The sequence below is a fragment of the Cibotium barometz genome, chromosome 31, assembly GCF_041138505.1.
Source record: "Cibotium barometz isolate CiBa-2024 chromosome 31, ASM4113850v1, whole genome shotgun sequence".
Lineage (NCBI taxonomy): Eukaryota > Viridiplantae > Streptophyta > Polypodiopsida > Cyatheales > Cibotiaceae > Cibotium > Cibotium barometz.
This window is the reverse complement of record NC_141076.1, coordinates 1,225,489-1,297,577: the sequence shown is the minus strand read 5'-3', so window position 1 is coordinate 1,297,577 and position 72,089 is coordinate 1,225,489. Positions and strand designations below refer to the sequence as shown.

Sequence of the window (72,089 nt, the reverse complement as noted above, 5' to 3'; positions counted from 1 at the left end):
AGAAGACCAAAAAGTAAAAGCAAGAGGAGACCAAAGAGGTAAAGAAGGGGCCAAGGAAAATTCAACTTGAAGATATACACATAAGGCAAACAACCATCAATGATGCTATCTTGAATCTTGAAAGAGGTGCAAAATAGAGATTCAAGAGGAAGGAAAGATATATCACAAAGATATCTCCAAGATGACCTTAGTGTTTTCCTCAATCCTGAAAGAGAGGTTAATGAAAATATCATACTTTGTGCCTTAAGGTAAAAAGTGATTAAGTTCAAAATATTTAAGACTCATTTTATTAGTTAGCCTTACCTTCGTTAACAATATCGGTCTGAAGTTATTCTCATATGCTTGTTTGTAGCTTACTAAAGGATGATGTACCCTTGGATTTGTGTCATGAAGTATTTATATGTCATAGTAGTTACTAGTATCTCCCCAAATCTAGTGAAAAAGGCAAGAGCTAATGACCTCTTATAATGGTTCTCATATTATGATCCTCAAGAAAGACTAATCTTCCTACCATACAATTTGCAGCAGTAAGTGGAAAATGTGTACCTTATCATTCAAAGTATGAAAATCTATATATACGTAATCTTAATCTCAGGGCTTCACCTAATGTACACGTAGCATAGCACCTTAGTTAGTGGAGGGGTTATTTTCTATTAGGTAGACTTACATGGTGTATACATGCTAGAGGGGGTATAAGAAATAGCCTGTAATGTAAAATATGCATGTAGATATACATAGCGGGTTTGAAAAATTCAAAACATACAAGAGGGGTGTAAACAATTGTCTCATAAAATGTAAAAATTAAAAGTAGGGGTATTTTTTATATATGTATGTTTGCACATGATATATAGGTTTTCATAGAGTGACCCCCCCCACCCCCCCCCCCCTCTTGATCTTAATGAAGCTTCTTATACACAGGAGCCATTGGAGTCTAGTTGTTATTGATATGTTTGAAAGAAAAGTTTATCTAGAAAACTCACTGAGGTCTCTTCATAATTATGTAAAAGTGTAAGCATACTATCGGTTATTGCATATATGTAGCAAAAAAACAATTTATATAATCAAGAGTATTCTATTGACTAAAGGCATGTAAGGATCTTGATGGTATCCCTAGAGAGCTTTGTTGGAATAACAAGATTGGCCAACAATGTAGAATTTGTAGAGTTGCTGGTAGAAAATTAAAGCTTTTATTCTTCTCTATTTGCCTCTATAATAGGGGATATTAATAAATAAAATTTTTTTACATTATCCATTTGCTTCTACAATAAAGTTTTTTTGTGAAGGTCCCCCAACAAACTGATAGTTCTTCATGTGGGTGGAGAGCTTTATGTAATGCATGATATGTCAATGAATACTTCTACTTTAATATATCATTGAAAATAAAAATAGAATTTTTTTTCAAGAGATTGATAAGAGTTTTTGCATTACAAAACAAATATATTGTATTTGTTGCAGGAGTACATCAAATATTACAGTGATCATGATCTCCCTATTGAGAAAGTGTGTGTGATAGCAAGGATACTTGACAACCTCATAGACTCTAGTCGGTAGCCTCAAATAGATTGAGAAAGGAGAGTTATTATGATGAGAGCTCAAGAGATGCAGATCTTAGTAAGGAGACAAATGAGAAAGATGAAGATCTTAGCATGTTTGGAGTGGGTGATAGAAAAGGAAAACCTCTCAAAGAAACTCTTCAGGGGACACTTCTGATGAGAACCATGAGAGCTTGTCTGAACATGATGAGGTTGATCAACGCAAGTCTCGATCCAAAATTTTTGAGGAAGAACACCCAGCTTCAAGGCATAGAGAAGAAGATAATAGAGCCACTGTAGACCAAAATGTAACAAAAGAAACCAAGGGTAAAGATGACATAGAAGCTGATGTTGAAGATATAAAAAATGATGGGAAGGAGGCAAAAGAAAAATATGTCATAGAAGCTGAAGTTGAAGAGGAGAGTATACAAAGGGCAAGAAGGCTTAGATACCCCCAGACGGCAAAAGAGAAGGTTTCTTATGATGGGAATGAGGCAAAATAAAAAGACATTGATAGTGGAACACAGGACAGGGTTGCTAATGATGGGAAAGAGGAAGAAACGATGGGGAAGAGGTGATCTCCACTTTCCTTATGCTTGTTTCCTTTCAATTCACAGTGATTCCCATAATTCAATGTGATTCCCATCCAAGAAGAACTACTATTGCTTAACATACTAGGCCTTTACACACTGGCTGCGTGCCTGCCATTCTCTCATAAAGCAACCAATAGTGCCATGCCACGTAGGATTTGGGTGCTCACCTCTTCACACACTGCCATACAAATTATCCTAGCTGGCGTCCACATCAGCACCAAATTTCAGGGGGGATCTAGTGCTGCCCAAATATGGCGCAGGCTGCGCCATAGCTTCTCCAACCAATCACAGCACAATACGTCCTTTTTCTTTTTTTTTCAAATACCTGTGTAACCAAGGCGCCCAATGACCCGCCGCCCGCCATTTGAACATTGGCAGCCATGTTTTGGACGGGACGGGCGCCCATTTTCAAATGGCAGTGTCTAAACTCCCTAAGTAGTTTCAAAATGCAATAGTCAGCACTTACAGAAGTGCATTCTCGGGTTTTGAATCAGCAACAATTCACCACTGCAGGGTTACCAGGCCGCCTCCGTTCAAGGCAAATATAGGAGTGCATTCTGAAGTTATCCTCTCCAAGCATAACGAGTATCTCTCTCCTTTCGGGTGCGAAAAACCACACATTCATGTGTGCTCATCTGTGCATCATCACGCAAACGTGAAGCTCAACAAAAGTATTAATAGCAAGTTAGATAAAACGGAGCACCTCAACGCTCTGATGCCGTCATATAAGAATATAGAATAGCGGAGAGGAAATAGTAGCGAAAGAAAGTAATAAGACAATGCAGCTCAAATGCTTAATGGAGGTACGAAAACAATGCATTCCACTTTTCAGTTGCATAAGAGAACACTAGTAGTTTTGGGCACTTTCCCTTGTGGGAAAGAGGCCTCCTTTCCTTTATGTTTTCCTAGAGTGTTCAACATCATGAGCTTCTGCAGACGAGGCTCCGCATACCTAGCTAGGTACGGTGGGGGTAGGAGGACTGCCAGTCCCCTCCCAGGGCCGGCAGCCTCTTATCCCATCGCACTTAGCTAGGTATGCTACGCCTTGCCCGCAGAAGCTCATGATGTTGTCATAATCGGCAAAGTGGGAATTATAGTGGGAAAATGTCTAAAACTTCTTGTGCAAGTTGCTTAAGGACCCGTGCCAAGAATACAAAAATCTAGCCTGCAATAAAAGCTCATTGTTTCCTCAAAGAAAGGCATGCGCCAACTAAGAGGATACATTAACTCCCCAGTGTCCCAAAAACGCTTTTGAGTTTGGGTACATATATAGGAACTCCGCACACATGAAGCGCAGACGTACCTGCTTCCTTGCAAGCTAACTTCAAGCATGGTGATTGAGTTCAGTCCTTGTTGAACCACTATATTTGTCGTAAACTATCCCACTTAGCTCTCCATCAACCTCTGAACAGTTCGGTTGCTCTCTTGTAATCTCCGCAAATTGCGCACGTTCGCCTAGCTCTTCCACAGCTTCCGCAAGGTAATCAAGCCTCAGAGCCACCTCCACTAGCAGGATTGCAAAGGTTCCCAAAGAGAGAGCGCTTGCACTCTCCAACACTCTCACTTTTTGCTCAAACATGGAATCTTTGGCGAAGTCGAAGTCGTCTATTGGCCTATATGGCCAAGAATGCAGCTTTCTATAGTACTTTCGAGAGCTTTCACTAGCGCAATTGTGGTGATAAGCCATTCCAGACTTGGTTGTCGTACCTGTTTGAAAGAAGCCCCCTGTTTCGTCGTCCACCTCTCCACTCTGTTTTATCTCCGGTATCACACTAAGAGGAAGTTCTTCCATGAGATTAAAGAAATTCCCGTCTCTGGCCGCACAAGCAGATATGAGTGAAAGTACAAGCTCTGTTGTAACCGTCCAATTGCTTTGCGCACACCATCCAAAAGTGTTGCGCGGTCACCCTTCTGCATATGATGGACTTGTTTTCCTAGCTTGCGTAAGACTTGGGCACATTCTTCACTAAGTTCATGAAGCTCATCTTTAAAGAGGGCGCGAACAGCTAAAGGTGCCTTTTAGAAACATGAAAAAAGGCACAAAGACATTGTCGCATCATCACGTGTGTGTAGAAAGAATGATATTGAAGGGCGAGTCTTACTTGTATTGAAGATCGCAGACACCCATGCAATGCAACCACAGAATATGTGCAATGGAGTAAAATGGCCCCAACCTTCACATAATTTTGCCATGGATACTTGAACATCCGGAACCGCCCATGCATGATGCGGAGGCTCCCAGCTTGCAAATGTAGCCTATAAACGAAAGAGTTATACACAAGAGACTCAACTTTTAACAGAAAACCTCCTAATTGCGTCGAAAACAATACATTATACATCTTTTGATAGAGAACCTCCTAATTCCTTACCAAGGACTCCTCTTTGCTCGCAGATATTAGCGTGGATCTGTAGCCCTTGTACACGGGATCATCCGCAGCTAGTCCCATTATAATCTTTGATGGAACCCTTTCGAGTACGATACCTCGAAGGTACTCATTTACACAAACTGCACATAAAGAACATTTGATCAAAGGAATTCCTTCATGAAACATTTCGTAATGCTGTATGGTATTTTTTTGATAGGGTCCCCTCAAAAGTCACATCCATGTGCCAATCTAGGGCCCTTGGCTCAAATCCCAGATGTACCTAAATAACCATCTTCATGGCATATTATAGCACATAGATAAATGTACGCACACATATATATCTATATTCATGGCATTTAGTTATATATGTATGCATTTGCATATCTACGTATGCATTCGTGTATCTATGTATGCATACATACATAGATACACGGATGAACCTATATAACTATAATCATGGCATATTATAGCTTGTATGCATACATACATAGGATACACGGATGAATACAAATATACATTCGTTACACCTATATGTGCACACACACACACACGTGTGTGTCCATGAACCTGTAGATTTATATGTATATGTATATGTATAAATGTACATATAAGTATATGGAAAAGTACAAGTATATACCTGTAGATTTATATGTATATGTATATGTATAAATGTACATATAAGTATATGGAGAAGTACAAGTATATACCTATACATCCATTATTTTGTATGAATGTATATACAAAATATACCTATACATCCATTATTTTGTATGAATGTATGTATATATACATGAATAAGCATATCCACATATATGTACACTGTCACATTCTATGTACTTTTTGGCAACCATTCACTAGTTCTATGCTTTAATGGTAACAGAAAACCCCGAAAACCATTAAGTTATAGGAAATAACAATAGTGTACAGGAAAATTTAACCTCTGCTGGATGCTGAGAAGCAAACCTTGAAGGGAGTCTGCTAAACTGTCGAAATTCTTTGAGACACTCGTGAAGTTCCTCACCCGCCCTCACCCGCCCACAATGGAAGGACGAAGATGTTCACACCTATACCTATCACTGCACCCAAAATAATGATAAAGAACCGGTTCACAGCTGTGCTCACCGGATCGCCTTGTGTGTATTCAGCAACCATGATATAGCGGAAAGTAACCAGAAAGGTTCGAAAACCATACTCATACAGCTTCATGGTTGGCCATAGCTTTCCAAATGTCACTACGCCACCTGTTCCAAGTTGTATGCCAGATAAAGTGAACATGTTCAATAATGGGGGGAAACAAGTGCACTGGTGTGTGTGTGTGTGTGTGTGTGTGTGTGTGTGAGAGAGAGAGAGAGAGAGAGAGAGAGAGAGAGAGAGAGAGAGAGAGAGTGTGTGTGTGAGAGAGAGAGAGAGAGAGAGAGTATGTGTGTGTTTGTGTGTGGTTCCTTCTCTCAAATTGAGAGTGCCCTTCATGCACTAATGCAAGATAATTTCCACCCCAAAAATAAGTGTGTGCGCATGCATATGTATATTAGAACTTGATGTGTTAGTATACTAAGCAACCAGCAGCTTTAACAGGAAAAATAGTAGACCAGCAAGGAGGAACAGCCTGACATTCTCTAGGGTCAGATAGTATAGCCAGCAAAATGCTGTAAACAGCCACCATATGTCATGTCAAGTAAGAACAAGTAAGAGGTAAACCAGTAAACCTCCAAGAGCAGTAAGCGGCAGTCCTTGATCCGCAACCAATTCATGACCATTAACCAAAGTTAGAAGAATATGTACCATCTTCCATATAAACAGTGGCTTGCTTTTGCATTTACCATAGAAAGCATTATGTCTGATAGCACTTACCAATCCAGCATCTAGACTACCTAGTGACACTAGTGACTAAAAGAAGTAGGGGAAAATCTAGAGCAATGCAAAACAGTTAAGCAAGAGTATATTAGTGACACTAGTATCTAAAAGCAGCAGGGGAAAATCTAAAGCAATGCAAAACAGTTAAGCAAGAATATATTAGGACAACAGAACAGTTAATACAGATTATCTACAAAATTGAACACACAAAATGGTTTCACCTATTGTGTTTGTACCCAAGAAAAATGGAAAATTGAGAGTGTGCATCAATCTTAAGAAAGTAAATGATGCTATTGTGAGAGATCACTATCCACTTCCTATTACAAATCTTGTACTGGAAAGGGTAGCGAGGAAGAAGGCATATAGCTTTCTTGACAAATTCTCTGGATATAATCAGGTATCAATAGATCCCAAGGATCAACACAAGACGACTTTTGAATGGGGAGTGTTTGCTTATAGAGTAGAAAAAAAACAAAGAAAATCTAGGTATGCTTATAGTTTAAAGTCCAAGTAAGGGAGTCACAGTTTTTGTAAGGAGCATGCAATACTTGCTCATTGTGTTTTTTCTGAAAAACAAATCTAATTAAAGAAAGCTTGTGCGATTAAAAGCATTCAATATGTGAGCTGAGTGTCTACACAAGCCATTTTGTGCTTGCAAGGAAAGTACCACTGCATATAGAGGACCAGAACTTAAACATTACAATCAGTATCAAGACTACCAAGGATTCTACCCTTGCAGAAGCAATTGCTTAATAGCAACATTTTGTTTTATTGTTGAAAAGCTTCCTTGCAGAGAACAACAGCCAACACTAGCCAATTTTACACCAGTAGTATTAAATCCCAGTAAGAATTAACCCTTGTAAAAACCAAATGAAGTGCTACACCACTGCTCAAATGTGACAGAGCAGTAGTAGCATCATTATTGTTTTGTTGAAAAAGAAAAGAACCAAGCTGGTCAAGAACTAACCACAGGGCAAACCAGTTTTATTGAATAGATAAAATAAAGCGCAGACAAAGAAATACTTCAAAAGACTACATCTAAGTAGGCAAAAGCCTACGTGAGACGTTGAAATGACAGGAGCACAGATGAGGGAGAGAGCTGCAACCTTATCACAGTGAAGGACTTCAACAGGGCTTTAAACAGTTGATCTGTGAGGCGCGCCATCAAATGCAGGGAGCACCGCCATCTCAGAATAGCAGCAAGGTCAGGGCTCTTCATTTTCGTGAAGAAGGCAGGCACCTTAGTCATTAATGAAGTAGGTGTCCAAGGGGAAGTTCTCACTGAACCAAGTAAGGGAAAGTTCCCATGGATGAATCATGATGTTTAAATGTGATGAGAAGATGCTTCAGAGGTAGGTACCTCTTACTCCACCTAGGTAGGTGAGTATTTATCAAGTAACTAAGGGAAGGTTCCCTTTGAACAAGTAAAAAATGAGATAGCTAAGATAGGAAAACCAGTAGAATGGGTATACAAAAAGCTTTTTTCTGTGAATATTGGAGCTAAAAAAACTGTTACAAATGAAATGTTTGTGTGTCTCTGTGTGTGTGTGTGTGTGGTTCCTTCTCTCAAATTGAGAGTGCCCTTCATGCACTAATGCAATATAGTTTCCACCCCAAAAATAAGTGTGCGCGCATGCATGTGCAGGCACTCGGAAGAGCCATATGCATGCATGTGCACGCACTCGGAAGAGCCATATGCAGGCAAGCATACGTTCATCGGCAAGGACAATTTGGGGGCATCTCTTGTGCACAAGTGATTGTAGAAATGAGAAGAGAAGTTGTGAGTTACAACACACTAATTGCACATACAAAAACACACACATGATGTACTTCTGTACACTATACTAACATTCAACTGAACAAACTTTGCATGCTTGCATGGGTGACATAAAAGCTGTATCTCTCACAGGTATACACATTATTAGAAGCATGGGCTATGCAAAAATACGAACTGGAAGGAGTGGCACACCTATAACAAATACACTTGAGCCAACTATGACAGGATTGATAACTCCGCCATGTAGGCCAGCCAGCTCACCGATTACAACCGCAAGAAGTCCCGCTAAGAGAGTTCCGACACCTCGGTTCAAACCTTTACTTAGGGTGGCACCTGAATGTATGAAGTCGTGGTGGCAACAAAGAGTAAGGATTTCATGTGGAATGTGAGAAAAAACAGGGCATCAAGAAAGATGAGAAATATAATTAACATAAAACATTTAAGAAAGATGAGAAAACCTATGGTGAACTCGAAGACAACGATGACGGTCATGACGGCCCAGATAACATGGCTACCAAAGAGGGCATACGGGGCCTTGAGGAGGACCAAAAGGAAAGCGAGACAGAGAGCAAGTCCCATCTTGAAGGCATGGATGGTTTTGGTCGGCTCCTTTGTTAAAAGCTCCCTTACTGCGAATGATGCCGATGAAAAGACGACACACACCATGCCCCAGAAGCTTCTCAAAGGTGTAGTACATATGCTCCAACAGTTGCTTAATCGCTTGCTGATAGTCGCTCTCTCATGGTGCTCCAACAAGGGAGCTCCCAAATCATCCATGCTGTTGGGTATTACCAATATGCAGACAAGGCCGATGTGTACCCGGTAGGCGCTATTGTAAGCAAAACTTCAAATGGGGTGGGTAGCACACACAAATTTGGCTACAGTAAAGGTCGTCTTTCGGCATGCACGATTCTCAAATGTACGACATGTCCATGCTTACACAACAGTTTTTAGATATGCAGGTGAAGCTGGTAAACATGCAGGTGAAGCTGGTAAACAAGCTTAAAGCGCACCCTTCACATATACATATACGAAATACATGATGCAGGTAGAGATTGTGTCAAAACAAATGTGGTAGGGGTCCCCCTGTGCATATGCTTTTCAAAAATGGGCCCTTGCAAACAGCCCACTTTCACTGCAATAAAAATTGTGAACCTGTGTAAAGCTTGTGACTTCCTGAATGTCCATGAGCCTTTGCAAACAACCCACTTTCACCGCAAACAATCATGTGAGATTGCATACACACTTGTTCTCTGAAAGCGGAAAACAAGCAATTTCATATGGACTGTTACTGATTCAAAGATTCTCCTTCTGAAAATGGGCTCTTTCAAACAACCCACTTTCAAGTAAACAATTGAGTGAGCTTGGTTATACACACAATACCTGCTCTGCTCGAGCTCGTCGCGCATACCTGATACAAAGCTGAAAATGGGCTCTTTCAAACAACCCACTTTGAAGTAAACAATTGAGTGAGCTTGGTCATATACACATGTATACAAATAAACGTCTGCACGAGCTAGCCGCGGCACCTAAAGCCCTCTCTGCCTGCTCTTGCCTACACCTAGAATCTGTTGTCTAACTGCCCTGTTTCACAAACATGTATTTTATTTGCATCAAAGCTCCTCTGGCACACACAAATATATATATATGTTGCTTGCTTGCCCGGTTGCGTACTAATCTAATGAAGCAAATCTCTGCTAAATCTTTGACACATAGTACTGAAAAGAGAAAAATTTTTCTTGTGAATATATGCTCGTCATGGAGAATCCCATTAGGATCTAGTTTGATTAGCTATGTACTACACCTATTTGATGAAAGAAAATGGCGACTCTATAAAGCTTTCACTAAGTAGTGCTGGGACCACCCATACAAAGAAATGGGTTTCTATCTCTCTCTGTCTCTCTCTCAATGGGTTCCCTGTTCGTCTCTCTCTCTTTCACTAGTGTTCGTCTCTCTCTCTTTCACTAGTGCTGGGAGACCCTCTTTGTCTCTCTATCCATTTCCTTGTATGGGAGCACCCATACAAAGAAATGGGTCTCTCTCTCTCTCTCTCTCTCTTGAAATGGGTTCCTCTCGAGATCTCTGAACATTAGAGTGGGTCTCTCTCTCTCCTCTCTCTCTTTTCCTCTCTCTCCTCTCTCTAGAAATTGGTTCCTCTTTCTCTCTCCTCTCTTCTCTTTGTCAGAGACTCGTGCACTCACTTGGCACAGCACGTGTACATTCTAGGTTGTACAACTTGTACCTCTTCCACATAGGCACTTGGCACATTGTATATTGGCACTTGGCACTTGTACATTGTAAGTAGTAGAAAGAAAATTTAAACGTGTTGATCAAGTATTAAATTATACGAGTGTCCACAGGCCAGTCTACCGACCGACCTAGTCCACTCTTTTTTGTTGCCTCTATGAGGCCACATTGTAGTCAAGGCTCTCTCATGAGAGAATGCACAAAGTTAAAATCCATCTCTCTCTCTCTCTCTCTCTCTCTCTCTCTCTCTCTCTCCCCCCATGTTGCTTCTTTGTGCCCACACAAAGATAGCTCTCTTTGTCTTTGGCAGCAAGAAGAGTGTGTAGAATGTGTGTGTGTATGAGAGAGAGCAAGAAGAGAAAAAAGTACAATCATGGCCACAATGGACAATAGGCAGAAGAGGCAAAGAGAGAGTGTGGCATTGCTTCAATGATAGAGAGAAATAATGGGTTATGACCATGATGGCCTGTCATGAAAATAAAAGAGAAGGGGACCTTCGTCTGATGTGTGCAAAGGAGATATTTTTTTACGCACATAAAAATTACACTTCAAAGTTATAAACTTGGAATTTCCCTTCAAATAATGAGCTATGTTCTCTCTCTCTCTCTCTCTCTCTCTCTCTCTCTCTCTCTCTCTCTCTCTCTCTCTCTCTCTCTCTCTCTCTCTCTCTCTCTAATGTGTCTCTCGCTTACTTACAGTTTTGAAATTTTTGGAACATTTACGTTTACCTTCTTTTTTGGTAGAGATGAGATATTTTAGGATTTTTTGACAAGTAGCAATCACAATCCTCTTACTTTAAGATATAGTATAGAGTATAGATATCTTTATTTTGTAGATAAAACATATTAAAAGATATATTTTACACATGTTCTTGGAATACTTGTTGCTTTAAGACTAAAGACTATTGTGATCATAAGTTCTATTTATTGTAAATACATTAATATATTTATTATGGCGCTCTCATGCATATATATAACTACTATTATATGTGTGTGTGTGTGTGTGTGTGTGTGTGTGTGTGTGTGTGTGTACATAAATGTATGTAGCATTATATACTTATAATTGTATGGATGTATACACACACATACATACAAATATACTTACACACATATATACTGTTTAATTTATACATATATATCTGCCCTTTTATATACATATAGACATACACACACATATTTCAATATATGTATATGTTAATATACACATATCTACTTAGAAATATATACAAATGTACAAAACAAAATTATGTAAGTATATAGTATTTAATGTATACATATGGATACACACACATATGTATATACATGTATATGTCAATATGTACATATGTTGATAATATGTACTCTAGTAAGATAGGTCAATGTGGTCTCTTGGGATTGTTCCTATGATGTAAAAAAGATCTCTCCCAAAGGATGGGTCCGTGTGTATAAATAAACAAAATGGGCTAACCACTAAAGTGTGGTAGATTGGTTAGCTCATGGAGTTGGTAATTAACACATCATGTGTTCGAATCCCAATCTTGTCGGATAGATCAACTTGGTCTCTTGGGATTGTTCCTACTATATTAAAAAAGATCTCTCTCTCTCTCTCTCTCTCTCTCTCTCTCTCTCTCTCTCTCTCTCTCTCTCTCTCTCTCTCTCTCTCTCTCTCTCTCTCTCTCTGTGTATGGCAAAATGAAATAAAACTCTCTCTTGTCTCCCAGCTCAATCTATAAATGTATACCTCTCATTCCTCTAAAATTTCTTACTCAAAAAAAATCCTCTCTCTCTCTCTCTCTCTCTCTCTCTCTCTCTCTCTCTCTCTCTCTCTCTCTCTCTCTCTCTCTCTCTCTCTCTCTCTCTCTCCTAGAGCAGATAATGCAATGTCATTTCAATCCCTTACAATGACGAACATCTCTTCGCCCATGATGGCCTTGTTGACTAAAACCTTTTCTTCCACATCTGCGATCTCCCTTTCCCTTTCTCTTATAGAGATACTCATCATTGAACTTGGGAGAAGATAATCTCAAAGATAATCTCAATGGCTTCATTATCATTTTTACTTGGGACAATCAAAAAAAGCAAAGTGCAGTGACGTTTTCCTCTAAGGTAAAAGCACCAAACCAAACACCAAGGCCTTTGCCGACTGGCAAGCCAAAAAAAGAGCCATGTGCTAAAATATTGCCCATGTGCGAGAATTTAGTAGTCCTTGTAAGCTTCTAGGATGCACAACTAGCTTTTCACATAGGAAACAAGTTGGAAATGATGCTTGCACACTCTAAATATAGAAATTAGGAAATCTTTGACCCAAAAAATAGGCTCGTATTTGAATTGAAGGAAATTAAATATAATGAATTATTTAAAATACAAGAGAACCAATCAAAATCTCAAGTCTCTAATTTCCATATTTTTCTAATATCCATCCCTTTGACTTTGAGAATCTAAGGTATACAATCTCCCATATAGTCCTTTAGAAGGACTAAAAAGAAATTTAACACAAATTTAAAATGATTCACAACATTATTTCCTTATGCTTTCAATTCAAACTACCAATTTGAAATCGGAGCTAGTTTGATTGCTAAGGCACATTATCTCACATAAGGATTTGAAGAAATCTTTAGTGGTTAATATTTCTACCATCCAAGATAAATCCTACAACCTACACCTCACTACTCATGAAATTTTCTACCATCAAAGATAAAATCCTTGCGTATAAATAGGTTCTCTTTTTTTTTTTTAAATGCTACCGCTATGCGACTGTTTATTTTTTATTTACATGGGAGGTCACGAAATCCCACACACACATGCCCACACCCAGCCTCCTATGCATGGTCAACATTTAGGGTAGCTCAACAGCGTTCGAACCCACCACCTGGGATTTACCAACGAACAACTTAACCAACTAACATTGGCTTAAACACCTTCCAAGTAAGCTTCTCATCCTTACTCTTATAATAATGATTATGCTTAAATAATTATGCAGAGAATTTCAATTCATACTACTCTAAGTTCTATTTTTTTTAAAGTTGTAATTTAATATATTCTTAGTTACGTTTGAAAGAATTATTATATTTCAATCCGTTCACATTGTTTCTCATCTTTCTCAATGTAGAGCATCATTGCAATTGAATATATAAAAGGTACGACTCTCTTATGCTTTCATATAATTACTCTAGACACATTTATGTCTTCTATCTTTTTACCATCCTATGTGTATGTACAACGCGCCTATGTGGTATGAGACACTTAGACTCGTCTTTTGTACATTCATTTGATTGGTTCACTGTATATGTATTTTGTGTAGCTATAGTTTTGATGTTAGAGTCTCATAAAGGTCAAGTGGATTTTGCACCATCTAAATACTCAAATTAAGGCCCATCATTGTTGGGGAAATTTTTTTCTCAAAAGAGAAAACTTCCTATTGATATTGTACTGAACTAGCAATTTAGAGAGAATAACTGGCTAAGTTGCTAATTGAGACACATATATTCAATATGCCCATACATGTGCAACTCTTTCTATCTACTCAAATGCTCAAGTGTGTATGAGCATAGACACCTGAAACATGTGCTTTGTCAATTTTTGCTTTCATTTTAAGCCATCCTTGTGTTATATATCATTGGTGGAACTAATTTATACTGCTTTGGTGAATAGGAGATATAGATGCCTTTGCATGGATAGTTTAGCTTTTTAACATAATAGTCTCCCTTCTCTTCATGAATACCATAGTTTACCAAAATGGAAAATACGGAGTGGGGTTGTGGGGGGGGGAGAGAGAGAGAGAGAGAGAGAGAGAGAGAGAGAGAGAGAGAGAGAGAGAGAGAGAGCAGGGCTTTTTTGCCTGTCTTTGGGTCCATTTTTAGCCCTAGAAGTTATCATCAAAATTATATTTTATTATATTTTTGATGAGCTTCACAGGTTTTCTCTCTCTAAAAAGTGGCCATCTAGAGAGAGAAAACAAAGGAAGCAAGGCAAGGTTATGCACGAAGGCATATTAAGGTAGGAATAAACCTTCATAGGTGCATAAAATAAGTTAGTAGCTTTAAAAGTGATATTCTCTCACTAGAAACATGATATTTCTAGAGAGAGAATATCAAATAAAGCTGAGGCTATGCAGGAAGGTATATGTGGGCATTAGCAAAAATGCCAAAAAGAGTAATAAACCTTCAAAGGTGCATAACACAAGTTAATAGCTTTAAAACAGATGTTCTCTCACTAGAAATGGGTTATTTATAGAGAGAGAAGATCAATAAAGCTAAGAAAATGACATGTAGGAAGTGCATTCGGGCAACGGGAACTGCCCATAGATGAATGCTACTTCAAAGGTGCATTGGACAATTTTCTAGGAACTCACCATGATTTACGAGAAGTCAAACGGACTCTCGGAGGACCAAAAAAAAAAACGGACAAAATATGGCTTACGGGAAGGAAATAAGGCTGGGGCCATGGGCTGGAGGCTCAAAAGGGTGGGAAAGTGGGCTAGAGAGTGGGAAAGGGTCCTGGAGTGTCTCCTAAGGCTCCCATCAAGGAGGCGCCTCTTTGATGGAGTGCTCCACAAGCAATAGAGCCAAGCCTCTCCCTTTTTCAGCTAAAAATAGCCTTTCCTTTTGCTTTTTGCATGGGGGAAGCTTCAGAGGGCCACAAGTCTTGCATGCATGCTCTGTTTCATGTATGGAGGGGCTCTATAGAAAGCTCTCACCTAGCTCTACACTCATCTCTTCTCAGTTTCCCATATCTTCACCTTGCTTATGCTGCTTCCCTTGGTAGCTAGTTATTTACTTAAGTGTATAAAGCTCTCCATAAAAGCTTCCATCTACTGCTACATACACTCTACTCCTTCTCTTTGGAAGTACTCCTTGCCTCTGTGGTATTTGAGTGCTTGAGAAGAGGAGAACGGTACACACAAGCTCTCTTAAGCCATCAAGTTGTCTTGGTGATGGAGTTCCTAGGATCCAAGGTCCTAAAGATTGTATTTTAGCTCAAGCTATGACTCTTGTAAGAGCTTAGAGCACAAGATAATATAAAGCCTTTCGAGGGGGGGGGGCCTCACAAATCCGCCCTCAATACGTGTCGATTTACCTTTCTGTCGTTGATTATTAAATTATTAAGTGAAGATCTATCCAATGAATTACCTAGCTACAATTGTTACGAGCATACACACATGCTATTTTCATTTAATAATGAACAATTGTTAAGGAGTTAGCGTAATATTGCTTACATTGGTATCAGAGATGTAGGCTTTTCTTTCTTTCAAGAAAGAAGCGGTCCTAAGTATTCCATGAATGGTAGGTCTTCTTTTAAATTAACATAGGAAGATCTTGAAGTTATTAACTTCTTCTTTTTGAAATGGGAAGGTTTTGAACCTTTCTGTTGTGCTAGAGTCTGGGGGGAGCTCCTGTCTTAATGCTGCACCTCTTCGGAGGGTACCTATGGTTTCAGTAGTATTGAGCTTGTAGAAAGTCTCCAAAGCCTAGCCCTCTGAGAAGTCGCACTGTTAACCCCACTCTTCTATTTTAATTTACTAGTGGAACTCTCACCGCGGGTGTGGGTACCAACGGATTTCTATTTTCCTAAAAGCAGATTTTCTTTGAATCTTAAGAAATAGTCAACATGTCTGATAATCAGCAGCAATTGCTTGATTTGAATGCAATTAATCTTTTGGAAGATGATGCGTCTAACGAAGGCATGAGAGCTATACGATATCTTGCTCGCAAGTTGCAAGAAGCACAAAGTAATCCTAATTTGCGAACATCCATGTAAGCTCAATTGGAAGCTAATGCGTTGATTCCTAAAGTTCCAAGACGGAGAGCTCGCTCTCTAGAATGGAAGGAATCACCAGGAAGGGAAGGTTCTAGAGAAGATCAAAAGTCTAATCCTGCAAGGAGAGGAAGATCTGACTCTACGCAATTGGAAGCTAATGCGTTGATTCCTGAAGTTCCAAGACGGAGAGCTCGCTCTCTAGAGGAATCACCAGGAAGGGAAGGTTCTAGAGAAGATCAAAAGTCTAATCCTACAAGGAGAGGAAGATCTGACTCTACGGAATCTCGAAAGCTTCAAAGAAGAGCGCGTACAAGAGAAGATGATGGTGAAGACCATGCAGCACGTGATAAGAAGTGTAGCTTGGAAAGTCGTGGGCATTCAGACGATGATTTGGCCCCAAGACGACGATGTCCAAAGCGCTCTCCTATTCGTAATACAAAGAGAAGGCATCCTGGACCTTCTTATAGCCCTTCTTTCTCTAGTGAAGGAAGTAGTGATAGGAGGAATCCACGATAAAGAAGAAGGAGGTCTCCAACTCCTCCATCTCCAGCTTCTGATTCATCAAGTTCCGATGCAGCTACACCAAAGGCTAAGCCCAAAAGAAGGGGACATAAGCGTGTACATCCAGCATGGAAGAGGTTCCGCCGCTTGGAGATGTTCAAAGAAGGAGGGAAGAATGTCACCTTCCTCTCTTATGACGGAACTTATGGAGCTACAGATAAAATCCTCGGATTTATTACAGTTCGATTCAGCTTTTGGAGGAGAGCACTTTGACGAGCGCTCAAAGATAAGGCATGTTGCTATGTACTTCCAAAAGTCTGCAAGGCAATGGTGGACTAGCTTAAGAACCCAATGCATCACTCCAAGTAGTCGAAAGACGTGCAGACTTGCTATATTGGAGCAATTTCTCACTGAAGAAGCTGAAGACGATGTCCTTATGGCATGGCGAAGCCTAAAGCTTGAACAAGGGGAAACTGTCCAAAAGTATGTGGACAAGTTTTGGGATGCACATCTCAAAGCCATTGTCTTCAAAAGGATAGATTTTCCTGAGCAAAAGCAACAGTTTTGTGCTGGTCTTCCTAAAGACATGAAGACTTATGTCAATGCACAAAAGCCCCAGACTATCTCTGGAATCATTCATCATACTTTGGTAGCATCCAAGATCTTTGCTACAAAGTCGGTGAATAAAGTCCAACAAGGAGATAAGTCCCAACACGGTGCTAAGCCTTCTTTTCACAACAAGAATGAAGGTGACAAGAAGAAGGACAAGGGTGCCTACAAGGGTAGCAATCGTCTCTCTCCCGAAGAGATGGAGCGCTATTGGAAGGAGAACAAGTGCTTTAGATGCGGGGAAAAAGATCATGTTTCTAGAGCTTGTCTTAAAAAGACAGCTAAGAAAGACAATCCTCAAGCAACTATCGTTCGCATGGAGCACACGGATGATCCAGAGGAATCACACTTATTGTATGCATGGGGCAAAGTACGAGACCATGATAGTCTCATATTGTTTGACACAGGCTCTACACATTACTTCATATCAACGGAGTTAGTCGCCCGCTAAGTTGGGCATACATGAGCATGAGATGGGACATGCACTTGATGCGGAAGTGCTTTCGTTGGGCAAAGGGTTCCAGTGACCCCTTTGATTGGAAATCTCTGTATTCATGTGCAAGGATATGTTGACCAGGAGGAATTCTTTATTTCTCCTCTCCAACATCAAGATGTTTTGCTTGGAATGCCATGGTTTCATAGGATGAGAGCTAAGCTTAGTCTCCCAAATAGAGTCATTTCTTTTAGACATCATGATCGAGATATTTTAAAGGTTGATGATAAGGGACAGACCATCCCTATTGTTATATCTCAGGTTTCTATTCAAAAATCAATAAAGTCTGCTATTTTCGCGTACATGATTTTTGTAAAGGACTCACCTAAAAGTGCTAATTCTCTTTTATCTGAATCAAGGAACTCATATCATGAAGAAATAAATAAGGAATTTCTTAATGAGTTTTTCAGATTGTTTCACGGATTCTATCCCAGGGGAACTACCTCCTTCAAGAGGAGAAGATGATCATAGAATTGATCTCATCCCAGGCATTTCACCGCTTAACAAGCCACCTTATAGAGTTTCTCCCGCGCAGCAGGAAGAGATTATGGCGCAAGTTAATGAGCTAGTAGAGAAAGGGATGGTGCGACCAAGCTCATCTCCTTTCTGCTCACCGGTGTTATTAGTGCAAAAGAAAGATGGTTCATACCGCATGTGTGTGGACTATCGTGCGCTAAACAAGAACACCATTAAGAATCGTTTTCCGATTCCAAGGATAGAAGATCTGTTCGATAAACTCCAAGGATCTTCCTACTTTAGTAGGATAGATCTCAAGAGCGGTTATCATCAGATTCGTATCGTACCGGAAGACATTCATAAGACTAGATTCCGCACTACATTCGGTCTCTATGAATTCCTTGTGATGCCTTTTGGGCTCACAAACGCTCTAGTCACATTCAATCGAATGATGGAACGGATCTTTCGTAAGCATCGCGTTACACAGGAGTATTCTTCGATGACATCATCATATACTCCAAGACTATGGAAGAACATAAGAGCCATCTAAGGGCTGTTTTTCAAGAATTACGTGATAACCGGTTGTTTATCAATGGTAAAAAGAGTGAGTTCTTTTTACAAGAGATTCGATACTTGGGTCACATTATCTCCAAAGATGGTATCCGGATGGATCTTGAAAAGTTGAAGATAATTGAGGAATGGATCCAACCAAGGAATCTACATGAAGTTAGAAGCTTCATAGGAATGTGTTCCTACTATAGAAGATTTATTGAGAAATTTTTTATTATAGCGGGACCATTACATGATTTGACTAAGAAGAACATCAAATTTCAATGGACAGCTAAAGAAAATGAGGCTTTCATGAAGCTTAAGGAGAGGCTAATGACACGTCCAGTGTTAGTGCTTCCGGATCTCACTAAGCCTTTTGAGGTCCATTGTGATGAAAGTGGTGATTGCTTAGGTGCCGTGCTTTTGCAAGGACATGCTATAGCATATGAAAGCTGCCGCTTACATCCCAAAGAGCGCGAGTGCTAGGAATCTATGAGAAAGAGTTACTTGCAGTAATGCATGCTCTAGATTCATGGAAGCACTACCTACTTGTTGGGAATCCTTTCATCATACGAACGGATCATCAAAGCCTCAAGTACTTCATGACGCAAACGAAGCTGTCGGACAAGCAAATGAGGTGGGCAAATTTTCTTTCGCAATTTCATTTTCATATTGCTCACATTCCTGGCAAGCAAAACTTAGTAGCAGATGCTCTCTCAGATAGACCAAGAGTAAATGCTGTATCAATAGCATATCACAATGATCTTACCAGTATGGTAGATGCATATGCTAGTGATCGAGATTTTGCTAATGTTATGTCGACTTTAGCCATTGGGAAGAAACAGGATCCATATGAGGTAAAAGATGGATTTCTTCTCTATGACTCCAAGCTATGTGTAACTCAAGAGTTGAGGGAGAAGGTTATGCTAGAATCACATGCACCACCTTATACGGGAGAAGATTGGCAAGGAATGCACTTAGGTCATCAAAAGCACTATGCAAAACTAGCACGTCACTATTATGGACCCTTTCAAATTCTGAAAAGGATAAACAAAATAGCTTATAAGCTAAAGTTGCCAACCCACTGACATATTCATAATGCCTTTCATGTAAGCCTGTCAAAGGTTTATCTGGGTACTCCTCCTACGGAGCCTCTTATGGAAGACCCACCAGAATTTGATGAGCTTGAGGAAATTCTGCAACCAGAAAGTATCCTTAGGCATGAAGATAAGCTGCTACGAAATGGTAAGGTACTTCGTAAGTATTTAGTTAAGTTCAAGAATTATTCATTTGATGATGCTAAATGGATGGTTGAGCCACAGCTTACAGATTCAATGGCTCTTGTAAATACATATAACCAAAGCCAAGGGTTGTAAAAGCTACAAGACAAGGTAAAACAAGGTAAAAGCTTGTTACACCACTCCTCAAGTAGATGGGAGAGGGGGTTCTTAATGTTCCTCGCTTAAAGAGAGTTAGTTGTACACTTCCAAAGAATTGCATGTAACATGCTTTTACAAAGGTGTGTGATTGCAAGCTACAAGGGATCCATACCCTTCTTACGAACCACTTACATTCATAGTTTTAAGGCAGCTATATGCTTCTTGACCATGTCCCAATCTATCACCCCAAGATGCCCCTGAACCACATCATGTGTGCCACACAACCACATACCACCCAAAGTAAGACCATGAACAATAACAACTTCTTCCGGGAGAAAATTAGACCTTGCATGTCGTTTGATCCATACACAAGGCCACTTGAAGAAAATTTTCTCCCAATCACCCACCAACGCTTGGATACTAAAGCACCACCAAGGATGCATTAATGTTGAGCAAAGAAAGGGGAGAGCAGAGAGAAGAGTAATGAGGGGAGAATACGAGTCCTAGGGTTAGGAAGTAAGGGCTTCTCTTTCCAAGAAAAGCCTGCTCAAGGAAAGACATGAAGAGAGTTAGGAAGCACGGCTCCATCACACACACATGCTCTCTAGACACATCTGCATGGGTCATCGCCCACCTGCAAAGGATTTCACAGCCATAGTACAAGAGTTCAAAGCAGAGAAGCTCGCTAACCTTAGCGTAAATTTCTTAATCTTCATCATGATCTTTTACATCTTTACTTAAATGTGTGTGACATACTACAAATCATGAGAATGCAAAGCTCAAGAGAAATGAACACAAAATAATAATGATGAAGGATATTTCTCCAAGCACAACTCATCATCATCACTTTTCCTTATAGGACAAAAAGTTGCACCCAATAAAAGTCCTTGCCTAGCTAGGCCAACAAACCATTCTCTAGAGAGTCTATTAAAAGGACTTTTTTTGAGGTTATGTTTTTTTTTGCAATGCCCACAAAAGTGGGCTAAAATGTATTAAAATAAATCTTCTACAAAGAGCTTTAGGGGGCTACCCATACACACTGTGTAGGGAGCTTTCCAATACCAGACGACAGATTACAAAGTTTTCCAGTGAGCTGACCCCATATAACCAGCCACATAATCCTTACATACAGAAGACCTAGCAAAATGATACCAACCCAACAACACGACCAAGCACAAATGTTCGAGAGCTCACAGGATGAAGGAAGCCAAACCCTGCTATACTACCACCAATCGACACCGTCACTATGAACCTAGCTAATCAGGGAGCTAGACCCTCACTAACACCGGCTGTAAAGGGAGCCAACAAGCCCTTTTGAACGATCCCAAACTCTGCCGGGTTTGTCAACATGGAGCAAGGCAACCCCTTCGACAATATTTGACATACCCTGCCTCAACCTCGCCCATGGCACAGACTCTAGATTCAAGAGGATCGCCTTTGCAAGGAGAGCCCTTCATTTGATCCCTCTCTTTCTTGCACCTCCGACACAATTGCAATCTCCCGAGCTTCTGCACCACTCCGAGCGCAGCAGCAAATCTTTTCCTCTCGAGTGAGAGGAGGAACACCATGCAGCCCTATTGCCAAAAAGAATGGCAGGCAAACCGAGGGAGGAGCTAGTAGTTGAGGCAACGTGACCTTGGGGCAGCCAGGCGTCCCTCCCCCGGGACGGTCCTCTGTATCCCAAGCACCCATGCTCTTCCCCAAAACGCTGCACCCTCAGAAGCCCTAGCTAGATCAACAAGCAGCATGGGGCGGGCAAGAGGCGGAGTGTAGCAAACGCCCTCTGCAACGGGCTTCTTTGGACCTTCTGCCCCTGAGCATCGCACAGAGAGCCGGGGCACCACATAGCATCTTTTTCAATTTTTTTGAGTTTACATTTTGGAATTATAATTAGTTACTTTTGCAAAATCTTCCTACAATCAAGGCTCATTTTTGAAGGGCTTTCATTTGAAGGATGAAATTTCTTACTTCAATCTCTTAACCTTGATTAGAAAAAGGGGCTAATCTTGATTTATATACCTGCAACTACTAGGTTGAAGATTTCAGTCTTTCTTATGTAACTGTTATTGTCCCCTTGTTTATGCTTTTATGTATTCTAGATATTATTCTCCCATGATACTATTGAAGGGACCATGCATCCTTTTTTTCACTCTATCATGGCAATTAACTTTTCTTATTTTTTGGAAAAAAAAGGGGGGGGAGGGCTAATTCTCAATGCGACTTAGTGCATTTGGGGCGGTCGGCAAGTGGGGGGCAATTGCACTCTATGGTAGGGCACACAGAGGGGTTTGAGCAGCTCGTGTGGTGCAGCTGGCTTGTTGGCAGTAGCCAGCATGCCCCTGTCCTATGCCTTATGGCTTGCCCTTGCTTCCTTTTTTTTGGAACAAAATGGGTTGTTGTGCGATCCGTTTTTTGATGTGCAATGATTGAAACTATTTGGCAAATGGGGGCAGGTGATGAGCATAGAAATTGGCAAGTTTTCATGAAGTGATTGCAAGCAGTGGATGTGAGATCTGAATACACTTTGGGTAGATGGATGATGGGCTTGTGGATCCCTTAAGCTACAGAATGATGGTGCAACGTCTTGGGGTGATGGATTGGTTGTTGAAGGGTATAGCTCCCTTGAAAGCTTGAAGTGGAGGAAGGTAGTGTCAATTCAGTGCAGAGACCTCAAAAGGTTTCTTTTCTTTTGAAAGGGTATAGCCCCCTTATGGCTTGGTAAATGCAGCCCTCAAAAACCCTTGTATATATGCTAGAGCATTTTGGACCTAAAAGCCTGTAATCTTGGACCTAAAAGCCTGTAATCTTGGTTTAGTTGGAAGGGCATAGCTCCCTAAAAGCCTGAAACTGTGTATCATGTAATCCTTGCTCCTCCTTGTCTCATCTATTTGACTAGGGAGCTTCGTTCTATTCCTCTTTTTTGTATTTATTTCCCTACTTAACTTTTTTAATGTGTTTTTCTTTACGTTTGTGGAAAAAAAAAGGCCAATTATAATGTCTATTTAGTAGACATGTAATGCGCTCGTTGCCAAGAGGGCGGTGATTGTGGGGCTAGCTTGCTCTTTAGCAGGGTGCTCAGGTGGGCTACTACTCTACGGGGGACCATGCCTTGTGGAGCATGACCTGCTCTCTAAAGTTTGCCATCATTTTTTCTTCCTTGCTCTCATGCCTTCTTACTAAGTTGTGCTCTTTTTTTTGGATTGCTTGAGTAAAGGGCCATTGTAGCCCTTTGTTTTAAGGGGGTCTTGACCCCAACTTGGTGTGATCATTGGCATTGTTAAGGTGCAACAAAGCATGGATCTAACGGCCTTGGGTGGGCCTTGCTTGTCTAAGAATCAGAGTTTTAATAAGGGGCTTAACCCCAAACAATGAAAAGATGGCTACAGAGAGTGATGGGATCGTGTTGATTTAGCTGGAGAGCTCTCCTGGTAATTGATTTGTTGTGCACAAAGGCTATGGACAGTGCAAGACCATGCTAGTCTTGATGAAAATCTTGTCTATGACTTGCTAGTTGGTACAAAGCAAAGGATGAGGGTGTCATTGATTCACTTGATGCTGATGTGCATGTGAACTTGCCACAAGCAAGTTCTAGTTCTACTTCTATGTCTGGGCCAGCAGAGTCTGAGAGTAGCACTGTACGTACGTCCATGGTCAGGACGCTTGAGGCATGAGCGTGTGAGCACACTGGGAGTAGTGCTGTGGATAAAGGGAAGAAGAAAGTTGAAGGAATTGGAATTACAGGTTATGAGTCGTCAAGTTCAGAGAGTTTGGATGAGGAACATGGAATACCAGTTTTACGCACAACTGGTGCAAGGCAGGATAGATATGTGCCTCCACATGCTAGAGTGACAGGTGTTCAGAGTGATCCGCATGCATTGTGGAGATCCCAAAGGGTCAGATATCCAGTTGTGACAGGTTGACATATCGTGATTTTTCTATGCATTACGCATATATGACCTCTTTGGTGAAGCATGTGGAACCTACATGCTATACAGAAGCTATTGGAAAGCATGTATGGGAGAAGGCAATGGATGTTGAGATGGACGCATTGGTTCATATAATGAAACATGGGATAACCACAGGACAAAAATGTTATTGGTTGCAAATGGGTTTACAAAGTGAAATGCAAGTCAGATGGTTCCATTGAACGACATAAAGCGAGATTGGTAGCTATGCACAAACCCAAGGCTTGGACTATGATGAAACATTTAGTCCAGTTGCAAAGATGGAAACAGTGAGAGTAGACATTGCTATGGCTACAACAAATGGTTGGGAAATGCACCAAATGGATGTGAAAAATGTATTTCTAAATGGTGATCTAAAAGAAGAAGTGTATATGGCACAGCCAGAAGGATATGTACACCCAAAGTATCCCACTCATGTATGCAGATTGAAGAAAGCTTTATATGGTTTAAAGCAAGCACCTGGTGCTTGGAGTGATAAGATGAGCAGATATCTTATCTCCCTTGGATTTCAGGTTTTTACAGCAGATTCTTCACTCTATGTGAAGAAAATAGATCATGGGATTGTTTTACTTGTCATCTATGTAGATGACTTGATTGTCACAGGAGATCATGCTACAGATGTTATGCATGTCAAGAAGGCATTGAGTGGGCATTTTGACATGAAAGACTTGGCTGAATTAAGATACTTTCTTGGAATTGAAGTGATCAAAGACCATGCAGGTACATGGTTAGTACAATGCCAATATGCATTAGATATGTTGGCAAAATATGGCATGATAGGGTGTAAGCCAATGAGTACACCTTTGGAGCTGAATGTGAAGTTGCGGGCTGATTTTGGTGAAGAGTTGGATGATCCATCTATGTATAGAAAGATGGTTGGTAGTCTCATTTACATGACTATCACACGCCCAGATTTGAGTTATGCTGTGGGGCTAGTAAGCCAATTTATGTAGAGCCCCAGAAAACCTCATTTGGATGCAATGAGACGCATTATGCGATATGTAAAGACCACTGCACATTATGGTCTTCTTTATGAGCAATGTAAAGGCTTGGATATACATGGCTACATAGATGCAGATTGGGCAGGTAGCTCATATGACATGAGGTCTACTAGTGGTTATGCCTTTACACTTGGAAGTGCCGTGGTGAGTTGGAGTAGCAAGAAGCAACCTACTGTTGCTTTATCTAGTACAGAGGCTGAATACAGGGGTGCAGCCATTGCTACATGTGAAGGAGTATGGTTAAAGAATCTCTTGGCTGATTTGGGTGAGCCTATTGATGGCAAGGTTGTCATTCATTGTGGCAACATGAGCAGCATACAATTAGCCAAGAATCCAGTATTTCATGTGCGGACCAAACACATAGAGGTCCATTATCACTTTGTCAGAGAGAAAGTGCTGGATGGTTAGTGGATCTACAGTATGTGAAGACTGAAGAGCAGGTGGCTGATATCTTTACAAAGCCACTTAGCAGGGAGAAGTTTGAGTACTTCCGTACTATGTTGGGAGTACGTGGGATGACCTTGAGGAGGAGTGTTGAGAGCTTTGATGGCCCAAGCTCATCTACATCTTCATCTATGGCAGTACATCATGAGCTTGAGAGGGGCTGTTGAGATTCAAGCTCGATGTCAGCGTGTTCCAGCTGTGCTATGTGGTGCTGGCATGTTAGGTAGCAGCATGTGTGAGACATAAATGACCGCGTCCAGTTGATCATAGTGTGTGGACATTAGCTAGGGTTAGTAGTGTGTGGACACAACTCATAGTGTGTCTTGTGTATTATGGATTATGGCTTTATGCATTGTGTGAGAAGGGAGATGGCTTCCCTCTATGGTTAGGGTTTGCAATATACATTAGGGTTTGCTCGTGTGTGTGTGTCTCCTCTACCTCTACCTGTTTTTCATCAAATACATTCTCACAACTTTGAAAAGATGCCCTTGGATGCAATGCTTAAAAGGAGTTCATACAATTAAAATGGGACAAAGTATGATAATATCAGAAATTAAGTGACAGAAAAAGCCTGTTGTTAATGTCCTTGATTATTTAGGTCAAGCCAGTTCGGCAGGTACATCAGAGTGCCTCTCAACAGAATGGCCAAAGTGCATGTGAGGAGAAAGAAGATGATTGGGCTTGTTACATTCATAGAGAAATGGAGAACTGCCTGAAGGCACACCAATCTAAAGTATGCAATCCATACTGGTTTATCAAGGTGCTGAGTCATGCAGCAGATCTTCCTATTCCATAAAACATGCCAGAAGAACAGGTACAGCAAACAGAGTAGGAAGAGCTACCAATACTTACCTCTGGAGAGTTGTAGGAAGGGCATGCATTATTAAAGTAAACAAACGAGATTATGAAGGAATTGAAGAAGATAAGAAGAAAAAAGACATATAAGAAGATGAGGGGTATCATTCTAGGAGTCACTGAGAGGAGTCCAAATGCCTGGAAGCGGAGCTGGCCCAAGACATTGCCTCTTTTCAGCAAAGTGATGGGAGCACCAAGAGGCAAGGGGGATTTGCCTTTCGGAGATACCAGTGAGAACAGCTTCCAAAGTGCCTCAACAAACACCTCCTCCTAGCCCAGCTCATATGATTTTCAAAAACCTATCACCACTTTGTAATTCTATTATACCTGCATTGGTGCAAATAAAGCTCCTGAGACAGATATACTACAAGCGGATATAGGCCACAAGAATGAAGAGGCAACCTCCACACATCTGGAGGCCCCAGATGAAAGCCAAGAAATGGAAAAGAGAAAGAGAGACGAAGAAGCAATAAGGCCCAGCAGCGCGACAACTGTTGGATGATGAAGACCAAATTCTAGAGAATTCCTTCTTGCATAATTTGGATGTTGACCACTTCCTAACAACAGAAACTATGGAGGGACTAGACAGCTTGATACAATTGGCACTACATGGATGTTGAACACTTCCTAACAACAAAAACTATGGAGGGCCTAGACAGCTTGATACAATTGCCACTACATGGATTAGAAGGCCCAACTTCCACAAGTGCTTCCATCTAGGAACAAGAGCAAAGGGTATGACACTACCACTTATTAACTACTCACATGCTTCATGACAGAAATGCTACCCTCCCCGGAGACAGGTCCAAGAAGCAAGTGACCAGGTGAAAATGCTCCAAGAACAAATGGCGGCAGCAACAACTACACATAAAGATGCCATCCTCAAAGGCTTAAAGGCCGCGGAAGAGCTGGAGGCAAGATACCAGGTCTTAGAGGGCAACAACCAAGTACTCATCTAGACCATTATTCAGAGGATTAAGGAGAATATGGAGCTAAAAGCGCAAGTAGAACAAGAAAAGGATCAGCTCCAAAAAGAATTTACACATACTCAGGAACAAGCAAGGTAACATGCGGAGCAGTTTCAAGATGCTCAGAAAAAGTTCCATGCCAAAAAAGAAATTCACAAGGACTATTGCTACCACCAATGAAGCCCTCGTAGTAGTTGCTGAATAGACGAGTACTTCATCTTTAAATTGAGAGGGAGAAAACAAACAAAGCACATGCAAAGAAGTTTAAAGCCTTCTTGAATGAAATGATAACTGCAAAATCATTGGAGATTAAGCAAATGTCCACTAGCCACAAACAAGAAGTGGATCAGATCACTCAATAACTCAAGGAGGCCAGCTAAGTATTGGTAGCGGAGAGGCTCAAGCGAATAGAAGAAGCTCAAGCTTTGGAAGCATTAGCAAGAAGGGCACAGGAAGTCACCACACGTAGATATGAAGAATTAGATGAGGCTCGAATGGTTTGTGAAACAATCATATTAGATCTTTTATCAGCCGAAGACTCACGAATACAGGAATTGGAGCACCAACTTGCTGTCAGAGAAAGAAGTGCAAGATAGGAGCCACCGGACGAGTTGTGATGACTACTGATTGAATGAGCCTCGAAGATCTTCTATCAGTCGAAGACTCACGAATACAGGAATTGGAGCACCAACTTGCTGTCAGAGGAAGAAGTGCAAGATAGGAGCCGCCGGACGAGTTGTGACTACTGATTGAATGAGCCTCGAAGATAGGTTCATTGCCAGTAACTCCTCGGGCCCCTCCTAAGACTTAGACTCTGTTTTTATCTACACTAACCCTCTCACTCCTTCAATACAAAATTAACTTATCTGAAGACCTCAGCTTAGGGGATTTAACATTAATTAAGAAAAATACAGAACGATATGCACACCCAACTATAATCATGTGTATTTTTCGAGGGGATTTAGTACTAGCAGACCCCAATTATATATTCGTCTATCCCTTGCATCCCATCGTGTTAAACCTACGTAGTTGTTGTCAGGTGTTGCAAAACTTAGACATCTTGGATAACAGTGTTGACAAACTTGACCTGTTTGTCCCATATGATATCCCTAATACACCAGCCAACTACGAGGTTGTAGCACAAAGCTATCAATGGATAATTAGTCATGGGTGGTTAGAGGTCTATAACACACATCAACACTTACATCTAACTGAATCAACACTTTATCACCCATATGTTGAAAGAACGGTAGAGGGGGAGGAGACACACACACAGGAGCAAACCCTAATGTATATTGCAAACCCTAACCATAGAGGGAAGCCATCTCCCTTCTCACACAAAGCATAATGCAATAATCCAAAATACACACAACACTATGAGTTGTGTCCACACACATCTAACCCTAGCTAATGTCCACACACTATGACCAGCTAGACACGCGGTCATTTATGTCTCACACATGTTCCTACCTAACATGCCAGCACATAGCATAGCTGGCTCACACTGACATCGAGCTTGAATCTCAACAGCTCCTCTCAAGCTCATGATGTACTGCCGATGAAGATGTAGATGAGCTTGGGATATCAAGACTCTCAACACTCCCCCTCAAGCTCATCCCATGTGCTCCCAACATGGTACGGAAGTACTCAAACTTCTCCCTGCTGCTAAGTGGCTTCGTAAAGATGTCTGCCACTTGCTCATCAGTCTTCACATACTGAAGATCAACTGTACCATCCAGCACCTTCTCTCTGACAAAGTGATAATGGACCTCTATGTGTTTGGTCCTCGCATGAAATACTGGATTCTTGGCCAACTGTATACTGCTCATGTTGTCACAATGAATGACAACTTTGCCATCAATAGGCTCACATAAATCTACCAAGAGACCCTTTAACCATACTGCCTCACAAGTAGCAATGGCTGCACCCCTGTATTCAGCCTCTGTACTGGATAAAGCAACTGTAGGTTGCTTCTTGCTACTCCAACTCACCACGGCACTTCCAAGTGTAAAAGCATAACCACTAGTAGACCTCCTGTCATATGAGCTACTTGCCCAATCAGCATCTGTGTAGCCATGTATGTCCAAGATTTTACCATTCTCATAAAGTAGACCATAATGTGCAGTGGTCTTCACATATCTCATGATGCGTCTCACTGCATTCAAATGTAGTTTTTTGGGGCTCTGCATAAACTGGCTTACTAGCCCCACAGCATAACTCAAATCCGGGCGTGTGATAGTCATGTATATGAGACTACCAACCATCTTCCTGTACATAGAAGGATCATCCAATTCCTTGCCATAATCAGCCTGCAACTTCACATTTTGTTCCAAAGGTGTACTCATAGGCTTACACCCTGTCATGCCATATTTTGCCAATATATCCAATGCATATTGGCGCTGTACTAACCATGTACCTGCATGATCTTTGACCACTTCAATTCCAAGAAAGTATCTCAACTCACCAAGGTCTTTCATGTCAAATTGCCCACACAAAGCTTTCTTGACATGCATCACATCTGCACCATGATCACCTGTGATAATCAAGTCATCCACATAGATGACTAGTAAAACAATCCACATAGATGACTAGTAAAACAATCCACCTATGATAATCAAGTCATCCACATAGATGACTAGTAAAACAATCCCATGCTGTGTCTTCTTCACATAGCGTGAAGAATCTGCTGGTAGAAGTCTGGAAACCAAGAGAGATAAGATATCTGCTCATCTTATCACTCCAAGCACGAGGTGCTTGCTTCAGACCATACAATGCCTTTTTCAATCTGCATACGTGAGTGGGATATCTTGGGTGTACATACCCTTCTGGCAGTGCCATATACACTTCCTCTTGTAAATCTCCATTTAGAAATGCATTCTTGACATCCATTTGATGTATTTCCCAACCATTAGCTGCAGCCATAGCAATGACTGCTCTTACTGTGCCCATCTTAGCCACTGGACTAAAGGTTTCATCATAGTCCAAACCTTGGGTTTGTGCATAACCCTTTGCTACCAATCTTGCTTTATGTCTCTCAATAGAACCATTTTAAAAACCCATTTACATCCAATAACATTCTTGTCCTTTGGTAGTGCAACCAAATCCCATGTGTCATTATGGACCAATGCGTCCATCTCAACATCCATTGCTTTCTCCCATACATGCTCTCCAATAGCATGTAGGTTCCACATGCTTCACCATAGATGTCATATATGCATAGTGCATAGCAAAATCTCGATATGTCAATCTGTCAACTGGATATCTGACTCTCTGGGATCTTTGCAATGCATGCGGGTCACTCTGTACACCTGTAACTCTAGCATGTGGTGGCACATATCTGTCCTGCCTAGCACCAGGTGTGCGTAAAACAGGTATGCCAAGCTCCTCATCTAAACTCTCTAAACTAGATGACTCATAACCTGTGATTCCAACTCCTTCGACCTTCTTCTTTCCTTTATCCATAGCACTACTCCTAGTGCTCACACTCTCATGCCTTAAACGTCCTGACCATGGATGTACAGTACTACTCTCAGCTTCCGCTGATGGCCCAGACATAGTAGTAGAACTAGAACTTGCTTGTGGCAAGTTCACATGCACATCAGCCTCAAGTGACTCAATGACACCCTCATCTTTTGCTTTGTACCAACTAGCAAGCTCATCAAACACCACATCTCGTGAGATGACCACTTGTCTAGTTTGTGGGTTGTAACATTTGTATGCCTTTCAATCCTGTGCATATCCAATAAATACACATTTCTCTGCCTTAGGATCCAACTTCCTTCTTCTTTCATCAGGCACATGTACATAAGCTATGCATCCAAAAACTTTGAGGTGTCCAATGTCTGGCCTATAACCTGTAAGCCGCATCTCTGGCGTGCTTCCATGAATGGCTGTTGTAGGTGTTTTGTTCAATATATACACTGCAGTAGCACATGCTTCTGCCCAATAGTAATCTGACATGCTCTTTTCATTGAGCATCGCACTAGCCACTTCACATATGACTCTATTCTTTCTCTCAGCCACACCATTCTGCTGAGGTGTATACCTGCAAGTCAATTGTCTTCTTATTCCATGCTTCCTCAAGAAATGCTCAAAAGCCTTTGAGGTGTATTCACCACATCCATCTGTCCTCAAACATTTAATCCAACAGCCATATTGCTTTTCTGCAAAAGCTTTGAAATCCATGAACTTTTTCAATACTTCACTCTTCTCTCTAAGAAAGTATATCCATGTCATCCTGCTGAAATCATCAATAAATGTCACATAGTATAGACTGCCTTTGATAGATGAGTTTTGTGCAGGACCCCATACATCACTATGTACGATCTCAAGTGGCCTGCTACTCATATTTCCTTCTCTAGGAAACCTCAATCTTGCCTGCTTTCCAAACTGACAGGCTTCACAAACATGCATATTTCCATCATATTTGAATCTAGGCAATCCACTGACAATGCCTCTTGTCTGCATGTTCTTTAATCTTTGTATATTGACATGTCCAATCCTCTTATGCCACATATCAATGTCCTGTACCACATTTTTGCTTTTGGAGAACATGGCTGATTTTAACTCAGGAATTCCAGCATCCAGCTTAAACAATCTGCCTTCTTTCTTGCCTTTAGCAATAACTCTACATCCATGTTTAAAGTCCTCAACGAAGCAACCATGCTCGTTGAAACGAACCTGTAATCCCTGTTCCACCATTTGACCAACTGAGGCCAAGCTCTTTGTGATAGAAGGCACATACAACACATCTGACATAGACTTTGTCTGACCATTGTGCATAACCAATGGTACACTTCCAACATGTGTAATGACATGCTGGGTATCATCACCTGTCTCCACATAGCCTTTTACATCCATAGGCTTCATATGCTCAAACCATTCACCATGACATGTCATATGGTTTGATGCTCCAGAGGCTATATACCGTGTCATCATTCTCAGCATTTGTCATCATCGATCCCACAACATGCTTCATGGCAAACAAATGATTTGCAGTGCCATCATTACTGCTTGATGCATAGTTTCCACCATGTTGTGCATAATTTCCACCATAATGACCACCACGTTGTGCTCTTACCCCCTCTCAAATCATTCTGTTTGCGAAAACAATCTCTCATCATATGTCCAAATTTGCCACAGTAATGGCATTCCACATCTTGCATAGAATTTTGTTGGCCTTGCCAACGTCCTCTACCACGGGGGTTACCTCTGCCTCTCTGAGGTGCATATCCACGACCACCTCGAGCACCATATGAAGGCTGAAAATTCTACTGTGGTGACATGTCCTGCCATCCACGACCATTACCACCACGTCCACGTGATGTGAATCTCCCCCTACCTCTAAAGCCTCTCTGCGAATAGAAAGCCTGATTTCTGCCATCATCATGGCTAGTAGATGCATCCAGAAATGAATCACTGAGTTTGATTTCCTCAACCAACAAGAGTGAAACCAACTCATCAAAGTCTGGTAAACCTGTACTCCTCACTGAGATAGATGTACCAAAAGATTTGTATTCCTTGCCAAGACCACGCAAGGTAATATCCACCAAATCATCATCAGGCATGGGGGCATTTATTGTGGCCAATGCATCTACAAACTTCTTTATTTCTTGCACATAATCATGTATGCTCCTTTTATTCCTTTTAACATTATGTATCTGCTGTCGCAACTGAGACTTGCGAGCACTCGTGTCTGTATCAAACATCTTGACCAAAGTATCCCATGCATCTTTGGGATTCTTAGCATCCTGTATGTGTATGAGCATAGCATCAGAAATACATATAGACAGATAATGCAGCACTTTGAATGCTCTCTCTGACCATTGCTTATGAGCAATAAGCTGCTGCTGTGTAGGTTGTCGAGGTAGCTCAGGCTCTAGCTCAGCACCTGTAATGAGATTCCAAAATCCTTTTCCTTTCAAGAAACTTTTTATCCTGTACTTCCATGCCTGGAAGTTCTTCCTATCCAGCTTTTCACCAACAATCTGTACTGGATTATCCGACATGTTTGCTCAATGTGCATCTTCCGCACTCGTCCAAATCTGTAACCGAGCCTTCCTCAGCTCAACCACACTCCAATGAGTGTTCCAGATACTCCAAAGTAACCACCAATCTTCAAATTTGATGTAGAAAATCAACCTGTATGCATCCAAAATGAACTGTCTCACGCAGTCCGAAATACCCTGCTTTGATGCGCTTTCCAAGGCTCCAAATCACAATGTAGTGATGCAATCAAGTATGGAAAACTTGTATTGACACCTAAACAACCTCAATGTTGAATATCAACACCATCTGACATGTGTACATATCAATTTTTGAAAACCCCTTTCTCTGTTTTGGGAAAAACCAGAAAAACCAAAAAAAAATTTAGTAAAATGGCTCTAATTTCTTCAATATTTGTCCAAATTGAGCAACCAGGCATTCATTAGCTTAGCAATAGTGTCCATCAACTCCATGTAAGAGGAATTTGTCCAATTGTATAAGACAAAAGATTAATTGCTCAATTAAAATGCTCTGTTTCTCTGCAACCAGTGGACAGTCTATTTAATCAGCTCATTCCCAGCTCAATTAGGCATAATTCATCAAACCAACCATGTAGCCCTCTTCTCAACTATGTGTAGCAACCAATTGCTAAAGCAATTGTGAAAGTAATCAACCAACCAAGTATTAATTGGCCTCCTCGCTCCAAAAAGATCAAATTCTGCTCTGTTTTCTCTGTGCTGGCTGCGCCGCCTGCTGTAGAGGGTTTAATGCTCAATGATGAGGTAATCAAGTCCCCAACACTCCTAGGTATGTGTGCAATCCATCAATTCCTTGATTTTTGCCAAAAACATGCTCCAATTTCATCAATTTTTGGCTTCCTTTTCTCTGTTTTGTGAGAGCTCAAAAAACCAGTAATTTCACTCATTCAAATGCATGTAACTTGCTCCAAAATGAGTTTAGGGCTTGCATAGGAGTTGCCAATACATCTCTCTTTGTCAAATACATGTGTCTTTTGCCAGAATCACCTCTATTTCACCATACATCAGTGTTTCAAAGCTTTAATGGAAAGCTTCCAAAAACCAGAATTTCTCTTTGCTTTGATTTGCTTTGATTTTCTTTGTTTTTGCCCGTATCACCTGCAATCCGCTCAAGGATGTTTAGAAGACCTTACCCGATAGGCCAAGCTCTCAGATCTGATAGTATTTGGTGTGCTCCAAGCTTCACAGCTCCAATGGCAAGCTTCACAGCTTCTCTTCATAGCTTCTTCTCCCTCTTCACTCACTCACTCATAAACCCTAATAGACAGCACAAGGCTCTGATACCATGTTGAAAGAACGGTAGAGGGGGAGGAGACACACACACAGGAGCAAACCCTAATGTATATTACAAACCCTAACCATAGAGGGAAGCCATCTCCCTTCTCACACAAAGCATAATGCAATAATCCAAAATACACACAACACTATGAGTTGTGTCCACACACATCTAACCCTAGCTAATGTCCACACACTATGACCAGCTGGACACGCGGTCATTTATGTCTCACACATGTTCCTACCTAACATGCCAGCACATAGCATAGCTGGCTCACACTGACATCAAGCTTGAATCTCAACACCATATGGCATTCTTAAGCTTTATCTCTATTTACATAAACATTTAGAAGCCATGATGACTACGGTCATATATAACTTTGATAAAGTACATATTGAATATCCTGATATAACTCCCGATGAAATCATAGAACTCTAGGAGTTTATGAAAATCAACAAACCCATACACCCACCCCCTACCTCTGGGGGAGGGTCAAGAGGAAACACAAAGTTCTTCCACTCCTACCACTTATCCTATGTTTTCCTCCATAGCAAGGAAACTACTACATCCTTATCCTAGTGTTAATCCTACTAACAAATCTGAGGCGGATTGCACGTTCTCTCGTCTTTCTTCTATCCCTCTAGAATTTTCCACTGACACTCTCGCCCCCTCGAGGAGTTGCTGGCACCCCACTTGTCTCCACCAAGGCCAATTCAAGAGGTACGTCCAATTCAATTTCACGATGACATATAGCCTTATACTGACGATCCTGTGCTTGAGTCTTTATCATGTACAAAGTATGAAGGTTTAATTAGAGCTAGAAATCCATTATTGAAGCCAAAGCTGATGTTCAAGGTGTTGATGCAAATCACACCATTTGAACCCACTAGACGCATATTGCTAGAAGCTTACTCTGTAGTCACCTCTACACGACAACCTTACATCCCTTACACTCTCTTAGCACCAATGCCAGAATTGGAGGAGTTATTGCCAATGGCTGGAGAAGGAACTTTATGGGCTAATGTCACAAAACACACAAAGCTGGCAAATCTATTGGAAATAAGGATTGTGACATTCATGATTAGCTACTACCACACCAATGGAGAAAAGCACATCCTATACATACTAGAGGGGGCTATACCAACATTATCACAGATGATGCAAATCCCAGAATTGAATATTTTGGTATGCAGCTAGCGTGGCGGAGGGAGTACGTGATCATACTAGAATATAGTCAACAGTACCAGTGTGCACTGCCCACATAAAGAGTGGATCCGCTGTATATGCCAGTCAAGAAACGAATGACGCCACTCAAGTTCCAAGATGCAAAGCAGTAGGGTTCGTATGTGTGCTATAACTTTTCAAAGATAGCATAAATGCCGACCTAGATATGTGTGTGGTACAGTATTCCAGATCCAGCTATCATGGCCAGTGTCAGATTCTTGAAGCTGATCGTGGTGCTCATTGACCAACAAAAAGAAAGATATGATGGCTTTGACGCGGATGAACTCCTCTTCGATATGAACCAAGGCCCAAGTGAGCGAGGCATGATGTTGTACTACCATTGCCTTAGGTGTCTACCAGCTTATATGTATGTTACATTTGAAGACATGGTAGACATCGGGTTTTGGACTTCCCACTCTGCATTCTGAAGAACCCTAGAAAATCTTCAGTCCCACCGAAACTTCTATTGACATCAGTTCGGCGACCAGGTCTTTAGACCTTAGTAACAGGTTCTGAGGACAGAACCTGCATCAGCAGGTAGGGAGGGATGTTAATCCCACGTTGGATTAACAAATATTATCTTCAATTTGAGGATATTAATAAGTGTCATGCAAAGGCACTATAAAAGTTGTACATTATGAGATATTGGCCACCCAAGGCCTTAGTAAATAAGTTTTGGGCACCCAAGTGTGAATAAGGGCCAGTTGTATATAAGGTATTTTCTCATAATGAATGGGCACAATCTCCCTTTGTGCTTTGAGAGCTCTTGTAAGATTCCTCCCCAGCCTCTCAAGATGTCCAGCATCTTCCCTCTCTGTAATCAAATCCCTCTTCAGAAATATAAAAGATCTTGTTTCTACCTATTTTGACCTAGAGAGAGAAAATATTCTAGAGAGAGAATATTCAGATTTTGAATATTTTTGGATGGAAAAATATCTCATCTTATTAAAATAAGTTCCCCCGAAACAGAAGTTCAAAAAGATTTTCGGAAGGTGTGCATTAGAAATCAAGTATAATCTGTTCAAGAGGCCTTATTCTAGGGATCCAGATTTTTGAAAAATTTCAAATTAAGATTTTGAAGGGCCAATCAAATTCATCCAAATGTATGAAGAAGATAAATAGAAGAAATAAAGAAAACCCCCCCAAAAATGAGTAAATACTCACATAAGATGAAGAGTGGACTAAGGACCAGGACTAAGGACCAAAGGAAAAGCTAAAAAAAAGGATTTTTGACACCTCACAATGGGGATTCCCCCCTCAAGAATGAGGTTCCTACTTCACATGTGGGGTGGAGTTTTAAATCTTCAAAAATTGAGATATTTCATCTCTCCTCTCTCCTACTTCAAGTCTAGTTCCAAAAAGTAAGCTAAACTGACCTAAAAATGGTCAAAAATTAACCAAACTGCTTTGGAAAATTCTAGAATCAGTTTGCTTGGTTAGGAGCTCACTTTTTCCTACAAATAGAAGCCTCCCCATTTGTTGAAAAATAATAGTGTTTATGCACTGTTACTCTACTCCTCCCAAGAGCCAAGAACTATGAATTTCTTAATAATTCACTAGTTTTTGACCTTTCCCTCTTCCAAAGATTTGGTGGCCACTCTTGTTACAAACAAGAGTAGAACCCTCAAACCATCAAGCCAAAGGAAAGCTTCCAGAATTTATGTAAGTTAGAAATTTTATATTTTTCTTTATTCTTTTTATGCTTTTCTAATTTTTGTGTTGTTTGAAATGATAAATGGACGCTATGCCTTGGTCGAAAGGCTTTTCCCCTCTCTCATTCTTAAAATCAGCCCTTCTTTATCCTAGTTAAGTGATAATAGTTGGAATTAAACTTTTTATATTGTTTTCTCTTTTATAAGTGAATTTTGATTAGTCTAGATTACTTTAAACAAATTAGAGTTAATTTTTAAGAAAAATTAAGTAGGAAAAATTAAAAAATGGTGATTATGAAAGTGTTACTTTCATCAAAATGGATTTTTATGCATAAAAGAATAATTTTTTTTAATTATGAAAGTATTACTTTCATCAAAATGGATTTTTATACATAGAATCAAAATGGATTTTTATGTATAAAAGAATAATTTTTATTATTATGAAAGTGTTACTTTCATCAAAATGGATTTTTATGCAGAAAAGATTTTTTTTAATTATAAAAGTGTTACTTTCATCAAAATGGATTTTTATGCATAAAAGAATAAACTTTTTTATTATGAAAGTGTTACTTTCATCAAAATGGATTTTTATGCATAAAAGAATAATTTGTTTATTATGAAAGTGTTACTTTCATCAAAATGGATTTTTATGCATAAAAGAATAATTTTTTTTATTATGAAAGTGTTACTTTCATCAAAATGGATTTTTATACATAAAAGAATAATTTTGTTATTATAAAAGTGTTACTTTCATCAAAATGGATTTTTATGCATAAAAGAATAATTTTATTATTATGAAAGTGTTACTTTCATCAAAATGGATTTTTATGCATAAAAGAATAACTTTTTTTATTATGAAAGTGTTAGTTTCATCAAAATGGATTTTTATGCATAAAAGAATAATTTTTTTTATTATGAAAGTGTTACTTTCATCAAAATGGATTTTTATGCATAAAAGAATAATTTTTTTAATTATAAAAGTGTTACTTTCATCATTATTGATTTTTATGCATAAAAGTATGCATGAAAGAATATTTTTTTATTATAAAAGTGTTACTTTCATTATTATTGATTTTTATGCATAAAGGGATGCATAAAAGAAATTCTTTTATTATAAAAGTGTAAAAACTCTGTGAAAGAAAATCCTTTCATTTTATATTCTCTAAGATTACAATGAGAAAATTCAAAAGCTATCGATCGGAGGTTTAGATAAATGATTTCTCTTAGGAATTCGTGATTAGTTTTAAATTCAGTAAAGTAGTAATTGAAATATTTCCCTTTGATAAAGATAGTTCAAGAAGAACCTTTCCAGACTCAAAACCTGAATCAGACTCTAACCAAGACATAACTCCTTCGTCAATTTCAAGAAATGACAATGTGACCAGTTCCATAATCTACACTCAAATCACCCACCGAATCTGAAACTAAGTTGAGACCTTTGATTTTGATGAGGATTAAGAATTCAGAATTCGAGGATTCTGCTTGGGAATCCAGACTGTGATATAGAAGTCTTGGGATACAGAATTAAGATATACTCATCATATTCAAAAGAAAATCAAAACTGAAAACTTGCATAGAAACCCTGTTTTCTTAAAAGACTGTCTTACGCCAGAATGCTAGAGGGAACATTTGGTATATGTGTTTTCTAAGGGAAGTTCGGTTGCAAACAACAGTTGGCGGGGAGTGTTCAAAGGACAGCTCACGCGGCAAAGCCTGACTAGCCTCGGTATGGTTAAAATGGTGCGCTTCGGGTACGATGGATGAGGGCCGATGAAGTGGTCCTTGAGTGAAGTGCCAGGACACCTAAGGAGGATCCTGGAGGGTTCTGACCAGGCGATGCACGGGCTCGCGGTGCCGAGGACACCCATGTATATGTCGAGGAAGATATTGTATGATGGACCAATGTTTATTGTAATCTATTAGTGGATCTCATTGTTGACCCGTTGGTCAACGGAGAGTCCAGAGTGATCCTGTTTTGTGAGAAACAAAGACTCAATGGAAATTTTGAGTTATGACATGTGTAACTAGTAATTGTTTGTCAATGGATTATTTTATAAGTTAAAGTTTAAAGAGGAGTGTGTGCGTATCTGTATTCTAAAGCAAAAGTTAAGAAAGGCATTCAATTATGGGTGGGTGAGTACTTGTCTTGTTCTACTATTCCAGTGGTTGGGCGGTGGCTAACCCATGGAATCAATAGAGTTTTAAAACAATAAAATTAATTAATAGGAATACGCTTAGAACTTGAGTAGTTAATTAGAATCCTGAAGACTTCACTAAAGAATAAATCAACGGCGACTGTGCCTGATTCAATCGGAAAAAAAGCGTAGATTCCTTCAAGTTAAGTCTGTAATAGTTTTCCTTCTATCTGGTTTATTCAGATGAAGGTTAGTTCAGTATCTTGACCTCGTTAGAAAAATCCGTTAAGAAAATAAAAATGGTGGAATCGTCCCCGCTCCGGGCATGGGAAATTTTCTCGATTTCGGTTTTTGGAAGGACCACCAGCTTAGTCTCGTGCCGGACATTCGAGGGCGAGGCCCCGAGTGAGAAACCCTGCCCCGCACAAGAGGAGGGTATGTCCGCTGCTACCATCTAGGAATCTGGTGCGCAGAGAGGGCAGTGGGATCTCACAGTTGGTATTAGAGCGCTGTTGTAAATTTACGTAACAGCAGCAGAAATTGCTTAAAAATTTTTTTTTAAGTAAGTCTGGAAAATAATGTTTTCGCTTGTTAATATTATGTTGAATAAACTTCAAATTTTTTTTTGAAAGCTTATAAATTGAATTGGAAATTATAGATGGAAGTTCCATACTTATCCGGTATTCCCGACCTCACCCAGTCATAAGACATGACTGCGTTCGCCTTTAAGCATCTCATCTCTTCTGCTTCGACTCGAACAAGCCGAGAAAGACTCGCAAGCCATTTCGAGGATTTATATTTTCCTGACCCAGCGGAGAGATGACAACATAAGTGGTTTGTAGGGCAATATGCGAGAAAGACTCGCAAGCCATTTCGAGGATTTATATTTTCCTGACCCAGCGGAGAGATGACAACATAAGTGGTTTGCAGGGCAATATGTCCACGCCTCTTGTGACCGGCGTGCAATGTTAAGGCAGAACCTCTCATTGTTGGCAATGATTCTGTTAAAGCTGAAAATGGTACATGGTGTCATTCTATATCATTCAATGCCTCGGAATTTCAGACTTTCATGCCAAGTCTACAGACTCAGTTGCTTGGCCAAGAAGTGCACAACTTTTAGGGTCGCTATGCCTTCCACTACATGACAATGGGACCCCTCCAAAATTATCATGATGTAAGCACATGTGTGTTTTATGATTAACAAGGTAAGAGATCTATCTTGGACTTCTTAAATGGATCATTCGCATGGCATAATCCTTAACCACACAGAGACAATGGGTGGACAACTAGAAAGTGTACTTCTGGTATCATTCACAACGCAGCTACATGCAATTGGTGAGACAACACGGAAGTCAAGGAAAAGTTGGAGAGTAGACAAGGCTTGGAAAATTGGCCCCATGGTCGTAGGGCTATCCAATACAGGGTGAACAAAAAATTATGTGTCGAGTTTCTCTCCTCTTACTAGCATGGCACAAAAAGAGGCATAATTACAGGGGCGGATGGGTCCAAGAAGCCAATTTTGATCATAGAGAAGCTTATTTAAGATGCACTTCACCTGTGGGTTTGGCCCACTCAATTTTCCAAAAAGCTATAATTCGTGGGCATCTACCCACAAACAAAGGTCAACAATAATGGAGAGGATCCCAAGTTGAAGAAGGCTTGTAGGGTTGCCTCAATGATAATGGAAGTGAAGCTAGCTGACAAATATAACTACATGGATATACACAAAGTATTTCGCTTGCACAGAGGTGAAGAGGATGATTGGGTGAATATGCTCCATTGGTATTTCACTGACTACCTCACAAAGCATGGGAAAAGGTGGTAAACCCGTATCTCTTGACACATATTCTAAATCCACAATGTTGGGTTCCACTTTGAGAAGCTCAACTTACAAAACCCGAGGTGGTCCCCATGGAACAAGAAGTGTTACAAAGAGCTAGCCTTCGGGGGGTTCACCTAAAATATGTAAGTATGGCACATGAGTTCAAATGAAGGGGTTTTTTAATTCAAATATTTTAAGGTAAATTTATAGAAATACATTTACAAAAGGGAATTTTTTGGTTGATTTTGAAAAAAAAAGATAGTCCAAATTAAGAAAAAGGGCCATTTTATTCATCAAAATTTCACAAGTAAGGGGTTTTTTAAATACCCCTTAAAGAAGATCGCCTCGGTAACCAATCCCATTTTGAAGTTGCCAAATTTCTCTCTACCCTTTGAGGTAGTAATGCCAGTGGTTTTGCCCTGGGAGTTGCACTCATGCAGGAAGGTCATGCAGTGGCCTATGAATCCTGAAAACTCAGAACGCATGAGAGAAATTATGCTGTCCACGACCTGGAACTACTTTTAGTAGTATATGCCCTGAAGTTGTGGAGACATTACCTACTGGGTCAAAGATTCACTTTGATGAGAAAGATCATCAGAGCTTAAAGTGGATCTTCACTCAGAAGGATCTCAACATGCGCCAAAGAAGGTGGATGCAGACCCTGCAGGAATTTGATTTTGAAACTGGAACTACTTTTAGTAGTTCCAGTTTCAAAATGCCCTGAAACTACTTTTAGTAATATATGCCCTAAAGTTGTGGAGACATTACCTACTACTGGGTCAAAGATTCACTTTGATGAGACAGATCATCAGAGCTTAAAGTGGATCTTCACTCAGAAGGATCTCAACATGCGCCAAAGAAGGATGCAGACCCTGCAGGAATTTGATTTTGAAATCAAGTACCGCCCCCAGGCAAAGAAAATGTGGTAGTAGATGCCCTCAGCGGAAAAGCCTCCTTGCTTGCAATTACTGTAGTGTCAAATCCCTTGATTATTGAATCAAGAGAGAAGATCATGCACGATAGATTCTTTGGCCCTATTGCTACCCTACTTATGGAGGAAAGAAAAACTCCACAGGAGTTAAACCGAGTTCAAGGGTAAGAAGTGATCTCTGTAGTATAGCATCTTCGGTGGAAGAGGCTGTGTAGGCGATATCCATGTCTCTCGTGTATAGAGCTGCCATAGATCCTGTCTCAATACTCTGTTCCTCTCACTATGAGAGAGACGGATATGTGGTGCATCCCTGTCATACTGGAATGGTGGTAGATGATCCATGTCTAGGCCATGCTGTGAGAACCAATGTGTGACCTGTGCATACCATGATCCTCTGTCTCCTGCCTCAGCCAGCTGTCTAGATGCCTCAAAAGCTCTGTATGACAATCTGTCCTGTGGCATCTCTCTGAATCTGTCTAGCAGGCATATAGTCTGAAATATGGCCTCTACCATCATAGGAGGCGCAGCAAACTCTGCTCGGATAATGTCATGAGGCACTGATGGTTTGCTGCGTATCATGCGTGCCATCATGAGGGCCTGTGGTCTCTCTATCTGTGTCCACCAATGGGTAGCAAGGCCTGGCGCCCATACCGCTGCTCCATACATCAATGCCGGTGTGACTAATGTGTCAAATAGCCACCCCTTCGTCCGGGGCTCCTGAAAATGCGCCTGGTGGCACTGTCTCTCTAGCATAGCCAATGCTGCATATCCCCGTGTCAATCTAGCTCTGGCTGCTAAACCCATGGTGAAGCGTGTGGCTACTGCAAAGAAGGTAACCCCTAGGTACACGTATGATGTCACCACCTCCACCTGGCATCCTGCGAGAGTGAGTGTCAGCTGACTCCTGCCCTGTCTCGATGTATGAAAGACCATAACCTTGGTTTTCCCAAGGTTCACAGTAAGACCCCTCTGTGTGCAGAAATCATCGAGTGCATGTAGATGCTGCTGTAGACCACCTGGAGACTCAGACACTAATACAATATCATCAGCATAGAGCATAATATGTACTGAGGTACCTGCCAAATCAACTCCATCTCCGCCTCCCCGTGTAATGAAGTCAACCACCTCATCAATGTATAACCCAAATAGCGTGGGGGAAAGTGGGCATCCTTGCTTCACAACAATGGTGCTAGCAATAATCTCGGACATACCTCCTGGACATCTGACTCGCCCAAAAACCTGCTCATATAATGCATACATAGATGCCCCATGTCATATCTGCTGGTATACCAAGAGACTGCAGGCGCTGAAAGAGCCTCTCTCGTGGTACTGTGTCAAATGCCTTGCGGAAATCCAAAAAGCAGCAATAGAGCTTTCTCTTCCTCACTCTGGCCTGATCAATCATACATCTCAAAGTGAATACATGGTCAGTGGTAGAGAAAGCTCTCCTGAAGCCTGCCTGCCCTGATGAGCGTAAACTTGCTCGCTCAGCATATAAGCTAAGCTCTTGCTCCAGCACTGCACCATAGAGTTTGGCCAGCACGTGGCCAACCATAACCGTCCTGTAGTTGCTCGGATCGAGCATATCCCCTGTTTTGTGAATCGGCACAATGGTGTGCATCGTCCACTCCGCAGGCAAACCCTCTGCTAGTGCCCTGTTAAATAGGTGTGCAAGAAAAGGAGCTAAAGAATCTACTGCATATATGAGATGCTCACCCTGCAGGCCCATATGGTCGGCGGCCCGTCCATGCTGTAGGCGGCGGATAGCTTCCTGTACCATCGAGTGGGTAAAGAAGCTAGTTGTGGTAGGTCGAGGCTCCTGTGGCTGAGGTATAGGTGGCTGCTGTGGGGCATGGTATAGGCCCTCTGCATATGTGTGCCATGTCTGTGGGTCTGCAATAGGTGTCGGGATCCGGGGCTCTCTGAAGTGCCGCCATGAGACAGGGCTATCTCTACTCATGAAGAAATGAAAGATCTCTAGCTCCTGTATCTCTGCAAAGGCCCGCCTTTTGCGGCGAGTAAGTCTCCTCATCTCTCTCCTCGACTCCTGCTCTGTGATGGCTCCCAAGGCTCTCTGTATGCGAAGCCGTGAGTATAGGGCTGTGCACTCGTCATCATACCATCTGTTCTGGGGCATAGTCCCAGGTCTCGCAGGCTCTCCTCAGTGTACACGATGTGGGAAGCTCTGTAATGCAGCAGTGTGTAGGAGTGATGCCAGCTGGGCTGTAATGGTATCCATAGGTGCCAGGGGATCCATGAGTAGGAGCCCATCCTCTACTCTGCCAGTGTATATGTCTGCCATGTCATGTGTGAAGTAGATGGTAGTGTGTGGCGTCGGTATGTGGGGGGCTGGTGATACTGGTGATCCGGCTAGTGAAAATGCCAAGTATGTATGATCTGCCCCAATAGGACGAGGTGGAATGGAGAATGAGGTGACAAGCTGTGATGCCTCCAAAGACCCCATAATGTAGTCTACCACTGTGCCTCCGGTCCGTGTATGACCCCCATGTGGGAAGCATGTCAGCCCTCCTGATCCCGGCCACTGTAGCATCCTAACGAGACGATGCCTGGCTCCCAACTCTAGTAAGTGGTCTCCATAATGTCCTCTGTCTGGTCCAGTATCCTCTGATGCCCGACTAGCCCCTATCTCCTCTGGATCCACAGGGTGGAGGATCTCCATGTCATCATAGTCATACACCTCACACTGTCTGCTCTGTGTGTGGGCATTGAAGTCGCCCGTAAGAAATACTTCCCCTAGTGTAGAATAATGCATAATCTCCTCTGACAGACAAGTGTATGGCGAGGCTCCTGTCTCCTCGTCCTGTGGCATGTCCTCTGTAATGACATAGGAGGATCCTGATGGAGAAAAGTAACATAAAGCTATGTATATAACCCTGTCCTGTGAGAGCAGGCACCACTATCGAACCCTCCTCTTTAAAAAAGCATGCACGGGAGAGAATTCGAGTTAGCTCTAGGAGGAGGTTGATACTACAACAAAGGGATGTAGCCCAAAGTGAAGAAAAACCATACAAGCCCCTTTTCTTACAGTTGGAGGACATGGATACCACAACCAGTTGGGTGGTAGTCCATGAGTTATAAAAGGGCCTTTTACATTAGTTAAAGCCAAAGTACACCTAGGTAGAAGAATACATGAAGCAAGGGGAGTGGGAGGATCATGAAATGGAAGCCTACATCTCCGACCTCAATATCCTTATTGCCTAGATGATGGAGCACAATTTTCACATGTAAGTTTCTGCAAATCAATTATTGAAACAACATGCAAGTTTCTCAGCGAAGCTAAATGTGAAACTAATGGGAGAAATGGAGCAACTCACTAAGAAGGCGGAGAAAAAGAAGTAGGGGATCATAGAGGCCAACAACGCCCTCACTCAATAGGTTCATGAGATTGGCTCCCAAAAGCAAGAGACACTAGTAGTAGACAAGACCCGCAACATGCAACTACTAATTCAAGTGAGCCTCGAGAAGCAGAAAGATGAGATGGCAAAGCTGTAGGCTAAAACCCAAACCTAGCTGCTCAATGTTCAAAAAAACCTCACCAACACCAAGGATGATCGCAAGGCCCTAGAGCACTCGCTAGAGGACGAAGATATAGAGCTCAAGGTTACGTAAGCTGGGCTGAAAGCACACATGGCCGCATTAGGAGGGAAAATGGCACAAGCTAAGGACATCTATGAGATTAGTTGTGGGATCTATGAGATCCAAGTTGAAGACCTTAAGGCAACACTCCAAGATCTGCAAACTAAACACATAACGATGTTGGCAAGACACTAACAAGTCATATTGGGGTACTTTATAAAGAAAAGGATGGCCTCCTCCTACAGAATGTCCAACTCCAGGATGCTCTTACCACCAAAGGGGAGAAATAGCCCATGATTTGCAAGCTCAAGAACCACAAATTAATGCCCTCCAACAACAATAGCATCCACAACAAGAACCCACCTCGATCAAGAAGACGATATATATAGTAAGGTATTGGATAGGGCAACGCCACAAGTTGACCTTCCAGTGGTTCCTCGGGCCAGCTCAAGAACCACAAATTAATGCCCTCCAACAACAATAGCATCCACAACAAGAACCCACCTCGATCAAGAAGACGATATATATAGTAAGGTATTGGATAGGGCAATGCCACAAGTTGACCTTCCAGTGGTTCCTCGGGCCTCTCTTCAAACTTTTCCATCTTTTTTTCTTCACTAACTCTCTCTTTATGCCAATATAATATTAATTTAAGTGAGGAACTAACCTAGAGGTATTTGGCGCTTATACAGCAAAGTACTGTTGAAAATTATTTCATCCTCAAATGGACTTTCCCATGCACATTCATGCTTGTATTTGGCTCCATATGAAGCCCTGCATATGCATCTAGGAACTACATAATTTTTGCCTATTTTGGACATTATTTCAGATTTTTTTGCATTGTCGGCCAGTCCTCTAATTTGCTACTGGTGGCCGACTAGATCCTCTCCCACCTATATAAAGGTGTCTAGGCTTAGAATCATTATCATCTCTCTTTTCAGCTTGTGTAGTGATAGGTAGCATCTATGGGACCTCTCTCATGCTGCTCCACATGATGTACTAACTTTTCTGGTGATATTCAGTAGTGATCTTCTTTTCTCCTTTATGCTTACTGTCCATATACAGTGTTGTACAATTCTTGTAGCATTTCTTTGTGGGTGTCATAGCATAGTACCCATTCTTACATGGTATTAGAGAGTGGGTAACATCTACAAGGACCTGCGTTTTCTATTCCCATGCTGTTGTTGACTGTTTACAGCATATAGGAGCTATTCACTAGCTGTGTTTTCTTCATCAGTAACCTGCATTTTTCGGTGGAGTTGCGTTTTCACTCGGGACTGCCTCAAGTGCTACAATTTCTTTCTACAGAGCTGCTTTATAGCCTTTACCATTGGAGAGTCATACTACTCTCTTCTCTTTCTGGTTTCCTCCCACCCACCCTCTCTTCTAGTCTTTCTAATGGAGGCTTGAGCTCTTGGAGGTGATGGCTTCTGGAGATGACACTTTCTTCTTGAGATAGTCTGCTTCTTTTATTTTCAGATTCCCACCCTCCCTTCCCTTTCTTTCTTCTTTCTCTTGATGTGCACAGCTTGAGAGGAGGTACTTTGCTTCTTTTTTTTTACAGCTCACTTGAGTAAGATAAGGATTCTTTATTAGAAGACAGGGCTACTAGAGTATTCTCTGCTCCCGTTACTTCTCCATACTCTTATGCACTACAACAGTGGTGCTTAGCAGGTTGTCAACAGCAGCAGACCACCTGAGACAGAGGAGGATTATGTGTCGGCAAACATGGCTTCAGGAGACCACTTCTATACAGCCATTCCTTCTCCTATCTCTTCTCCCGCTACATCACAGCCTGGATCCCCTGCTCCCGCCGCTCCACAAGTGGTTCCTATTCCCAATCTTTCCTCTCTGAGTTTCTCTCATCCAGGTATTTCTCCCACCCCTACCCACATACCATGATGGACTTTCCCATGCATATTCATGCTTGTATCTGGCTCCATATGAAGCCCTCCATATGCATGTAGGCACTACATATTTTTTTGCCTATTTTTGGCATTATTTTAGATTTTTTGCATTGTCGACCAGTCCTCTAATTTGCTACTGGCCGACCAACTCCTCTCACACCACCTATATAAAGGTGGCTAGGCTTAGCATCATTATCATCTCTCTTTTTAGTTTCTGCAGTGATAGGCAACATCTACGGGACCTCCCTCATGCTCCTCCACATGATGTACTACCTTTTCTAGTGAGATTCAGCAGTGATCTTCTTTTCTCCTTTATGCTTGCTGTCCATATACAGTGTTGTATAGTTCTTGCAGCATTTCTTTGTGGGTATCACAGCATAGTACCCATTCTTACAAATACTACTTGCTACACCAATCCCATCAGTATTATGGTTCTGTTCACGGGGGACCTTGAACAAGGGTCATTCAATGTGTATCTACCCGTTACACCACATTGTGTCTAACTTTCGATCTTTGCGCTCGGATACTAATTCACTCTACTAACTTTAGTAAGGGGGAGGAGCCTATAGGACTCATGAAACCATTTATGACCAATTCTTTTGTAGTTCCCCTTCCTAGAATTCAAGAAAGCCTAAATTGGATGCTAACATACGGATGGGTAGAAGCTTGGGACACCCACCACCAACACCTACTATTACATAATAGTAAACTATATCATCCTTATGGTATTCTCTAACTTTTCGAGCTCATTTGTGCACACTTACAAAACTTATAATTGACCACATTAGTCTACTACTTTGACCAAGTGCACATTGAGTATCCCTCATTCCCTAAGGAAGAAGATTTGCATGTCTTACATGATTTCTTTATCACAAAGAAACCACTACCGCCTCCCAATGATGATAGGGATAAACAAGATGATGACGAAGAAAACACCTATCCAATTATTAATCCAATAACCTCTTACTTATCCACTATTTATGATAACAAAAATACGGATGATACTAGCACTCTATTAATTGAGAGAGACTTTCCTGCTTCGTCCTTTGATTTTCTCACTAACACTCTGGCAAGCCAGAGGATGAAGCAGACACTACGCAACATGAAGTAGATGTGGCTGGTTCTACAATCGACCCCATCCTTGATCTCCCTGCTTCTTCGGAGTACGAACAAATCATCATAAGAGGGAATCCACTTTTGAAGCCTCATCTAATGTGACAAGGTCTTGTACAGATAACTCCTTTTGACCCCACCACTCCAATCCAAGCCAATGCATATGCCACAGGGTCTAGCCCACTCATGTACAATACCCTCTAGTTGGTGAGAGAAGCTGGAGTCAGTACACCCCATTCTAAAATCATACAGTAATCAAATTTTAACACCTAGGGATGTGGCAATGCGCTAATAGCATTTCTTTTCCACAGAGATAAAATTTTGATTAGAACCTGGCTAAGAGAAAATCCCCGACTATGGACTTAAAAGATTCGATGGAAGGCAAAATGCAGGCCAACCCACTAACTAACAAGGAATTACCTTTGTCTCACGAAGAGGATTTAGAGTAGGTTGGGGGAAGGGATGACCTACCCTGAACTGGTCCAAACCTTGGTCAATCATATGGAAAAGTATTTTGAGAGTGAAGACACGAATGCAACACTTCCAGTGGTGCATAAGGGTTCTCAACCTCTTGTGATCCTTGATGGTGGAGCCAAATAAGTGTCATCACAAAATAATGTTCAAAAAAATGGGGTAACCAGCCTTAGACTGGACAAAACTCATGGTAAAAATGGCTGCTGTGATGGTACCATGTCGTTGCCTATGGGAGCTTTGTAGAACCTAAAGATGAAAGTATTCTCATTCCCTACTACCATACATTTGCGGTAATGAACCACGGGGCACGTAGATTCATACAATGCAATTCTTGTTGATAGTTCTTTTATCAAGAGTGCTACTTAAGGTAGTATACAACTAGGCCACTAATCACATTTACCTACACAATGATTCACAAATCCTGAAAGTAGATTCACCCCATGCGAGCTGCTCTGCTATCCTACTACCCTGTGCCAAATTTTAAATGTAGACTTCTCTCATCAAGGCTCACTAATATCATGCATTAATAATTAAAACGTGGCATATAAGGACTAGGATTTTAACACTAGACCTCTTTCTCCCATTCTCAAGATTTATCCCCACACCACATCAATTCCATTGAAAGAACTAATATATTTAATATATCAATAGCATCATTTTCGTGTGTATTTTTTGTGCGGTGGTGGGTGGCCAAGAAGTGCATAGCTTTTAGGGGGGCTATGCCTTTCACTACATATGACAATGGGGCCCCTCCAAAATTATCTTGATGCAAGCACATGTGTGTTTTATGATTAACAATATAAGAGATCTATCTTGGACCTCTTATGGATCATTGGCATGGCCGAATCCTCAACCACATAGGGACAATGGGTGGACAACTAGAAAGTGTACTTCCAGTATCATTCACCCAACTACATGGCAATTGGTGAGACAAGATGAAAGTTAAGGAAAAGTTGAAGAGTAGACAAGGCTTGGAAACTTGGCCCCATGGTGGTGGAGCTGTCCAATGTAGGGTGAACATTTAGCTTCGTTGAGAAACTTGCATGTTGTTGCAATAATTGATTTGCAGAAACTTGCATGTGAAAATGGTGCTCCATCATCTAGGCAATAAGGATATTGAGGTCGGAGATGTAGGCTTCCATTTTATGATCCTCCCGCTCCCCTTGCTTCATGTATTCTTCTACCTTGGTGTACTTCAGCTTTAAGTAATGTAAAAGGCCCTTTTATATCTCATGGACTACGACTTGCCTGGTTGTGGCATCGTCCATGTCCTCCAATTGTAAGCAAAGGGGCTTATATGGTTCTTCTTCACTTTGGGCTGCTTCCCTTTGTTGCAGTATCCACCTCAGCCTAGAGCTAACTTGAATGCTCTCCCATGCATGCTTTTTTTAAGAGGAGGGTTCGAGAGAGGTGCAGGTCAGGACTCTTGCGATCAAATCTTCTAGCTCTAATGGGTCCACCGAATGGCCAAGTGGGACAAAAGGGATTTATTGTTGCTGGAATGATTCGCTAGGTTGTTGGCTTTGGGCTTCACTCATAATGGTAGGCTGCTATAGTGGCACACTTGGCCCATCGGCTTTGTCTTGTACCTCAAGAATAGAAGGTTTAAGTGTGGGAGTTGAGAAGATGGTGGTGGGGAGCCTGGGGCTTCTTCTGCGGCGATGCTCTCATGGCCTTCAACCGGAGATCTTGTACCAATCTCTACACCACCAACCTCCTTGTATCTTCTAGGACTGTTGAACCCTCTGCACTGTATCATGTGCGTTCAAGGGGTATTTAAAAAGCCCCTTACCTAAATAAACTGTGAATTTTTCATGAATCAAATGACACCTTTTCTTAATTTGGACAAACGATTTTTTTTTTCAAAATTGATAAAAAAAACCCCTTTTGTAAATGTATTTCTATAAATTTACCTTAAAGTTTTGAATTAAAAAACCCCTCATTTGAACTCACGTGCTATACTTACATATTTTTAGGTGAACCCTCCCGAGGTTGCCGGCTCTCTTTGTAACACTTCTTGTTCCATGGGGACCACCTCGGGTTCTACAAGTTGAGCTTCTCAAAGTGGAACCCGACAGCGTGGATTAGAATCTGTGTCAAGAGATACGGGTTCACCACCTTTTTCCATGCTTTGGGAGGTAGTAGTTGAAATACCAATGGAGCATATTCACCCAATCATCCTCTTCAGCTCTGTGTAGGCGATATACTTTGTGTGTATCCATGTAGTTATATTTGTCAGCTAGCTTCACTTGCATTCTTGCAACCCTGTAGACAAAGGCTTAAGAACGTGTTTCGGTAGGCATGTGCTGTTGCTTTTGGTTAGTGGTGGGCCGGTGGCCATTACTTGTTGTATAAAAAAAGCTGCTATCCACGCCTTGGCAGTAGGCAGCTAATCCAAACACATGGCCGGAGGAGCTGGAGAAACCCTACGTCATCTGTCGATGGGCGGCATAGGCCAGCTTACAATCTTCTACTCGGGCAAGGTGAACGTATACGAGAATGTGCCGGCCGACAAGGTAATCAATCATATTTTTATAACACACGTCATTAATTAGTAGAATGGACGGCGCATTGTTCTTAATGTGCCTACTAGTTTAGGCTAACATGAGAGCGCTCACCTGCAGGCAAATGCTATCATGCTGCTTCTCTCGAATGGCAACAACAGCACTAGAAGTGGTTGCGATGATAGACCCAGCTCGTCGACTAAGCCCGCGTCGCAGGCGATGATCGACACAGAGCCCAGTAGTACAGCTAACAATGTCGGTGAGGTGTCCTCCGCACCTCCTCCATACACGATCACACAAGTAGAAAGAAAGCAGCGGCTGCAGCAGCCTGTAATCAAGCGATCCCAAGCTGGTATGCATGCTTGACATGACTACTCTCTGATCTCTTCGCCTCTCTCTCTCTCTCTCCCTCTCTCCCTCTGTGTACTGTGTGTGTGTGTGTGTGTGTTGTTGGCTGCCTTCTGACCTTTCCGTGCGTAATACTGTTTGCAGAACTTCCATTCGCGAGGAAGGCATCGCTTGCCCGCTTTCTGGAGAAGCGAAAAGACAGGTATAATCAAATCCAATCCATTAATACGCCCGTCTGATCCTGATTTTGCTCCCATATTGTGTACTTCGGCCGGAGTCGGTTTGGGGTTTTTTTTTCTTTTTTTGGGGTTGGAAGAGCATTAGTGATTCATGTGAGGTTCTGATTGATTTTGCAGAGTCGATGCAAAACTCAAAGAATCATCAACAGTCGAAGTTTCATGTAGCCCCCCCTGCTGCAAGAAGATCAATCTCTTCTGAATGAGGAGTCGCCACCGAAGACCTACACGTGGCCTGAAGTGATTCGCTTGACAAAAGGCCAACCTTCAAGGTCCATGATTTAAAGGCTCCCGAGTCCCGTCGTATCGGGACCGTTGAAGGGAACTCCAAAACAAACGCGTGGCTTTGAAAAAAAGTGTATAGTAAGCTCAGGCTTCAGCTGTGTGCCTCCTTTGAAAATCGAGAGGGATTTTGAGGCATGTGCCAAATTTAAATTTTGCAGCGCTACAATGTTTTTCTTGGGGTACTCATCGAGTCCTCAACCATGGAGGGGCTTAACCACCATGAGCAATTCTTTTGTACACACTTATTCATTTGTGTCAATTAGCTATCAAGTGTGGGAGTTAAGAAGATGGTGGTGGGGAGCCTGGGGCTTCTTCTGCGATGCTCTTATGGCCTTCAACCGAAGATCTTGTACCAATCTCTACACCACCAACCTCCTTGTATCTTCTAGGATTGTTGAACCCTCTATACTGTTGTTGCCTCGAGGGGTGCACTACTAATAAGAAACCCTATGTATCATGTGCGTTCAAGGGGTATTTAAAAAGCCCCTTACCTGTGAGATTTTTATGAATTAAATGACCCCTTTTCTTAATTTGGACTAACATGTTTTTTTTCAAAATCGATTAAGAAACCCCTTTTGTAAATGCATTTCTATAAATTTACCTTAAATTTTTAAATTAAAAAACCCCTCATTTGAACTCACGTGCTATACTTACATATTTTTAGGTGAACCCCCCAAGCTCTGGGCACTCCGATCACCAATGCCCTTTCTCAATGTAGAACAAACAAATGCGTGGTCGATTGCTTCCTCAACCACCCTGACCCACGACCACAGCCTCCTCCTCGACCCCGGCCTCCAATAGAGTAGCCATAGAAATTATCCGAACCTCCCGTTGTTTGAGTAAATGCCACTGCAGGATCGTTTTCCTCTTTATCCTTCCATTGAATGGGGCTTCTAGCTCGTTAGCCCATCCTATTATAATAGCAATCACTGGTATTATGAGAATTAGAAGTACAGATGGCACACCATTTCTTATTTAGTGCACACTCCATAGCAGGATGACCCGGATTGCGGCGCGTCGAGCACCAGACCTCTTTCAACGACTTAGGATTCCCCTGACACCGCCATGCTGACCTTCCCGCCCTTGTGGGTCTCCATGGTCGGTTTCACGGGTTCGGCATCCGAATCTTCGCTACTACCACTGTCAGAAGAATCCTCATCTGGACTCTCCTCATCCGAATCTTCAGAGGTATTGTGCTTCTTCACATGAGATGAGCTTTGCCTTGACTTCTTTTTGGATTTTTGGATGCTGCTGGGGTGTGATTTCGTCCTCCAAGGATTCTTTGGCCAAGATTGCCCTTGAAATCACATCTGGTAGCGCCGTCACCACCTTATCCATAGTCGCTAAGGCTGTACGGAGATCCTTAGACAAGCCCTTAAGAAAATAGTCATTCAGCACCTCCTGTGCTGGATGTTGATTTTGAGAAACTTGCTGCAACATGACCTGAAACCGAGCTGCATACTCCTCCACTATGCACTTGCCCTGCTTAAGCACACGTAGTTTTCCAAATTTTGGGCGACGGTCTTTTCCACGCAAAAGCGCCGTAAGAACGTCGTCCTCATTGCATCAAAAGTCTAAAAATGATACACGGGGTATTCCACCAACCATTGGGAAGCCTTCCCACTCAGAGTGGACTCGAACATGGATTCCATACGTAATTGATCTAGTGGGGGTGGCACATTAAGATTGTATGTCTTCTCAAACTGCTAGATGTGAGCATCCGGATCCTCAAAAGATTTCCCATGAAACTTTGCATACTTAATCTGTCCATGCGGCTGGGCCATCTGCTATGCTGGGGAAACTACCACTGGTGGCTGTGTTGGTCCTGAGAACAGCTATTGAACTGCTGCAGTTGGTAAACTCGAGGGAGTTAGCGACTACCTCTACGCCCACGGAACACGCGGAGGGGGACAGGAATGGCTGCGTAGCCGGGGGATTGCCGCTAGGAGTTGCATCCCACCCTGGCAACTGCGAAGAAAAAGAACAAGAATTATCCGTCGCATCATCGACATCATCCTCTGTATGATGACGCCGCGGCTGCCCAGTAGTAGGAACCACCAAATCAGGAGGTCCCTGTGAATGCATGCGCATGCAACCGCATCATCAAGAGCACATCGTGGTGGTCTCCAAGTGTATTACGCACTTAAACACTACTACAATAATATGGGAATGATTACTCTCTTAGTATACAGCATCAATTAAAAAGGCAGTTGTTACTGATAAATGAATATAGAGCTGATTATACACAGTGCGACATGATTAATGCGTCACTAACACAGACTGCTAAATTATTGCAATTATTGATTGCTTGATTGCCCCTGAATACACAAACATATAGTCTTTAAAATAGTTACATGGTCGCAGGATTCAAACAGGTCCGTATCCCATTTGAGATACGTGGACGGTGGAGACAGCATTTATGAATATGCTGAATGTACATCCGAGTGGGAAAGTCAAGGGGGATCCACTCCGCGCGTGGGCATTGACGTGGTCTACATATCTCAATCGAGATAGAGCGAGGTGGCGGTGACATGTATTTGTGACGTGGATGGTGACTTGCCTCTCGAGCCTACTGGCATGGCGGTTGTTGATATCTCGATCAAGATATGGGGCTTTTGGCTCAGGAGGGACGTGTCATGTTTTTATTGATGGGTGGCAATATCTCGATCGAGATACTTCGCCCAAGAGTCTTTCTCATTGCATCGATGTCCCAGTTTAGAGAGAGTGAATGAAAGTAAGGACCCTCACCTTGCAACCACCCATTGGTTTTGTTAAAAAATATTCTTAATTTCAAACTCTCTAGTTTTTTTTTGGGGGGGGAGTGGAAATTGGAATAATTAATAATGGGGTGCATGTTCAATAAAACAAAGACACGTTACATAAGCAAATTGCAATGCATGTGGAGAAATTGCCTCCGTCGGGGCCCTCTCAATGCATCACCAACGTAAAGTTTCATTGGCTAGACTCCTTCCAGCCTGAAACCAAGGGGACAAGGCACAAGCCTAAGGCTTAAGCATGTAAGACCTTATTAGGGAGTTTGGGAAAATCCCAATTTCCATTTTGTAGGATCAAAAAATGGGGAGCATGGTAAACCCTTTTAAGATTTTGTCAAAACCCCCTCATGTGACATATCGTTGGAAAGATCTTGAAGAGTAGGCTCTAAATCCACATTCTCCGACAACGTTCGAGTTGGTGTACTCAAGATACACCAAAAAGCAGATTGAGAAGAAAATTCCCAAAGTAATGGGATTTTTCCAAATCCTCTAATATGGTCTTATGTGTTTCTTTAGGCATGTGTTGTTTCTTTTGGCTACTAATGGGCCGGTGGCCATTACGCATTGGAGCATATCTACTTGTTGTATATAAAAGCTGCTTATCCACGCCTTGGTAAGCAGCTAATCCAAACTCAACCACACCACAGAGAAATCTTCCTAATAGATATTCACCATTCTGACAAATTTCATCCGTGCATCCATCCCGTCCATAGTAGTTTTTTTCCCGTCCACCTAATTCTGTCCTCACATCTATCAACATGCTTCTGAGCTACCATATTGAAGTCCCCCATTAATGATACATGGGGAATAAATATCCAACCTAGAAATCCAATCGCACATCTCCCCTCTAATCTTATGACTATGAGCTCCATATATATTGATTATACATACCTTCTCTTCATCTGCTTGAACCCCCACAACTAAGATTCTACCATTGGGGTGATTAGCAATAATACTAGGTTTTAAGTCCTTAGGTCAAAAACCCACTAAAGCCTAGATTCACTCCCGCATACAAAACCATCTAATCTCTAAAATTTTCCTTTCTCCAACACTTCATACCAAATAGATTATGTTCGTGAATTGCCATGATTATTGACAACCCCCAAGCCTTCACTAAAACCACCAAAAGACTCAGTTCTTCTTCGTGTCTCTTAATCCCTTAACATTCCAAGTGCACCCATTACTTCACTTTTCCTAATCATTCTAGGGAAGTGGCCGGAACCATCTCCACTTCAGCTTCCTCTTCCCCAGCCAATCTTTCCCTTTGCTCCCCCCCCTCCTCGCTGCTCTTTGGATGTTGTTTCAACTTGCAAGGTAAATCTCCCCATGGAAGACATTTCACTCTATCATCTCCTCCTAGTGGACTAAATGGATTGGAATAAAAACATGGACCTAAACCTTCTAGGGATTTTCCCTTGTTCCTCGGATTCCCCTCCCTCTATGACCATCTTCCCATTCCCCTTCTCCTCTTTATCATCCTGTCTATCACTAGTCCCAACTTTTGTTGAGATGTCAAGATCAACATGAGCTGACACTCATCAGGCGCCTGTGTGACTGGTCGACGTTTACATCACTGGTAGGTTTGGTAGCTGGCACCGACATATCTTTGCCAGATATTCTAGAGTTGGACTACACTGACTAGTCCCACACCTACCCCCCACACCACTTTAGCGTGTTCACATTATGGACCACTTGTATGTACTCTAGTACGTGTGTTAGTCACTTTATCTCTTTAGTAGACCTCTTTTGTTAAAGAAGAAGAAGATCAATTTTTAGCCTCTCATCTTGTGTGTTCTCTTCTAGGGTTTGTGTGAGTGTGTGTGTGCTTGTTGTAAGAGCTCAAGCTCTCTTCTAGGGTTTGTGTCAGTGTGTGTGCTTGTAAGAGCTCAAGCTCTCTTCCTCCTTGCATCTTTTCATGGTATCAGAGCCTAGTTGATGCTAAGGAGTTGAGCGGCAAGAAAGAGAAGAATAGGAAGCGGTAAGAGAGTAAGAGCTGCACCTACTCTTCCCCCTTTGTGTTGGCTACTACACCCTTGTCGGGAGAGCTATTCGGGAGGCACCGGGGCAGATGAACTCCGATTGAGGAAATTTCTTTGTGGGAGTGGAGCTGCAGGGCAACTATACTGTCCTTTCAGAGACTGGTTGTGCATACATTGTGTGTTACAAGTTCTATTGGGTGTATGTATGCAAGTTGAGGTCACTGGTTGTGACAGTTTGGGTGTACCATAATAGCACTGTGCCGAGAATACAGCAGCTTGTGTAGGTCAAACATGAGTGCTATTTATGGTGAGTCTGTGTTGCAAACAAGATGTCAAATGATGAAATTAACCAGATTGTTGCAGAGAGGCTTGACAAGAACAACTTCCATGCTTGGAGATTTAGATTAACAAATTTCCTGATGGAAAAAGGCTATTGGGACTACATTGAAGGTGAACAAGAGGATGCCACTAGAGATACCAGAGATTAATCCAACTGTTGCAGATGTAAAAGAATATAAGGATTGGAATCAAGGAGCAAGGAAAGTCATGTATTAGCTTTCTATTAACATACATGATACTATGATTAGGCATATACAGGATGCCAAGTCACCCAAGGAGGCATGGGACACCTTGGTGAAGCTGTATGAAACAAACACCAAGGCAAAAAAGATTTAGTTAAAGAATGAGCTTCATACTATGGAGAAGATAAACATGTCTGTGAATGATCATGCCCTGAAGATCAAGGGCATTATGGAATCCCTTGCATCTATTGGTGTTTCTGTATGATGATGATAAGGTGGAAGTGTGTTAACGTAGTCTTGGGCCACAATTTGGGCCACAATGCAAGGCATTCAAGACATCTATTCAGACTTAGGAGAACATTCCCAACTTTATAGATTTGGTGTCAATGTTAATCATTGAAGAAAAGAGTTTGGGTGAAGACTAGTTTTCATAAAACAAAAACAATTCAGAGCAGCAGGCCTCCTACACAAGTTCAAGTAGAGGACAGGGTAGAGGTCGTGGAAATGTGGGTGGCCGAACAAGTAATCAAAATTATGGTCAGCAGCAGCAACAACAGTCCCAGGATTCACAACAATAACACATAAGTGAAAGAGATTAGTTTAGAGGCAGGGGGAGTCAAAGAGGTCATGGTAATTGGCAAAGGCAGTATAATGATACACGAGGTTGTTTTTACTATGGTAAGCTTGGACATGTGCACGAAGATTGCTATAAGAAGCAGAATGACATGCAAAATGAAAAAGTGCAGCAAAATAACTATGCGTTCTCTAGCAGAAATAATGAGGATAATGAGAGGTTGTTTGTTATGCAACATGTAGTTAATGTTGTGTTTGGAAATAATGTAGCAGCATGAAAGGATGATGTATGGTATATTGATTTAGGTGCTTCGAATAACATGACAAGTCATGGGGGTGAGTGGTTCAAGGAAATGAAGAGTCTTGAAAGACCAAGTTTTGTTGAAAACAGGGGATGACACTGCTCATCTAATTGTCCTTGTTCAAGATTTTCCATTGTCTATGGAGGATGGTAAGGTGAAGTACCTTTGGAGATGTAATTCATGTTCCAAACATTACAAAGAATCTGGTTTTAGTTGGCCATATGATTGTGGAAGGATTGCAAGTCCGCTTTAACCCTAATGGTTGTTATGTCAAGACTTTAAAGACAAGTGCAGGTTGGTTACAAAAGGCAATAGAGTGGGCAGAATGTTTACACTAGATGTAAATGTGCCTGAAGTGAAAGCTGCAATGTTTGCATAGGGTTCAAGAATTGTTGCCGATACAGACATTTGGCATAAGAGAATTGGGGCATGTAAATGTGTAAAGAATGAAGTCTATGTAGACTAAAGAAATCGGACAGGGCTACCTAAGTTTAAAGCTGATGGCATGCAGAAAGTATGTGAAGCATGTCAATTTGGGAAGCAAACAAAGCATGTGTTTTCACATGATAGAAATAATAGCAGGAATGTAATAGATGTGGTGCATTCAGATGATGGGTTCCTACAAAAACTATTTCTAGGTGGTTGCAGGTACTATATATATAACATTCATTGATGACCATATGACGAAAGTGTGGGTGTATTTCATGAAGTCATTTTTAGCATTTCATAGTAATGGCTGAAAGCAGGTAGGAAAGCATGTAAAGTGCCTAAGGCCAGATGGAGGGGGAGAATACTTCTCCAATGAGTTCTCTAATTTTGTGAAAGAATGGAATTTAGAGACAATTTACATGTAGTTGTAACACTCCGCAAACAAAATGGAGTTGCTGAGTGAAAAAACAAGCACATTGTAGAGACAGCACGAGCATTGATGACAGAGAAGAATATGCCCACATAGCTATTGTTAACCCATGGCGGACGCACTATGTTTTACGTCATTAATTTAAATATTCTGAGTCATGGGCCGGGCTTGTCGGCACCATATGTTAAGGATAAAGGGATTGGGTGATCGCCGATGAGAGGCGCACCTTGGATATCAGTAGGATAAGGGTTAGGGTCGGCCGGCCATGTATGGGCGCCCAAGTGTGAACGGCCAAGTCACCTATATGAGTCAAATGTAACCCTAAAATCCTCATTCTCATGTGTTGTGAATACAAGAGTGCTCTTGCCTTATCTCTTTGGTTTCCTTCTCCTGCGTGTGTGTGAGAGAGAGAGAGAGAGAGAGTGAGAGAGCGATCGAGCACTGTGTAGCGGCACGGCGCGGCGGCGGAGAGGCGGTAGAGCGGCGACGGCGGCTCCTCCTTCACGACTGCGACGCGGGAATCCTTCAAGGCAGCAGTTAAGCGGTGAGTGACACACCTTTTGCATTCTGTTTTGAGCTTCCTTCCCTGGTTGTATGCTTGTAGCCATTCGTGGCTCGCAATACGGTGTCTGGCAAGTCCCCAGCTACGACCTGTGCGGCAAAAGCGCACATTTTTGGCGCCGCTGCCGGGGAGTTGCCCTGCACCAAGCTCCAGTTTGCAGCTCGGCTACTGCGTGAAGTTTAATCTACACTGTAGGAAAGCGACTGTGTGTTTTTTGTTACGGTGTTTCTGCAATTTGTCTGCTGCATTTCTGTTTCTTCTGTTATTTTTTCGCTCCGCGTGTGGGCGTGCATTCTGTTATCTGGTTTCTGCGACGAGTGAGAGGGATTTCTGAATCCCCAGATCTGTACTGTGTGTGCGAACTGCGCCGCGGCCAAGACTAAACCCTAAGGAAACCGTAGAAAACTTATCTCACAAAAAAAAACAAAAAAAAATTAAAAAATAAAAAAAATAAAAAAGAAAAAATTAAATTTTATTTTCAAAGAAAGAACCAAACGTGTGGAGAGGAAAGCTTTTCTAATTGGAGAAAAAAATTTTTGAAAAGAAAGAACCCCAATCGACCCACGACCCACGACCCCGGCCCCGGCCCCGGCCTCGGTCTCGGTCTTTTGATATATATATATAGGAGAGTGAGCCTCCATAGCTTTCTCTCAAGTGAGAGCTTATGGGAAGTCGTGCCCTATATGTAGCCCACTCCCCAAGGAGTAAAGTGAGCATGTGGGATAAAGCCCTCACCCTTTCCTCCACAAGCAAATAGGCTTTTGCCCCTTCGCCCCAAAGGAAACGGACTATTTTGAGAACTACAGGAGCTCTAGATAGGCGAACACGGTGCTGTAAAGCACACTAGGACCCTTTAAACGATACGCTCGTTTCGAGCTATCACATGCCCTAGTCCAAGTTCGACCGTAAGTAAGGGGGTTAAAAACGGGTTAAAAACAACACAAAAACAAGTAAAAACGGGGTGCGAAACACCTAAGAAACCACTTGTGTGAGTTTCAAGGGTAGTTACCAACGCACGTAGGGTACCCACGTCACATGCATCTACGTTCTGGTCGGGTGCTAGAGCCTGAACCACTAGAAAGCGTTTCAGTCTACGCAAGCTCACACCATCCCTCCACGTTGGCATCTTGGCCTTCGGCTGGAACCCAAGGGAGTGCAACCCAAGATCCACGAATAGTGGATAGTGACTCATCCTCTGACTCAGAAGCCATGGAAGGGCACCCTACCAAGAACCCTGAGGAGACAAGCCAAAACATGCCAGTGTGGGCCCCACAACCCGGATCTAGCATGTTTAGTCGTCTAATAGAGACCTTTAGTAGAGCTACACGCTCTGAACATGCGACAAGCGAAGTAAATGAGGAAGGAGGGGTAGTAGATTCGCCATTCACATCTTATGTAGACCCTACCCTCCCAAAGAGTGTCCATGTGGATATTCTACCCACTTCGTTCAATGAGGGCCCTACTGAGCTACCACATTCCGATGCTCCTCCTAAAGTAGAGGTCCCTAGGAGCCAATCCATAAGAAGTGACATTGCGTCCACTTCAAGAGAACCGTTTGGCACACCAAGTCTGGATGGGATATTTCTCAATGAAAATTGGGAATATGATCTACACACAGAGACTCTAACGGACCTATACACGGGTTACACATATCATGTAGGTTGGTTAGAAGTCCTACGATCTACATCTAGCGCCACTAATCTAGAGGAGCAACAACACATGATATGTGAGGTGATTCATAGAATTATCCAAATTGAGAGGCAAAATAGGGGAGTGAACTTAGTTTCCACTGGCCCTATGAGATTTTTGGATACGGGCAAGGCAAAACAACCAACCCTATGTCGGTGAGTCCCATAGACCCTTCATATGTTGTTTCGCCTGGAGTCTCAATGCAAGTTGAGCCCACGAGCAGTAACTTTAGCTTTCCAACCTTGGCTCAACTTTCCATTAGGGAATCTGCAATGCCTACCCCAATGATGAGCATAGCTGAAAGTGCACCTGTTGCCGCTGTAGGTAGTACGACACCGCTACCTAGTGGAACAGTACCTACAACAGTGCGTGCCAGTGCCTATCGGCCTTATGTACCTATTGTTACTCATGCTCATGTAGCTCCTACGCCTCCTAGTATGCCAATGGCGTATGCTCCAAGACCGCCTTATCATAACCATTATCCAAGGGGAGCTAGGCCTAGTCACATATCATATCCTACGTCATTTGCCAACCTACTCAGACCAACGCCAACTCCTATCAGCCAGGCTATCCCAGAAGTGCCTCCACCAACTATGCCTGCTCACCTAGGTGATCTCGCAGCGTTTGCTCAGACGATCGGACGATCTATTGCGGAAAACATGCGGGGTATGCCTGAGAGAGAACCTAGAAGCAAGGCAGTACAAGTGGCTAAGCTCACTCAAAACTTCAGTGGTAACGAGGATGTTAGGAAGCACATTGAAGTCTTTGAGCACGTGTGTGATTCCTTGGAAGAACACAATGAGCTGCATAAGTGTAAAGCCTTAGGCTTAACCTTGAGTGGGAAGGCTGGAGATTGGTATCGAACCTTAAGGGTTGAAGAGCGCACTCACTACCCCACTCTCAAGAGACTGTTCTTGAAGGAATACATACGTGAGGGTGTGCTTTGGGGGGTAGCATCTCAACTTCAAAAAGCCGAACGCGAGGAAGGGGAGTCAGTGAGAGACTTTATAAGCCGATTGAAGCATCTAAATTCTCGCTGCACTCCTGATGAACGCTTCAATAACAACCAACTCCTCGATAGATTCATCCGAGGATTGCGCCACGAGGACATTTACAATGGCCTAGTCATTAGAGGTCTTACAACGTGGGAAGCAGTCACTGCCAATGCAATCCAGTTAGAAGACAACTTGATGATTGCAGGTAAAAAGGTGTCTTCGGAGACAAAATCCGTTAGTTCGCAAGTATCTGGGCACGAGCCAATGACAGTAAAACCTATTGCAAAGGAGCCCAAGATATCTGAAATGTCTGTGACCGACCTTACTAAGGCTCTCCAAGAATACTTTAGGGGTAATCGAGTTCCTCAAAATAGCCATATGTACCCAAGGAGAGAGCAACAATGGTGTTCGGTGTGCTTAGGACCACATAGCACGAGTGAATGTCCCACATTCAGAGTCAAATTCAATGGGAATTGCAATGCATGTGGTAAGTATGGCCATCAATCTAAAGATTGCCTAACACTTAAGCGAATGTTGGCAAACCAGGCACCACTAGCTTGGTCAAACACACCTCAAGTACCCGCGCTAATGCCTGCACAACCTGTCGAGCAACCGTCACAGCACATAGTTCCAAGGAATCCGAATGTAGTCCAGTCTGTGCCGTTACCATCGCCAGTGCTAGGACCACAACCTCCACATCCAAGGATTACCCCAATAAACCAGATGGGTTGTGAGTCACATAGTGCGTGTGGGGATTATGAAGAGGAGATAGACCCCACTGTTCCATACGGGATTGATACGTTTGAAATGATTCCCCAGTACTACATGGAGGATCATTTTGGGCAAGTCAAGCCTGTATATCAAGCGGCTGCTCTCGCCACAAGAGGGCAAAACCTTAATACCATGGCAAGGAGACCACCTCTTCAATGCTATGAGTGTGGTGGACCGCATCGTGTAGTAGAGTGCCCTAATAGGCTACAGAAGATCGCTACTCAAATGCAACCAAATCAAGGGAGCACATCGGGAATGCCGGTACTTACATGTAATCGTTGTGGCATAGACCATTTGATTGCTCAATGTCCACATAATCCTAATGCACCCAAGATTACGCCATTGAATTTGGTTGAGGTCACCAACCAAGCACGAGGAACCACACTCGTTGTACCCGCGAATGTAGTTACACGGTCAATGCTTCAAAATCAAAACTACATTCTTGAAGAGAGGGATACTGCATCAATCGCTCAGGCAAAGAAAAAGAAAACACGACGAAAGAGATCGCTTAATGCCACGAGCTCCAAACCCAGTTCAAAGACTAACATAGGGATAGGAGACGACCCCGTGTATATGAATGATCCTGAAGATGATTCTGATTCAATAGAAACCATGGGGACCAAAGCCACTACCTTAAGAGAGGAACCTACTCGGGGGCTCAACGAATCAAGCGAATACATAAATAAGGGGAAACAGAAGGAAACTTCCTCGGCCCCACAACCAAGTCAGTTAATGCCCTCTCGACCACCCAAACTGACTGAGACTCCCCAAGACAAGCCACATGGGCCAAAAACCCTCAAGAAAAAGATTGGAACTTACCCGAACCCAGTTGAGGAGATTGAACAAGTGCAACACTTAAGGGGTTTGGTGGAAGAAACACAACGAGACCTGGAGCCAAACCCGAGAAAAATCAAAATTCCAGACACAGTGTTTCCTATGCAAGTTCAGCCTCACCGGAACCATAAACCGTTAGCTATACCGAGTATCATTCGGGAAGAAAGTGAGGATAGGACATCCGGAAGTGGGCAAACACCCTTCTTACTGGAAAGAATGTTTAGTGAGGGAATGCCTGACCCCATCGAAGAGGAAGTGATTCCATCTTCACCAGTCCCTAGTCAAGGGGCGATGTCTCGAAAAGTACCGTTGAATGTGTCTAAGCTAATGGATTTCATGTCCTCTGAGATCAGAACCACAATCATATCCAAATTATACGGAGATCCTGAGCTATTCTTAGCTCTTCGGGCATTTCTCAATGGAGAACTAAAGGCGGGGTTACCACAATTTGCAAATATGGATAGACCCGACACGCTTCAAGATGAAGGGGAACATTGGGATCTACAACCCAACTTTGATGAAGATTCGGTCGTGGAAATACCTGTGAACAAGTTGGGACAGTACTTTGAAGGTGACGAATCTAATGCCACCCTCCCCATTACTACCAAGGGATTAACTCTAAAGGGAATCCTTGATGGTGGTGCTGGAGTGAGCATTGTGACTAAAAACTGTTGGGAATCTATGGGAAGGCCTCACCTCGAAGTCACAAACATAGTGGTTAAGATGGCAAACGGAACCATAGCTAAATCTATTGGAATGTTAAGGGACCTTAAGATCAAGGTCCTGGGATACAAGGTAAAACATACCTTCATTGTAATGGATTTCTCCAAGCATCCTATGTCATATCAAATGATCTTAGGACGTCCTTTCATGAGGGAAGCACAAATGGTGCATGACTGGTCGAAAAACCATGTCTACCTACAATTCCAGGACTCTGTCATTCGAGTTGATCTTGAGAATGGTCGTGCACATCCTTTAGGAAGCAAGGTTATCATTGATAATCGATCGGATACCACTATTCACTCCGCCCCATTAAGGTATTGCTATACATGCAAAAAAGAGACTGATGATGGGAAAGATTCTCCTTATATGGATGTCCTACCGGGTATGACTGAGTCGGATAATGTGGATTGGGTACACCTAGCAGCAACCATAGACACATGGGGAAATAGAGGTACAAGTTGGGTAACACCTGAGGGGCAAGATATGCCACCGTTAGTGCCAATAAACATGATAGGTGTTATGCACTTGACCCCTGATGGCGAGAAAGTGGCCAACTCCACTAACACTGAAAGTAGCGAAGACTCTGACCAATGCGACTCTGAGTATGAATCTCAAGAAGAAACTGACCCTGAGCCTGATGGGAGGGATGAATCAAATATTCACCCAAATGTGGAAGCAAGGTGCTCAAGGCCTAGGATAGTGACCTCCTGCAGTTCATCCGAAAGTGAAGATCGACCAAGTGAGTCCGAATCTGATAGAAACAACAATCAAAAACTTGGTAAGAAGAAAACGAGACATAAGCGCCAATGCTATCGAGCTAATGTACGCACTGCAATAAACAAGGAAAGATCTACTGCAGAATGGCTTAGTTATGTAGGAGCCATTGATGCTCATCGGAAGATAGCGGATAATTGGGGACAATACCTCCAAAGTGTCATGTGGTGTATTCCGCAACCTCATGACGTCGCCCAATTAGAAATCGAAGAGAAGCCGAAACTAAGTCGTACTGCAAGAAGGCGGCAAAACCAAGAGTTGGCTCAACAACAAAAGGAAGAGGAATTGAAAGAAAAAAGCCTGGCACCACAAGAACCAGTAGACTTACACCCCGCACCCGAGCATTTCAAATCATTCACCACAGGGGAACGTAAAGTAGTCTACACAAAAGCCCAACGAATGCCTACCAATGGGAGTAGCGGTGTCTACGATGGCCCTGCGGTAGTCAAGGAGATAGACTTAGCAGATCCGGGTGAGGAGTCTAAACCAGTTTTTATTGCTCAAGACCTCACCAAGGCGGAAGAAGCTGCACTTACGAAGCTTCTTAAAGAATTCAAGGACATATTTGCTTGGACATATCATGATATGAAGGGTGTTCCACCCTCGGTGGTGCAACACACAATTCCAATGATTAGCACTGCTAAACCAGTCCAACAACGTCCCTACCCAATGAATCCTAAGTATGCAAAGATTGTACAAGAGGAAATTGAAAAGCTGGTAAAATGTGGATTCATATACCCAATTGAGCACTCAGAATGGGTTTCTCCGATAGTCATCGTGCCAAAGAAGAATGGGAAACTCAGAGTGTGCGTTGATCTCAAAAAGGTTAATGCAGCCACCAGAAGGGATCATTACCCCTTGCCATATTCTGAACATGTGCTTGAAAGAGTGGCAGGCAAGGAGGCATATAGCTTTTTAGATGGGTACTCGGGTTACAATCAGATCACAATTGCAGACGAGGACCAAGCTAAAACAGCATTTATCACAGAGTTTGGAGTGTTTGCCTTTCGCGTCATGGCCTTTGGCTTGACCAATGCACCTGCAACATTCCAACGATTGATAAACACGGCCTTTAAGGAATATCTAAGGGACTTCTGTGAAGCTTTCTTAGATGATCTTTGTGTTCATTCCTCTTGGGACGAGCACTTGATGTGTTTACGAAAAATATTTGAAAGGTGTAGATTATATCGCATCTCATTGAATCCTTTCAAATGCCAATTCTGGGTTAAACACGGAGTTATCTTAGGGCATATAGTGTCCAAAAATGGGATTTCCACAGACGAGAGTAAAATCAAGGTCATTCTGGAACTGCCACCACCCACCAACTACAAGGGAGTCCAACGCTTTATGGGCCACGTTGGTTATTATAGAAGGTTTATTCTCTTCTTCGCCGAGATAGCTCGACCATTGTATAAGCTTCTCATCGAGTTTATTTGGACCGAAGAATGTGACCGTGCCTATGAGCTATTAAAGAAGGCCTTGGCGAGTGCTCCAATCTTGAGGATGCCTAACTGGGATTTACTCTTCCATGTGCATATTGATGCATCAAACTTTGCTATTGGGTGTGTGTTGACTCAACCTGGAGAACACAAGCTAGACTACCCCATTAGCTTTGCCAGTCGCCAGTTGAACGATGCTGAGATGAACTACACCACTACGGAGCGAGAAGGGTTGGCAATGATATATGCAGTAAGAAAATTTCGTTATTACCTCCTTGCCACCAAGTTTGTTTTCTATGTGGATCATCAAGCATTGTTGTATCTGGTAAACAAACCATGCTCCACAGGAAGAATCACACGATGGCTGTTGATTCTTCTTGAGTTTGATTTCACTATTGTGGTGAGACCTGGCAAAAAACATGTTATGGCTGATCATTTGTCTCGCATACCTAATGGTGAGGCTCCTACGGGTGTTGATGATGACTTACCTGACACTTCCCTGTTCATGGTGGAGACAATGCCTGAATGGAGTGAGAAGATTGTTAACTTTTTGGTTAATGGCTTTCCACCCAAGGAGCTTCGTAAAGATCTAGCTCGAAAGCTGATCAAAGAATGCGAACCCTATTGCCTGATAGCCGGGACTCTTTATAAAAGAGGAAAGGATGACGTTCTTAGGCGTTGTGCCCGAGAGGATGAGTATCTATACATTTTGCAAGAGGCACATATGGGCGTAGCCGGTGGTCACTTCTCAGGAGACTTAACTGCGCGAAAGATCTTACAATCAGGGTATTGGTGGCCCACTATGTTCCAAGACGCATCACTCTTTGTGAAGGGTTGCGATGAATGCCAACGATACAAGAAACCCCAGAGGAAAGATCAGATGCCCCTACATCCAATCAAAGTAAACCAACCATTTGAAAAGTGGGGTTTAGACTTTGTAGGTCCAATTAGTCCAGCGGCCCGAAACACACAATCTCGCTATATTATTGTGGCCACTGACTATATGACTAAATGGGCTGAAGCGAAAGCGACACGTAAGGCAGATGCGAGGACAACAGCCAAGTTCCTCTTTGAAAACATAATCACACGATTCGGTTGTCCTTTTGAACTTGTGAGCGACAATGGTACGCATTTTATAAATGAAGTGATTAAGGAGCTCACAACAAATTTCATGATATCCCATCATAAATCTACTCCTTATTATCCGCAAGCGAATGGCCAAGCCGAGAGTACAAACAAGACATTAATCTCTGTTTTGACAAAGACAGTTGAAGCTCATCGCACGGATTGGGATCTAAAGCTCACGACAGCTTTATGGGCATATCGTACTGCGTACAAAGTGGCTATTAATTGCACACCATTCAAAATGGTATATGGCCAAGAAGCAGTCATGCCGTGGGAATTTGTCATTCCTAGTCTTCGTGTTGCTACTCAAGAGGGTTGGGATGGTAATCCCTTAGCAGAGCGTCTGTATATCCTTGAGCGGCTAAACGAAGAAAGACAATTGGTTGTATACAATGCCCTTGTGGAGAAGGATAGAAGGAAAAAATGGTTTGATCGCCATCTAAAGGACAAGGACATCAAGGTTGGGGATAAAGTCCTGATGTATGGAGTGCGAAATGAAAAGAAAAAGCTCAAATATGCTGGTAAGGGACCGTATAGAGTATGTGAAATTACCCCGCAAGGTACCATCAGAGTGGAGACTCTCGACGGAGTTGAAACCATTGGATTCCTTAATGGGAGTAAGTTCAAAAGATACTATGACCCCCTGAGCCAAGAGGAGTTACATGCAACCCATCAAAAGAAGGCAGCTAAAGAACAAGCTGAGCTTAAAAAGATACAAGCGAGAGTCGAAGCCAAAGAACGTCAACAACGTGCTAGGCGACAACGAGAAGCCAACTTGGGAATTACGCAAGTATTTTTCGAGGAAGCAGAGGAGGATGCACTGGAATCTGACCCACCTCTAAGATACCCAATTGAGTTACAGAGTCCTTACGGGGAGGTGCTGTATAATGCATTATTGGATACAGGAGCTCAACACAATTTGCTATCATATGGCGTGTGGTGTCAACTGGGAAAACCACCTTTATCTAAGAGTTCTATCCAAGTTCAAGGAATCAACAAGAAGAAAACCCCTGTCTCAGGAATTCTGCACACTCCGGTTGCTTATGACAAGGGAACCATAATTCAAAGCTTTTTAGTTATGCCTGCTGGTACCATGGAAGGGACTGTAATCTTAGGGCGCAAATGGATGATGGCCACCAAGTGCAATATCGATTGGGCAACCAGACAAGTCACAACGCAAGAACCAACACTAGGTCTGACCGCTCAAAATCCCGCACCTAAGCCATCGACTCTGGACAAAATGATGGATAACGAAAAATCACCAAGTCCAGTGGCAAAACCATCTTTGATTGTTTGCCACCCCTCTAACGCTTCAACGCCAAGACTGGAAACAGGCAAGGTGGTCCCTAAAGCTTCGCTTACTATGCCAAAGAGTACATATAAATGGGTCCCCAAAGCTTCGTTAACAGCTACTTCCCCTGCTCAATCTCGTTCAGCCACCAAGAAGCCTCGTAAAAGGAAAGTAGCTACCCACCCGAGAAAGGGCAATGTAACATTGCGGTGGATCCCTAAAAAATTATTAGTAGCCCAAGGGTACTACGAGGGGAATGACCAGATTTGGGTTCCTAAACATAAGGTGAATCCCTCTACATCACCTATAAAACCTTGCAAACCAATTGTTGCCACCCCAATGACAATTCAAGACCGTGGTAAGGGAAAGGTAACAGAGTGCTCCGCACCACTTCCAGAGTTAGTTTGGATTCCCAAACGATATCGATCATTACCACCTAGCTCAGGAAGGGGGGAGCCACATGAAGCTTCTAGCTCCTCATGCCAGGCACACAATCATATAGAAGTTTCTACATGCTCTACACCTACTCTCGTCAACACCCAACAAAAAACCGATGAGTCTACGTCTCCCCTTGTAATAGTATCGTCGAAAACCATTTCCTCCATTCGTCAATGGGAGCGTACACTACCATCTCTACAATTGGATGTGGCCACAAGGGTCATAAAAAGCTATCTGCCCACATCACAACCTATGACCCGCTGGACAAATTGGTTCCAAGAGGCTGCAACATCATTGCAAATAATATGATCTACCCAAGGAAAGGGGGAGCATGTACTCACGCTCGACATTCTAATGCTTCCTCCTTAACCTTCTCCCCTGACCATGTAATTGCCAAATTCAAGGGGATGTATATATATAGCTTCATACACAGAAAAACAAAGAAAAGAAAAACAAAAAATAGTAAAAAGAGCAAGAGCACAAAAACAAGAGAAATATCCGTATACAATCAAGAACTAGATTGACCTGTCATAAACCTACTGATGCTATATCTGTGTTTGCAGATATGGCAGATGCCCGATCATCATACGCTTCATCCACTCCTACCTTTGGTGAGAGGTATCATCTGTACCTTTCTCAGATATTCAACATGTGCTATCCTGTAATTGAAACTGAATGGGATCATATAGATGTACTAGCCAATGAGGAAAATGTTGAGGAATTAGAATGGCTAATTCGCCTATTGACCATGACCGACCCCTACTCCGTAGAGGACATATCCCCGATAGCCCAATGCTTTCCTTTTCCACAAGACGACTATCCTCGCATGGTTACATTCTTGATGAGTCTATGTGGATGGGAAAATGAAAAGGAAATATCTGACAATGATGAATGGACGGATGAAACTCATGGCACTACTGAGGTTGATTTTATTTATTTGGATGATGCGGATAGAGGCTTAGCCTTAGGGCTAGAGCCAGGACTCTACAACATCCTCTTACCGTATCCTCAGTAGTAGTGTGGTGACTGGTAGGTAGGTTAGTGTTTTCAAGTTTTTTCTAGTTTAGATTCCTTAAACGAGTCTTGAAATTTTCCACACTGATGTGCCTCTCGAGGTATAGTGCTTGTTAGTTGATTGTACAGGTTAAAAGGTTTGAGGTGGGTTCGCTTTCAAGTCCTGAGACTGCCGCAACGTTCATCAAAATATATCTACATCAAATTGCAAGCTGTCTCGTCAAATCAAGGAGATCTCCAATTACAGGTGTAATTCTTCCATACCTACTCTCTTTCGTTTTACTGTTCAATTAATTTCATAAACTATACGGCATGACCACATGGAAATTGTCAATGTACTACTTAGTTTTTGAAGTTGCTTGCATGCTAGTGTAAATCATTAATGAGCTTAACTTTATTGAAAATATTCCTAGGCAGCATGACGTCTTAGTTAACCTTGGAATACGATTGTCTTAGGTCTAAGGTCAAACCATCTTAATGATTGAACACCTGGCTGTGTGTGTGTTGACCTCTAGGACATAGCTTTTACCCCTTGTCGAAAGGATGTAAGAACACATTTTAGTTCAGGAGCGAAG

General features: G+C 42.1%; 1 protein-coding gene and 1 pseudogene across 2 annotated transcripts; one reads left to right on the top strand and one right to left on the bottom strand.

The window, feature by feature from the left end:
• Nucleotides 1-3,296: 3,296 nt before the first annotated feature.
• Nucleotides 3,297-9,098, bottom strand: LOC147620376 (aluminum-activated malate transporter 9-like; annotated as a pseudogene). The gene is made up of 6 exons (XR_015269921.1): nucleotides 8,581-9,098; nucleotides 8,315-8,455; nucleotides 5,455-5,732; nucleotides 4,495-4,631; nucleotides 4,228-4,381; nucleotides 3,297-4,141 (listed from the first exon to the last, which is right to left on the bottom strand). The product of XR_015269921.1 is annotated as an aluminum-activated malate transporter 9-like (transcript).
• Nucleotides 9,099-51,877: 42,779 nt separating this feature from the next.
• LOC147620375 (protein TIFY 10a-like) lies at nucleotides 51,878-53,360 on the top strand. Its single transcript, XM_086825391.1, has 4 exons — nucleotides 51,878-51,994; nucleotides 52,103-52,334; nucleotides 52,475-52,532; nucleotides 52,687-53,360. The coding sequence occupies exons 1-4, from the start codon at nucleotides 51,881-51,883 to the stop codon at nucleotides 52,766-52,768; spliced, it is 486 nt and encodes a 161-aa protein (XP_086681517.1). The 5' UTR covers nucleotides 51,878-51,880; the 3' UTR covers nucleotides 52,769-53,360.
• The last annotated feature ends 18,729 nt before the right edge of the window (nucleotides 53,361-72,089 follow it).

Excerpts from the sequence above, each read along its gene's own strand:
- LOC147620375 (XM_086825391.1), top strand. The coding sequence starts at position 51,881 with ATGGCCGGAGGAGCTGGAGAAACCCTACGTCATCTGTCGATGGGCGGC. Across the intron at positions 51,995-52,102 it reads AGAATGTGCCGGCCGACAAG|GCAAATGCTATCATGCTGCT; the intron begins GTAATCAATCAT and ends GCTCACCTGCAG. Across the intron at positions 52,533-52,686 it reads CTGGAGAAGCGAAAAGACAG|AGTCGATGCAAAACTCAAAG; the intron begins GTATAATCAAAT and ends TTGATTTTGCAG.